We start from the raw sequence: 69128 nt of genomic DNA, 5'->3' as shown, positions 1-69128 counted from the left end.
TCTCTTTTCTCTCCACCTCTTGACTTGGTTCGCGCATTTGTCTCTTCTGCCGCCATGCATACCTTCGTTCTTCCCTGCTGCTTCTGTTAGGACTGTTACTGCTGTTTCTTCTGCAGCAGCACGCAGTTCTGTTTTTTCTGCTACATCTACACACTGCTGAAGTGTTCATCAGGTCATGCATATACGAAACACGAATGCTAGTAATGCCAATATTTGTGTATGCGCCACCCCTGCCTTTCTGCAAGCGAGACTAAAAAGAAAAAAAATAGGAGACGAGTTGGAAAGCTTATATACTAGAGGGCTTTTCCCCCCTCTGCTGGGCTCAGTTTTTCCTCTCGATTGTCAGAATGAGAGAGGAAGATAGAAGAATCTCAGCGCATGCATGTTGCATGCCCACATTGCGTCGTAGTGCACGCTGCACAGTGCATATACTATAGCTAGCTAGTAGCATTGCAAAAGGCAATACAAAAAAAACTCATTAACATGTGGGGAACAAGCTAGTCATCACACAATGCAAGTGTACTGCATGTATATATAATTTGGAGAACCATGTTAATCTGGGTCTGACTTCTACTCATTTGGGGTACGTGTACTAATAATAAGTATATACTGTAAGTAGTACTAGCGGCAGTACGTACGTACGTATAGTGATGGGTAGAGACCATAACTCAAGTCCTGATGAGAGCTTTTCCTGTGTGCTTTACCATTATGCTCCATGCATGACACCATGAGCAGGCTCTGGCATTGCTCAGTGTCACTCATTATTAGGCCTTAATATATGCAGGGCCGTGCCTTAGATCATGTAAGATTTGCTGATAATTACGATTCTCCCATGCCTAGCTAGTAGCTCGTCAGATCGAAATGTTGTATACTTGTATGTGAAAATAATAGATATATAGCAGCAGGCAGTAGCTTTAATTTGACCGGCTGTGTTTTCCTTTAGCGTACTCCATCTAACTACTATTGGGAGTACATGTAATGGAATACGGAGTATTGATAACTCTTTTATCAGAAGTGAGCAGTGTACCATGCACGCACGGGGTTTATAGTCTTATATATAGATAGATTTCTATATACAGGTCTAAGTTTTGGTGGATCATGATCGAGCTCATAATTTTAATACTAGTACTCAGAGACTCACTACATATACATACTCAGCAATTGCGTGCCATAGTCTGAAGCATACTGATTTCCTTCCATTCCTTCCCCAGGTATGCTTTGTTTTCCAAGAGTATATATGTCAAGATTTTATCACATATATATATGTGCATTTGTTCTTCTAAAACTTCCAGTATAAGTATGTTGCCTGAAAAAAACTAGCTTGTAATACTTTTGTAATGTGGATTGACTCAGTCATTTACGCAGCATTCATATATCAGATATATAGCTCACAGTTTGTCTAGCATTCATATATTAATAACAAACTATCTCTTCGTTCCTACTAGTATGTGCTAGTACTGAAACAAAAAAACAGCATGTCATTGTCTTACGTATTGCTAGTAGACAATTAACAATAATGGTTAGTAACGACGCACACATGCATGCGTGTGAGATATAGATCGACTTGCAAGATCTGGTCAATTTGGTATATGATGTGCACAAAAATATGAAGTACTCTGGCTTGCAGCTGTTTGAGTCAAGTGAAATAATTAATCTCTCATATATTTGCATTGGAAAGATAAATGCATGTATATATAGTTGTTTATATCTTACTTGCATACATTCATATCCAGGTTTATTACCGTTCAAGCAGACACTCCATATAGTAGACTCTCATGATTAGACTGCAAATATTAATTCATAGCCTCCTTTCTAATGCTTATTAGCTATTTTCACTTTTAATAAACAGGAAAAACAATGTTATTAGCAGGTGATTATTTATGTATATGAGTAGTCGACTAAGTAACAATGTAAAGAATATCATAGCTAGTGAAACAAAATAGTCCGACTATACTCTTCTGAACATTATATCTGCATTTATTCACAAAATAATGATGCCATTTTACTTCCACTAGACAAACAAGTAGCTGGTACTGAAAATGAAATGGCATTGATATACTATATTAGTAGTTTTCTAGTAAAAACTACCTTTATAATATAGTGCACGATGACAACTAGTGCATAGTATATATTTTCAATAAGGTAATAATGTGTTCTTGTCAACTGTCATGCTTATTTATTTGCAGCATAGATAATTAAACTGGCCGTCTGCATTTTCATTAATAAGATCATTCTGTGAATACATAGTTCCTTTGCCTTAATTGTGGATTATCAAATTATTTCTTTTTGATTGATCACATACTTGTGATTCATAGTAAAACTGGTATGCATATACATGTTGGGAAATATGAAAGTTTAGCATTAGAAAGGAATTAAGAGGGACCATCTATGGGTACAGTATATATGTGTACCTAGCGATCGGATCAGTGTTTGTTGTTTCTCATTCCAAGATTATTATCATGAAATTTTCTTTATTAACCTTGAAAAAGTAACCATTGAATATAGCCTAAGGGAGCTTATAAAATTTGGTACCTCAGTTATATATAAGAAAACTCAAATTATTATTTCTGTACAAGGACTCTAAAAAAACTCTATTTCTTCACAAAATAAATGAATATCTTTTTATTAGAAATAAAGCACAGAGGACAATAATAGTATTATGGTTTTCCAGTATATATGTAGCATCTTTACTTCTCATGAAAACATAAAGAACTTAAATGGGAAACCAGAAACGTCCTCTTCATGTGGGTTGGGATCTTCTTCCATGAAAATTTCCATCAATGTCATGAAAGTGAAGTGTGAATATAGGTGAGTATAGCTACCTAGCTAGCTAGCCAATGTCCACGAGCAAGACAACGACTTGCTGATCATCTTCCCTTTCTTTTTTTGCCTTTTCTTGTGAATCGATGCATACTGCACCATCTATATGGTGATCATATAAATGGTGAGCGCGTCGTGAATTTACTGCACTATACCCACACCATCCATGCGTAAAGACCAGTCTCAATACAAAGTTTTATGGCACAATTACCAAGACTATAAACTAACCAAGCTATATAAGTTTTGTGGAGATGAAACTCCTCTCTCATCAGATGAAACTCCTTCATTTAATGACCATATCAAGTCAACAATTTTGCTTATATGACACTCTATTTAATGTGCATGACACTCTCATAAAACATGCATTGAGAGTTGAGACTAGCCTTAGCATTCTTCATAATTTTTTTCCTTTTACGGATTAAGGGCGGCCCGTTTGGCACTAGGCCAACTCTGCCTCCCAGCGGTTCCTGTCGCGAAGCCGTGCCAAATGTTGGGTGCCCAAATATAGATCCTTGCTAGAAGCCCGAGGAGCTAGAGCTACACAAAAAAGTGGCTTCTTTTAGTTTCTCCTCACAAATTAACCTGGTATAAATTATAACAAAATTGCTATTAAAGCTGTTTTTACCAAATATTTTCTAGAAAAAAACATCAGTTTCACTAGAGAAGCTGCTCTTGATGATTAATAAGAAGTCTGAGTAGTAGTCATGAAGGTCTTTAATGTCTCCTCCTCCCCACAACTATAAGCTAGTGAAGCCACACAGTTTACTTCACCGACTTCAGCTTCATTGGCTACTATAGGAATAAGCTAGAGCCGACTGAAACTCCACCAAACGAATGCCATAGTCTAATCGGAATTGCTTTGGACAGAAGGAGCTTATGAATGTGAATGTGCTTCTCCTTTTTATTTATATATATATATATTCCTATAGTATCATGTCCACTTTTGTCCTCTGAATTTTATTTCACTATGTATTATTCATGGACCGTTCTAAGCACGTAGTCGAATGGAAACTCTCATTTTGGAATTAATACGATCGTACTATCAGGATTAGCAGATCGACAATCTATTTATAGGATTGCTTCACTTTATAGATTATTTAGGGGTGTTTGAGTCTGTTCCACAAACTCCACGTGCAGCTTCATAAAAAGCTGGACTTTGTGACACAACTCTACTCGTTTTCTTCGAGCAGAGTGTGTGACACTAAAATTGTTTGGCTAAAAAACATAAAGCGAAGCTGAAAAGCGTATAATGAAGCAATCACAAATACCCCTTACTCTACTCTAGAAGTTCCACGGTGGAACAGCTCGACACGCGCGCACACACACAAAGAAAAGTATATGTGGAGCCTCTCTTTGTTTGTTTCACCAAAAATGAACTTGGAGTCATGGCTGCTACTCCATGGACTTGGTTAATTAAAAAATTGGTGCTTGGGATCACTATACTCTATGAAGCGGTCTCAAAAAAACCTTGAAAAACTCACGTGTGCGTCAATGTTCGAGTTTGACAAGAAATGTGAGAATTTAAGGGCGAATTCCAATGACATAGAAAAAGAAGAAAATTACTTAAGATATATTGGTGCTATTTTATATAAGCTCGAACAAATTACTAACATAAGACATTTTGACCTAATTAAGTATAACTATAGTACACAAGGTGCCTTATTTTAGGACGGAGATCGAGATTAGTTTGGAGATAGTGACACGAGGCAGTAGCTAGTCGCAAAGGATGCAGTTGGCTGATGATGGACACCACCAATGCAGTCAGAGCAAGGTGGGAAGAAATTACGTGCCGTGCTTGTTGCCGGCGTCTTTTTCTTGGCTCCATCTCCATGTGTGCCTGCATGGACCATCCTATCTAGCTAGCTACTAGGAGGTAGTAGCTACAATATGGGGAGCACGCTGGAGAGTAGTACTACACACTAGCTACGTGCTGTGGGGCTCACCCTAGCTCGCTCTATCTATCTATCTAGCTGGAGGACCAATGCAACACTCCAAGCGGCTATGAACGACCGGTCGCCTTCTTCATTTCCATCTTGCACACGCACCGTGCTATATGATGCTACGTATACTACCTGTCTCCCTTAGCTTGTTGCGTCCGGCGTACGTACACTATATATATATATATATATATATATATATATATATATAGACACACACTCACACACAACCGGCCGGCGGCGGCGGCGGCGCCGTGCGTCCACTGCGACGGCTACGTGCTCCGATCCGGCGGGGCGGCGGCCGCCGGCCGGTATGGTTGATGCATGCATGGGCTGGCTCTGGCTAGCTGCACTTCTCAATGTGAGCGCGCACCAGCGGCAGCGCCAATCATCATCAGCTCATAGCTAGTGGTAGCCTGGTAGGCTGTGTGGCGGCGCCAGCGCGTGGCCGCCGTCTCCCCCATCATTTGCTAGCATGCCCAAAAATACGTGTACGGCGTACTATTTTAATACGAATTGCAAGTCGTCTAATTTTAGCTTTGTCTTAAATCGAATTTCTCTAGTTTTCACTATTTTTTCATAGAAAAATGCACGGACATTTACAATACCAAACTAGATTTATTAGAACACCATGAAATATATTGATAGTGTACTAAAAGTTGGTTAAAATTAGACAAGTTTTAACTTAGGATAAAACTAAAAGAATTTACAACTTAATATAGAGCTAGTTTTTTTTCTTTTGTGAATCATAATACAAACACAGACACACACAAATGTATACGCACTTGCATATACCGGCACAATTTCTCATACTTCATTCAAATAAAGTCAACAAAATAACAGAATTGTGCCTTATTCGGGAACAAAAGTCAACAAAAATAACAGAGTTGTGTCATAGGGAACAAGGACCTGATACTTTGAATGCTACAGCCACATCACTGCTGCTTTTAATTTACTGCACGTCCATGCACCGTAGCAAGAGATCTGATCTATCCATTATTCATCCAAAGTCACAGGTGCAGTGTTTCCCTGACTTAGCTTCAGCAAGTCAAAAAATACACAGTACACATGTGGACTTGGAGTCTAAATAAGACTTGGAGTCTTATTTTTTCTACCTCTTTCTTCAATAAATATGCTGCCACATCAGCAAAATACCATAAATAATATGTAATTAAGTGTCTTAGACTCTGTGATAGAGTCTTGCATTGTGAGTGCCCTAAATACTCTAAATTAACACCGACGGAGCTTCACTGCATATATAAAAATCATATCCTCTTAGGCCTTGTTCAGTTCTGGCCTCGTTTAGTTCCAAAAAATTTTGCAAAACAGGTACTGTAGCACTTTCGTTTGTTTGTGATAAATATTGTCTAATCATGGACTAACTAGGATTAAAAGATTCATCTCATCAATTCCGACCAAACTATGCAATTAGTTTTTATTTTCGTCTATATTTAATACTCCATGCATGCGTCTAATGATTCGATGTGATGGGGAATCTGAAAAATTTTGTAAAATTTTTTGGGAACTAAACAAGGCCTACTCCAAAATTTTTCAAGATTCTCCGTCATATCGAATCTTGCGGTACATGCATGGAGCATTAAATATAGATAAAAAAAATAAAAACTAATTACACAGTTTGCCTGTAAACCGCGAGATGAATCTTTTGAGTCTAGTTACTCCATGATTGGACAATGTTTGTCAAATAAAAACGAAAGTGCTACAGTACCCAAACCAAAAAAATTTGCGAACTAAACAAGGCCTTACTAGTATGTGAAACCGATCATCTTTATTGTCCAATTATGCTAAAAAATAAAGGTGGGCCATAGGCTACTATAGTTGGTACGATCTCAGTTCAAAAGCGCTTTATGTACAGTGCAATACAAACCGTCAAAAGGCAGGATTTAGAGCTTCTCAAGAAAGCTGAGCATGGATCCGGAGGTAATATAGCAAATAGAAAGGGAAAAATAAAGCAAACGCGAAGGGGGCTGAAAGAAAGAGCTCAGAGAGCTGTGTCTTCTATATGTTCATCTGTCCACACCACACACCATGTTCTTGGGAGCTAGCTAGTCCCTTTTAATTAGTACTTGTCAATCGTTTAATTAGTCATTTGTTTGTGTTTGTGATAGCTAGGATAAAACCGTATATATATATATATATATATATATACACACACACACACACGCACATATCATCATTAATAATACAGTACTCTCTCCGTCCACGAAAGAGTCAATTTTTAGAGTTGTTCTAAGTCAAACTTTTTAAACTTTGACCAAATTTCTAGGAAAAAATGCTAAAATTTATAGTATCAAATTAGTATTATTAGATTCATCATAGAATATATTTTCATATAATGTGCATTTTATATTATAGATGTTGTTACTCTTTTCTATAAAGTTAGTCAAACTTTAAAAAGTTTGACTAGCACGGATCCTAAAATTGATTCTTTTGTGGACGGAGGGAGTACTACGTTTCAATGTCCATTGCTTGTGCAGTGTCTGGTCTCTTTCGGTATGGTCTCCATCGGATCCTGATCGATGATGAGGTCATTTGCCGCCCGTGTAACCTGAACCCTGGACCTGAGAATCCAAACACGTGCTCCATTACTGTTGGCGCCATTTTTTCCGCAGAGAGCCATGTACCAGTTTACATGCCTAAAATATACTCATGGTCCAGTTTATTATGCACACTACACATCAACTATAGACTAGTCATTCCCTCAAAAAAAAAACTATAGACTAGTCAAACAAAGCTGCCTGCCTGACCAAGCAATCAAAGTTAGCCTTATCGTGTGTGTCTATATAGCACGACTGTCAAACACACATCGCTCGAGAGCAACAAATATTTAGTACGATTATTTATATTGACTCCTTATCATACATGGACGACGTCGTCGACGTGTCACCGGCCCGTTCCGCCAGACACGCACGTATACACCATGATGCATGGCAGCATGGGCGTGACGGCGTTAGCCGCCATTGCAACAAGGATTACATGAGGAAAACATGCATCAGTTAAGCGGGTTTAAAGGCTGGCATGCAACTGTGTGTTCAACGTAAGCTACAGGAGCTGGAAACGGCTGGCTAGCTACACAACTGAACTGTGCAGTACGTGTAAAGCGAGCGTGGTGCCTGATGCGTGCCTCTTCGACGACAGTAGCTGCACGTACAAAGTCGGTCGCTAGAGCTCGCTGTGCACAGTCGTAACACTGTGTACCACTGTGGTACTGGTACTGTAATAGTAGTGTAGCAGCCGATAAAATTAAAGCGCCAGCTCGGATTCGACGAATAATTATTACTCCCCCTTTCCAAATTATAATATATTTAGGTCTTTTAGGTATATAGCTTTTGCTATACACTTAGATATACACTATATTTTAAATAAAGAAAAAAAATATACTACATTTAGATACATAGTAAAAATAATGTATCTAGAAAAATCAAATCATCTTACAGTTTTAAACGAAGGAATAGCATTACTAAGGTTATCCGATCTATGTAATATATATAGTGCATTGCATGATCTCAATTCGATGCCCTTCTCACGTCTTTAACATTTTCCCCCTTCTTTTTGTAATTCTGTTTTCCAATTGAACTATCATCCTCTCAAACTAAATTAACTTTTAGAGTTGTCATAAGTCAAAATATTTATAGTTTAACCAAAGTTATAAAAACATCAACATTTAGCACACTGAATAGTATCACTAAGAAATTATAAAATATTGTAATGTACTTATTTGTTTTTATGTTTGTTATATTTTCCTATGAAATTGGTGAAACATAAGATAGTTTTACTTAGGATTATTTTTAGGAGCTGATTTATATTAGGATAAAGGGAGTAATAGCTAAGCTCCCGTTTGGTTCATAGAGGACGTGAAATATTGTTTTGGACATTGTAGGTTGTAATAAAGGTTGAGTTGTCAAAAGCAGGGGCCCCTTAAAGGAGGGTGGATTATGGTTGGATTGGCACAATCTAAGCTAGATATAGTTAAAAGCTAGTAAGGCCTTGTTTAGTTCCGAAAAGTGAAAACTTTTCGGAACTATAGCACTTTCGTTTGTTTGTGACAAATATTATCTAATCATGAACTAACTAGGATCAAAAGATTTGTCTCGTGATTTACAGCTAAACTGTGTAATTAGTTTTTATTTTCGTCTATATTTAATGTTTCATGCATGTGCCACAAGATTCGATGTGACGGAGAATCTTGAAAACTTTTTGGTTTTCAGGGTGAACTAAACAAGGCCTAAGCCATTTTGAATCTGTTGGAGCTTGTGTAATAAAAGCTACTTTTATTTTCGCATCCGTTTCTAAACATGTTTTTATTAAGGAGAAGACAAAGTTTATAAGGCTAACCTAAAATCATCAATAGTTTTCCATCATGACATTAAATCATCATGTGAGAGAAGCAAAAAAGCACCATGGTTCATGAAAAGAGAGGAGAAAATAGAGGCAAACCATTTCTTAGGGCTTCTCCAATGCAGGATAAAAGGAAAGTAGGCTTCAGACAAAAGCATCAGGCCACCTAGGCATGAACGGCTTAAGCTCATAAAACTTCCAACGCTAGATGCAAATAGTGGTTCAGGCTTTATGTCGCTGTAACCGCTGTGCATCGGCGTAAAGTAACATGGGTACAGATGGTCCCCTAAAAGATGGATGGTATTTTTTTGCTACGACGCGTTCTTCAATAGATGCCTGCAGCCGTTGTCAGATGGAGCTGTTGTCTCCTCTATAGGCCACCCTGACAGCCTGCAGGGCTACTAATACCTATGACCTAGATTCATCTTGCCAAGGTGGAAGATGGGGCAACACGCCATGGAGGAGCAATGGGGAAGCCCTTAAGTGCGAAGTCATAGCCTTTGTGTTAGGCGTCTGACATCATTTACACCCTATGGCCCCCCCATGTTACGTCAGATCTAAACAACTGGATGTACCATCTGCCCATGCTAGCTCATTGAGCTTCTCACGGTCGTGCGCCACCCACGGTCACCTAGCGATGGCCAGACAAAAGGAGAGAGAAATAGATTTAGGTGAGAGATGATATGGGAAAGTAGGGAAAGAAAATTGGCGACAACTATTATATTCAAGTGAGATCCATGTAACAAAAATGATGTGATATAGGTTTTCTATATGGTATGTTGTTAGGCCTTGTTTAGTTCTCAAAAATTTTAGGTTTTTATGGTTGGGGCACCCAAGCTCAAAGTTTAGGCTTATACGGCAACTATCCTTTCAAAGCCAACTTTTCACAGATAATAGTAGAGGTTGTCACAAATTGAGATAAGTGCATAGTATACCCTACGTAGTGACGCAATGGGAGTTTTTTTTAGCCACAGAACAGTTACTGCGAAGGAGTACGCGAGACGGGCCCCAGCTAAGTCCTTGGAGGGTCCCACTCCGCAGGCACTCGCCTGCTGCCTGCCGGCGTGCATCGGCAGTGCCGCTGCCGCAGTAGCCAGTGGGCAGGTTGCAGAGCCGCAGCAGAAGCCCGCAGTGTCGGCGCGGCGCAGGCTCTCATTCCCCTGCTCACCCTGGGACGCCATTTAACTCCGCTGATCTGGCACCGCAGCGGGACGGCCCCCGCCCTCTGGCAGTTGGGACCAGGCACCGTTCAGGCCCACGGGGCAGTGAGAGGTAGCTGCGGGCACCGGTACGCGGGGCCTGTACGCAAGACAAAACTGAGCGCTGCAGGCCGTTAGAGCAGAGAAAGGCGATGTCATCATCCCCCTGTGGGCCCCGGCTGGGTCTGGTTCTGGGACCGCGTGTCAGCGACCAAAGCTAGGGGCGCGCCCATCAGCGAGGTGGATGGAAAATTCAAAAGTGCCCTCCACTTTCTGCATGCTTCGTTGCCCAGCATCGATTTTTTTCTTTCCTCTTTTCTTTTATTTACTGCAACGCTGCATGTACACTCGTTGACGTTATATTACTGTGCATAACTTACCCAGGTATTTGTTGCCATTGCGTCCTTCTCCTGATCTCCTCCAAAGGGTAGAGGGACCAGGGAAGCACCCTACACTCCTACAGCTGCTGTGCTAGTGTACGTACATTGCAACAGCGTCACCTCTACCGTATTTCATTTGATTGTTTGATGACACTCCACTCTCTTCTAAACTGTGCGCATATGTCGTTTTGACTTTTTTCTGTGTGGCTTTTACGTGCTGCATATATTTAGGAGGTGTTTCAGACTGCTTCCATAAACTCTGCTCCACAAACTCCACCGTGGAACAGCTCTATAAAAAACTGGAGTTTATGGAGTACTCCTTCCATACCCATAAATGAAGTCGTTTCGAACAAGGTTTGAGTCAAACATTAGGAACATAAATCATGAATAACTTTTAAGTTGTTGAGTTTAGAAATATAAAAACCAAATAAATAAATTTGTCATAAAAAATACTTTCATAAAAAATTACATATACCATTTTTTTTATAAATATTTTTGTAAAAATAAGGAGTCAAAGTTAGGCTTTGAAGACCGTGTCGTTGTCCTGAACGACTTTCTTTATAGATATGGAGGGAGTAACTCTTTATGTGTCTTCATAACTCCACCCTTTTTGCCCGAACAGAGTGAGTGGAGTCGAAACTATTTGGCCAAAAAACATGGAGCGGAGCTGAAAAACATGGAGCGGAGGAGCCCCAAGCACCCCCTTAAGCGCATACACATGAGCTATATTCTTCAAAAAACTTAAAATGACTTACAATTTAGAACAAGGGAAGTATATAGGTTATATGAGGCACCATGAATATATGCCAAGTAATTATGTCGTTCGCGCGTGACTCTACGAACAGTATCCTAAGATTATATATACGAGTCTTTTAGACTCTGTGAATAGTATCCTAAGCTTATATATATGAGTCTGAATTTTTTTTTTGAAAGGGAGTCTGAATTTAATTTGGTAGTCCTAGTGCAGATTTTAGGCATTTATACAAGAATCATTTATGGCCTGACTGGATTGCTTTTGTACTACTAGCTAGTAGCGGGGCAATTTGCAGTTAGCTGTCTAGCGACCTCCCCAACAAGACCAGGCATTTCACTGTACGTTTGTTTGTACAAAAAGGGAGGGTTAAATGACAATTAAGGAACAAAGAAGCATTGCGATTAACGAATAAATGGCCATCGTAATCCTGATCCTTTTATTAGTTGGCAGCTAGCAGCTGATATGCCAAATTCAACACGGTACTTGGTACACAAGTTGATTGCTAGTTTTAGTTGGGCGCCTAGAATAGACCTCACGCTCTTACACTATTCACTCAAGGCAGGGTTGGGTACTGTTGCAGCGTTGTATTCAAAGAAAATACAACTGTAGTATTATTTGTTATAAGATAATCATGTAGGATTATTTGTTTGTATTTTTCTGTTAATACATCAGCAGAAACAAACACTGTGTCGTTTCATTTTAAAAAGGCAGAACCCAGCTGCTACTCTCACGCAAGCATTTTCTCCACTTATGTTATAGTATATATTTTTGGTGTCAGTTTATTTCTGTTCAAGTAACATGTAATTTTTGCCGCTGTTTGTCTACAAGAAAAAACTGAATGACAAAGTAATATCGCGGTATGAATGATGAAATCATTCTAATAAATTAGAGAAATAGACTCACAATGCATCATCTTGTACATAATGGTTTGATTTCATAAACAAAACACGCCCATGGCTTCACGGCCCTGATAAAAAAAAATTACGGCGGCGTGCATGACACATGCATGAGCCGATGAGCTAGCGTGGCACGAGCACGGGCGCCTACGGGGCTACTCCTACTTAGGTACAATACCTAGCTCATGACAGCACCAGCACAAGGACACAATCAAGGTCAAGTCAGGCCAGTACAATGGCAAGTGCAGACACGTCACCTGGATGGATGGGATGGGACTTGGGACGGACGGCTATCGTCTCACCGTCGTGTCCGCTGCAGGCGCCGACGCGGGACCTTTCCGGGTTCCGGCCATGTCCCTGATCGAACAGCGACGTCTCATCGAGAGAGCGAGGGACGGAGCGGCGGAGCAACAAGAGAGGCAGGAGGCTAGCTAGGGCTGCTAATAGTAGGCCGGCCGGGACGGCGACGACTTTTGCCGTGGAGCAGCTGGCCGGCCCTGCAGAGCGTGGCGGCATGCAGTGCAGCAAAGTGAGGGGACTGTCGCTGCTGCTGGCAACCGTCACTTCAGAAGATCAGAGCTCTGCAGGCGCGCGCGCACACAGAGAGATCAGAGAGAGAGACGCTGCAAAAGCCAAAAGGCATCGTTGTTGAACGAACACGCGGAATCTTATCCCCTTGTTAGTTTACTGTTCACAAGTGCATCCATCTTCAGAACTCATCAGAAGAAGCTGCTCTCCTGCTGAAACGCACAACACGATGAAAAGCGTGCGCCCAGGTCACTGGAGAGAGTAGCTAGTGCTAGCTGCGCTCCATCGCGGCCGCCGTCCATATGGAAAAGGAGGAAATGGAAGCCCCAGCCCCGGGCAGTCTAGTCCACAGATGCATGATATATTCCCCGTGAACAAGCAAAAGCATAATATATCCATCGCTGCTCTATCTGCATGCGTGTGAATTAATTGTGGTTAGGTCGGGTCAAAAAGACTGTACGTCTCGACGATGGAGACGCTACGGAGTGGAGTGCACCTGGAAGCTAGAATTCGATCGAGCTACTAGAGGGATCTAATGCACATACGCAAGTGGTCTGAGTTGGAATATATACATGGCCCATGGTGGATCGGAGTAGTCGTTGTTCCTTCTCCTTCATGCACGCACGGCACAGCTTCCACACATGCATGCAGCTTTCAGGGTTATGTGCATCTGCTCTCTTCAGGGAGATGTCTCCGTGGAAGCAGCAGCAAAACCCGGTCGTCCCGGAACATCAGAGTCCGTCCCGGCGGCCTCCTGCGTGCGTGTGGTGGATGATTGGATTGGTAACACCGTGCGTGCTCAACTGCTCATCATATATGTGGCGACTAGCTAGCTATAGGAGACCAAGCAGGAGACGACGCAATCTCTCTCTTCTCCTGGCTCCTGCCTGGATCGTGACTTGTCGCAGAAGGCAAATATATACAGATGTACAGTAGTATGTTCGCGGAGCTGAAGAGGTGGACCCTAGCAGCCTACCAAGCTGATGACTGGCCGCTCTCGATGCATCGTCGATCGATATCGACTGGTACTTTCAGTTTCGGAATTTCTAGTCCAAAAGCACCGACTACAGTAGTAGGTAGTTTAATTAGCAGAGACTAGACAGCAGTGGAGCTGTGGTGGATGTTCTCTGAACTCTCTGATAGTAATACAGGAAGAAGTCGTCTGAACAGCAACCAAAAGCCAAGGGACTGTGTATGTATGCATGGTGGCCGGAACCCGGATCAAACCCCACACCGTATAGTATGTACCAGCAGTCCATGTCCACCACCACCACCACCGCACCGAGGCGATCGAGCACCGATCGCCCGCGCGAGATGCGATCGAAGGCAGGCACTGGCACACTGCTGGCACTGTTCTACTGCTGACAAGCTGCTAGCTGCTCCCCTGCGGCGCCGCGGCGGCAGCATGCATGCCATGCTGCGCGCGGTCGTGGCTGCGTGCTGCCGGCCCGGCGATGGCATGTAAAAATTGCAGGCATGTGACGCCATGACGAATCATAGATGCGTGTGTCGCGTGCGCTGGCGCTGGGCCGCTGGCCGGCGGTGGCGGCCGGTACGGACACCACCACCACCGGACATGCAGATCTCTGCTGGCTGCTGCCGCTCCATCGGTGGCCGTTGCGTGTGTGTCGGGCGGTACCATCCATCTGCTGCTGTAGCCGGCACTGTGCTACTCCACGCTGAACAGTAGCCGGCTGCCGGCGTGGTCGGCCCCCAGCCGGGCGGGCGCCTGCATGCCGCTGGCCCTGGACCATCAGGGCCAGCCTTTTTCTGCGCGAAGCGTGCTGCATGCACGAGTGGACCCCGGGCCTCATGGGCGAGCGGGTGGGTGGGTAATGGAGGATGCAGAAGAAGAGTCCGTGCTCTGGTGGTGCCGCTGATCTTCTGCGCGCGGGGACTCCATGAGTGAGCTTGCATCAATGCATCATGCATGCGCCTGTCTTTTTGGAGGGAAACGGTTACTACTATGCTAGAGCGCTCATGGCCCAGACTCACCGAACAGCCCAGGCCCAGATTATTCATTCAGGGAAGGAAGCACGAAGACTGCTTTGCACGGGGCCTTGTAGTTGTAGACAGCCCAGTCCACTGAGGGTGTTGAGTACGTAGCCCGCTGCGTTTGTAGACTCCTGGCCCAAACAAAGGCCGAAAGAGTCCAGACATTAACAGCCACAATTGCCCCGTTCCTTCGATTCATGTTGATTTCGGGCCTGGGACATTTTTCTTTTGAACATGAACACGGTGCCTTGGGCTTGCCTTTTTTTTTTTTGTGATGGTTTTGGGAAGAAATTGGCAAGTCGGCCAGGAATACTCAAACATCATCAGAGAATAAACTGAAGATTTTCTGTCTACGCAGCTTTTCATTGAGCACTATAACTATATATATTCTCACAATCCTTAGATTAGATATACACACAGTTGCTGATGATCCCCGACTCATGGTTTAATGGTTACATGGCACACAAGGCCTTGTTTAGTTGCCAAAAAATTTTCAAGATTCTCCGTCACATCGAATCTTTGGTCGCATGCATGGAGCATTAAATATAGACGAAAATAAAAACTAATTACACAGTTTACCTGTAATTTGTAAGATGAATCTTTTGAGTCTAGTTACTCCGTTATTGGACAATGTTTGTCAAATAAAAACGAAAATGTTACCGTAGCCAAAAATCAAAATTTTAGCGAACTAAACAAGGCGCAAGTCACAAGTAAGCTAAAAGAATAAATAAAGCTATATCACTGATCCATAAACACGTATAAAACCAAAAGGACAAAAAAGTGTATATAACACAAAAAAAAAAAAGACGCACAAGCTATAAGCAACTGATGCGTATACGTAACTAGCACGTACTGTACTACGTACACAACTACAGCTCTCGATCGATGGACACGTACAATTTTCATCATCGGACCACATCACACCACTCTACGCCGTACGTACAGTTCGTCACCGTATGATTTTAATCACACCGCCGCCCGCCAACACACATGCATGTGAGTCTACTAGCTAGCCACCCTGCAGTTGGTCCGGATGGTGCCGGCGGTGCCGGTGAGCACCTCGATGTTGCCCATCTTGAGCATGGCGGCGACGAAGTCGGTCTGGAACGTGGCGGGGCTGTTGGTGTATCCGACCACCTGCGCGGCGGTGGTCGGGTCGGCGAGCAGCGCCTGGTCGGAGGCGAGCAGGCCGCGCTTGGCGACCAGGTTGGCGTAGTAGTTGGTGTCGAAGGTGGTGGGCGTGACGGGGTCCATGGGCACCGCCGGGTCGCTCCCCTGCACCTGCGGGCACTGCTGCGTGAGCGCCGCCAGGTACGCGGGGTCCATGGACGGGTCCTGCCCGGCGCCGCTGGGACCGTACGAGTAGAGCCGGCCGTTGAAGGAGCTGCAGCGCGCGGCGCCCACCGTGTGCGCGCCCGACAGCGCCACCATGTCCGCCTGGGTCAGCCCCTTGGCGCCGAACACCTGGTTCAGCCGGCTCACGCTCGCCGTCGGCGGCGGCAGGTTCGCGCCCGCCTCCTGCGCCGACGAGACGTTGCCGTCCCTCCGACCAGCCGGCACCTGGTACGCGTTGCCCCCGACCTGCATTATCATCAGACAGAACAGAACACTTTTAGCCGGAGCTTTCGTCAGTAACCGCCACGCCAGCCAGCGAACGCGAGCTGAGCTGGCACATGCCTGCGAACCCGGAACGTCCGGTCGCCACCCTCCGGGTGGTGGGCGGGTGCGGGAGACTGCGACGGCAGAGCAACAAGGCCATGTGGACGTGCCGGGCCCGGGGCAGTGCACATGGGGTGCGCGTCGGATCCACGAAAAACCATGCGCCCACGAACGTGTCCTGGCGTGCCCCACGCCGCGTTCCCAAGGCTGGCCGCCTCGTCGAGACATGGACGTCAAACCGCCGCCGGATTTTGATGCTGCCTCGACGGCTCTTAGCAGCGTCGTGCTCTGTTTTGCAGCTGCGTAATGGAAAGTTCTGTTTCGTACGCTACGCTCCCTGGCTAGCTGCAACGACCATGAGTGACAGTGTGACGCCGACTTCACAGTCGTCTCACCAGCTGGTGATACTGCCGGCGCGTGCACAAGATGCTGCTTGTCCAAATACTAGAACGGGGATGCAGCACCTCAGTCAGGCTCGACCAGCATGTTTAATGCTGAACGTGATCAGTTGACTTAATGGTATCGTATCAATGTGTTTTTCGGGTTGTCAGCACTAGTAATTGTGCCCAGGTTCTCCTAGTTCAGAATGTAGCTGACCAAGTTAGCACAGACCACATAGGACCAATCCATATATCGTCCCAAGCCAAACATTACAGTGTGAAACAACCGTCATGTGAGCAGTAAATATAGCGATATGGAATCCAGTGACCCTAACGGCATTCGGCAGACGAGCATTCTTCTTGTTTTTGCAGTGCTAAATTGGCCCCAGCCCAAGGCAAATGGAGTACTATTCCTATTATTCCTGAACTGAACAAAGTACTTCCTTAATGCCATCTTCACCTCCAGAAGAAAGTTTTAAGGGAAAGGGGTCCTGGGCTTCTCTCCCTCTCCTACGCTGAGCCTTTGGAGGGCGACACGACACAACCATGTGCCGTTGCTGCTGCTACGGACACCGCCGACCCACCGGTAGGCCCGTGCATGCGCACGGTAACGAACCGAACAACCAAACAAAACCGAGACGTGCACCTAAAGAAACGAACGCCTCTCCTCTCTGCCGGAGCATCACCCTGCCGGCTGCTAGCTGCACTGCACTGCACGGCCACCGTGCGTGCGCTTGCTTCGGAGGCAGGCAGGCAGGCCGCACCCGATGCCCGACCGCGGCCTACGTGCGCGTACGTGCAGTACAGGGCATCATCATTCGGTGGAGTCGCCAATCAACCAGGGCTTGCTTTCCGCGAAAGGCTGGACCTGGACGGCCTTGCGATCGCTGAATCACAAGCAAAAAAGTCCCCATTTTTTACGCTTCCATTCCAAAGACGCTGCTGTCCTGGCAACCATCCATCTCCCATCCAGAAAGGAAGGGGGAAGAAAAAAAAAACGTCCAGAAAGGCAAGGAGGCACCGACGAATCGGCCGGGCCATGCCTCTTCACTTGCACTGCGTCGCGCGCGTGATCCTAGACCGATATCGAGCTCTGCGTTCTATCTTGGGATGGGAGTCGTTTTGTGTTTGTTATTTACTACTGCTGACTCAAGTGAACCACCGGATAGGAGGAGAAGCTAGTGGATGAGCAGAGCAGCTGGAAGGTAGGTGGACTGAGAGAGTGAGAGAGCGCGAGGTAGTTGACACTGGTGCACAGGGAGGGAGGGAGGGGGAGCAGTGCGTACCAGCGCGAGGGCGTCGCGGGCGGCGAAGGCGAGGATGTCGGCGCAGGAGACGACGCCGAAGCAGGCCTGCTCCAGCCGCGTCTTGGCGCTGTCGATCACCTCGAACCCGCGCAGGCTCGCGTTCGGCGCCGCGTCCTTCTCCGCCTGGTTGCCCGCCGTCGAGTCCAGCAGGACCGACCCGTCGCACCCCTGCAATGCATGCGTCGTCGTCAGTACAACACAGCTCGCTATCAGTCAGTAGAAGAAAATAAAACTGATCGATGATGTTCCTGTTGCTTCTACTGCATGCATGTGACTCATGTGTCAGATGAATAGCTTTATCGCTGTAAAACAAGTCGAGGAGACAAAAATACGAATATGTGCGTGGAGGGGAATGAATGAATGAACAGAGGAAGGAGAGGCAGGCAGGCAAGCTTCACATGCAACTACGCAATGCAAGCGAGGCAGGGTGACACCACGTTGCATTGGATCACTCGAAGCTTCTCTCCTCCTCTTGTACGCAAGGCGCAGCAGCAGCGTGCTTGCTAATTGTAGCAGATAGTAGGTGAATCGAAGCAGCTGTACGGCATGCCGTGCTGTCATTCATCATCAATAATGGATCGAAGAGAGAGCGCGCACTGACCCTGACGAAGCAGTCGTGGAAGTGGAGGCGGAGGAGGCCCGCGGCGACGCCGGGGTTGCCGGACGCCGCCTTGCTGACCTCCTCCTGCACGATGATCTCCGCCGCCGGGCACAGCGTGTCGTAGAACCCCACCTGCAGCTGCGCCCGCGACACCGCCGCCGCCGCCGCCGCCGCAATCGCCACCGCCCACACTAGCAGGCCCGACGCGCCTCCTCCTCTACTGCGTCGTCCCCCCATCCTCCGATCCCCTGTCAGATGCTTGAGCTGAGAAGCGCTAGAGTCCTGTCGCCGGCGGCTGCAAAAAAGGCCACTTTTTTCGCTCCCCCTCCTGTGTCGATCGCTGCCGCTGATTCTTCTTCTTCCTCCTCCGGTCACAGCTGCGCTGTGGGACTCCGGTCGGTCCAGGCGGTTTTATAGGGCAATTGGCAGAGTTGGGGTGGCCAACTGGCCATCCCATGTGGGAGGGGGCCCTGACGGAGGGCCATCATTGCTAGTGCTTAGTGGAGGAGGGAGAGACGTATGGGGGCCTTGCCTTGTGGTATTTGATTGATTGAGATTTGTGAGGCAGTGAGGGGATAACAAAAGAAAAGAGAAGGCAGGCCGGCAGGTGCTGAACTGCTGATGCTGAAGAAAACGATGCATGCATGGGATCTGTAAAAATGATTCAGGCCTTTTTGGTTTTGATCTGCTGCATTGATGCATGGAAAGCGTCTAAGTTGTCGCTTGGCGAGCGAGGGACCCCATGGACAGTGGGAGTTGACAGAGGGCCCTTCGGTAGGTACAAAGGGAAGGATTGTATGCTAAGCTGAGCTGGGAACCGTGATGATGCTGTGTGTGTTTCATTCCTTTTTTCCCAGTTATATGCAGTACTCCATGGAACTTTCTTCCCATGCATGCTGGGAGTGAGAGTTGGCCAGGTCAGGTGGTACTACAAGCACATGCACAAGAGATGCTGATCATCAGTGGCAGTACAGTGGCCGGACGGGTTTACTATATATCTAGTGTCAAATGAAATTACTGTGCTTCTGATTCAGTTGGCAGGCAGCACGAGCATCATTGCCACCTCCGGTGTGTTAAACGTGAGCGAACTCATTACTGTTCACTGATTTGTTGCGAGAGAAAAACTCTGCTGAATGACTGACAGATTCGACATATAAGCTCAAGCAAGCAGTACTTTTTAGCAAATGAACAGTTTTTTCTCTTATAGAATTTTAGCATAAACATCCACCATAAGACAAATTTCAGCGAAATTCAAGGTCTATACAAATACGCACAGATGTCGTGTTGCTTCAGAAAGTAAGGTAATAAGTGTCAGTGCAGGGCAGTGCAGTGCTCATGAGGTTTCATCTCTTGTTGATTCAGAGTTTCGTCGTCCCGATCCGTAAGCAACGACGAGCGTCAGCAGGCGGAGAACGCGCAATCATGCCAGCTGCCCCCACGCGGCGTGCTGAATCCACGGCCACCACGAACATGCACTGCATGATTGATCAGTTGATCCCCATGGAACATGGATTGGATTGCTTTCGTGGACGGATTTGACTCCTGCCGCCTACGTTACATTACATTATTATTATCACATTGCATGGATCATTGAAAACGCCTTTCTACATACGCATGATTAAAACAACATTTTTCTGCTAGTATTTGTACATATGCCTAGTATGAGTAGTATATTAGTAGTGTTTAACAACAGACAAGTTTAGGAGTACACCTACAATACAAGTGTGGTTAGTTAGGAGCAGGCACCTCAGGCCAGAATAGATCCTGGCTTCAGAGAAAAAGAAGCCCCAGATCCGAGTGCCTTCCACGTTAAGGATTTAAGGAGACAGAGCTTTTCTTCAGCCGCGCCAGGCGCCACACTTTAGATCCGTCAGTGCACAAGCTTTACGAAAGGAAGCATGCAGTTTCTTGGTAAAGTTGAGTTACTGAAGAAAGCTAGCTACTGTAGTCTCTGAACTTGAATGGATGCTGAAAGGCTCTGAAATCTGAACCAACCACTGGCTTCTCACTGTTCTGCAAGCCTGCAGTGGAACATTCCTTTTCTGTTCTTGTTACAGGACCTTTTAACTTTACCGTTTATTACAGAGTTACTTGCAGCGCTGTAATTGTTAATGTAACGTCATACCAGCTCAGCTTCTGCTGCAGCCAAGAATGGCGTCGTCAAGTGCTAGCTAGCTACCAGTTCATTCTTCAGGTCCATGCCTCTGCCTGCCTGTCTACGTACTCCTACCCTGGCACGGTGAGAGGTGGCTGCACATGCAGGCAGGTCCATGCCATTGCCATCAATAGCCAATCAGTCAGTAGATCATGGACTGCTGCTGTCGGTTTTGCTTTGACCCCAATTCCAGGAGGTCGAACCGGTGCCACAACTCAGACGAAGCTTCAGTTCAGGATTGGCCCTTGGCAGCGTTGCGTGCTGGAAATGAACCCGGCCAGAATTTCCAGCCAGTTTTACAGGGCCGGCATCTTGCGCTTGGAATCAGTATGTACTCTGTAGGGATCGGATCAGAGGCTCATCTTCTTTTTTTACGAGGCAAGAAAGCCCTTTGTTATCGTGTGCATGCTCTGGCCGGATCAGGTTCCCCGTGCTTGATGCTGGCTGCAAAGTTGGATCCACTTTCGTTGCCAAATCGCAAGCTTTTTTCGCTTCTTTTCGGCCTCGGCTTTACGGACGAAAACAAGCGTTATTATATAGCTCAGCCTCGAGGAATGGCTCCGTCTCATCAGGCGCTAATCAATCATGCAGCATTTGTCTGTCAAAAAAAAAAAAAGAATCAATGCAGTATTTTGGCAGCCCAGATCGTGATCATTAATGTTCAAAAGACTATTTAGGTAGGCAGGCAGGTGAGGCGCCCGACTGTGCTCCGCACATGACAAAAGTGCGGCGCAGGCACCGCCCGGCCCGCGTCTTCTTTTTCTTTTTTCTGGTTCGAGAACCTGTGTGAACTTGCATGTCTCTTCTTGCCTGCATTTGCTGTTGCGGTGTTGCCGAACAACACATGCCAATTTTTCACAAGCAGCCAGAAGCACACGTACAATACAAACTCGATTTCATTTTACAGTTTGAGAACTAAGACACTCGATCAGTTGTTTGGGCTCTATTGTTTTTAATGAAACCTGGTTATCTGGATTTCAAATTCTCAACGCGTACGAGTGCTAATATTTTTACTGGAATATAGATAAGTAGACACAACATATGTCAGTCGGTAATGTCATTGTACTGTACAGTCCTTAAACCCCATGCTTACAGAAACTTAGCAAGGCCGGCCTTTTGGTCGTTGTAGTACTAGATCGTTATCAGAGCCCAGAATACGGCAACGCAGATTACAACGGCAACGACAGACAACACGATGCCCCAACAAGAACGGCTTTTCCTCATGCGCGTGTTGAGTGCTTTCAGCCTCTTCAGCGCACGCTGCAGTTACAAAGACAAGAAGGAACATATTAGCTCATTTGAAACTCGGAGGAAGCTGACTAGGCTTAGCAGTTTTGTTTTTGTCCAGGGAAGGGTGAAAAATTGTGAGGCTGCTGACAGACATGTACCTGCAGCTGGTTGCTTGTTTCTTCAACATCCTCGTCCAGTTTCTCCTGCAACGTTCAAGTGAAAGTGATTCAGAACCAGGTAGTATAACTCTGACAGCAGAAAGCTAGCTCTGTTTCAGGAACCATAATTGGCAGGAGGACAGATTCAAGTGACACTTACAATGAGCTTAGTGTGTAGGTCCAGCTCCCCGTTGATCGCTAGCGCAATGTGCTTCGTGCTGGTAACGGTCTCCTCCAGTATCTTCAGCTCAGCATCTTGCTCTGCACCATGCACAAGGAGCTCACTTCAGTACTTCACCATACACATATGACATATCACATGTACAAGTATTGGGAAGCCATGCAGAGGCTTACCTTTCATTACCTTCCTCTGCAATTTGACCATTTCATGGTTATCCATGTTGGCAATGCTGTTTACATCTATCTTTGCGCTCCATCCACACAAGTCATTCCTGAATATATATTGAGGAGGAGTAAGAATTTGATCGAGATGATCAGAAGCTGCAAGTATTATGCATGATGGATACAAATATAATATACTACATGTACCAGTAGGAGAATAATTCACCTGTCTGAGGAGTACTTCATGGTGAACTGGCCGCCAACCTCCTGCGCCTTGGAACACACACCGGCAAGCTTCTCGGCTAGCTTGCCCAACTGTTTCAAGCTTCTGCAGCGCACGAAAAGCCGTCATCATGTTATAACTTCTCCTCTTTTTGTGATTTTCAAAAAAAGATCTTCTTTTTTTCAACAATCAATCAATCAAAACAAGAGGGAGATTTTGTATACTACTAACATGTTTTGTCTTTTGGGGAGATCAGACAGGTCCTCCTTGAGCATGTCGAGCCTGGTACCAACGATGGCGACCTTGCGCCGGATCTCGGCGGTCCGGCGCTGCAGCTCGCGCGGCAGCGACGGCGGCACGGACTCCCTCTCGGCGACCCGCTCGGCGACCTCGTCCACCAGCCGCTGGGCCTCCTGGAGCCGCTTCGTCCACTGGTCCACCGGGGAAGACCACGACGACGGCGGCGCTGCACCTCCGCGCGGGGCCGTGATCGGAAGAACTGGACGCGCCATGTATGCCGCCGCACTATGCAGAATCGCAGATGCAGCTACGCTCGCGTCGCAAGATCCCGGCGAGTTCCAGCAAGGAATTTGCTCCTTGATTTACTCAGTCCAGCGCGAGACAAGGAAACTGATCGTCGACGCCGTATTGCATGCTTGCGCGGTCTTTCAGGGTGGAAGTAGCTACGACTACGAGGAGTCCGAGTTGGTTCAGGTCTCCTAGAGGTGATCCGGTCCCGGTTCCGATCTGATTCGACCTCTACGTCGCCACGTTCTATTATTTTCCAACGAGTTCCTCCTTTTCCTTTTTACTGTACACAAAAAAAAAAGTTTGTAACCACACGCAACATCACAGTCACACAGGAACCGTATGCTTTAATTTGCGCAGTCAGCAAAAAAGCAAAAATGATAGAACCTGGATGCTGGATGTGGCCCATCTTGATCCTTATTTTTCTTGGATCGAAATTAAATTGTATATGGACCTGGGATCTAATTTTCTGGGCCGCGGAGTACGTGCCCACGTCCATGGGCACGATGAGGCCTTGGTCGACGCCGCGTCCAGCGGGGGGGGCGTCCAGGCCGAGCAGAGTGTAGAGAGCCCAAGACTACCAAAGCCCATTTGCTGCGGCCTGCGGGTGACGGTTGCGTTGGATAGATAGATAAGGCCCTGCCCTGCTGCCGCGCTCTCCGTCTCGGCGCACGCTCGGCTCGACACCCCTTATCCCAGTCTCCGCCACCGTTCCCGTGCGTCGCCACCGCACGTCGCTGCACCACCACCGTAGCCTCTGCACACCCGGCCGCGTCCCAGCCAAGATGGTCAGCGAGCAAGCTCCTGCGGCGGAGGTGGTGGAGGGTAGCGAGGCGCCGGCGCCCGTCGTGGAGAGCGAGGAGGCCGTGCCCAAGGCGGAGGAGCAGCAGAAGGAGGACGAGGCGCCGGTCGTCGTCGAGGACGTCAAGGAAGGCGAGGTGGATGAGGACGACGATGACGACGACGACGACGACGAAGCTGATGAAGGTAACGTGTACAGTTGTGCTTGATTGCCTTCTGCTACCTGCCAGCCCGAGTGCAGAACTGCAGATAGTTAATTTTATTGCACGTGCCAGACACGGCAGGGACTAATTTGGCCGTGTAGGTGAGCTAGGTGCCGGCGCAACCGAGGGTGCCAAGCAGAGCCGCAGCGAGAAGAAGAGCCGCAAGGCCATGATGAAGCTCGGAATGAAACCCGTCACCGGTGTCACCAGGATAACTATCAAAAGAGCCAAGAACGTACGTATATATACACGCCACGAGGAACACGCAACTTTTTTCTTCTCTATGTATACAGACACAACACGAATGTTCATGCAATTTTCATCTCCATATGCATACAAAGTACAAACAAGATCGATGTCCATGCAATTCTTAGCCCCTGTTATTACTTGTCAATTTGTCATCCGACATATACATATAACACAAGCCAATGCGACACACTTGCCTTAATTACCATGCCTATCATCTGTCCCTCAGATACTGTTCGTGGTGTCCAAGCCGGACGTCTTCAAGAGCCCGACGTCGGAGACGTACGTGATATTCGGTGAGGCCAAGATAGAGGACCTGAGCTCCCAGCTGCAGGCGCAGGCCGCGCAGCAGTTCAGGATGCAGGACCTCAGCAAGGTGATGGCCAAGCAGGACGCGGCCGCCGCCGCTGCGGCGCCGGCCGACGAGGAAGAGGAGGTCGACGAGGACGGGATAGAGCCCCGCGACATCGACCTCGTCATGACGCAGGCCAGCGTCACCCGCGCCAAGGCCGTCAAGGCTCTCAAGGCGCACGACGGCGACATCGTCAGCGCCATCATGGAGCTCACGGCCTGATGATGATACCTACCGTACCGTTCCTTCCTCGTTGCTGTCTGCTTCGTCACCAACACCAACACCCAGTGGAAATTGAACGTTTTGTCCAGCGTTGTAGCGTCGCTCATCATTTTTGGGATTTGCATAAGATGAGTTTTGAATAAGATGTATTGTTTGTTCACCATATGGACGTTGCATCATGTCAGTTTCCAAATTAGTGTCATTTGGATTCTCATTCGCAGATTAGACCATTCTCGAGAAATGGACTTCACAGATTTAATTGGCTTACCGGGTACGGGTAGCATGCTCACTCTGTTCAAATGTCATCGCAGCAATGGCACTTTGATATATCATATATGTACTACTTATGTTGTTGCTACATGTACAGAATGTGAGGTGTTTGTTGTAAGCATGTAAGCACTGAATACATAGCGGGGCGAAATAGATACATGAGAAGAAAGATGTTAATATATATCAATATAAATTTATTGGATCCATGCACTGTTCTTTAAACACCTTACACAATCGATGAATAAGAGGCCTCCAATATCCTATGTCAACCTATCCTTCCTCTATTGCAATTTGCAACTGCTATTTGTTACACCTCAATACCTCACCAGTAAATACCTAGTTGTAACCAGTGACCTCATCAGACAAAAATAATCCTCTAATTAATCTCACTCCTCAGCTCTGCTTATGTTTTTATTTGCGAGGGCTGAAAAGCATTGAATGGTTATAAGAATGCTGAATGCCTCCATATCACCACTACCGCCACCAAGAACATCAACAAAGATAATTTGCCTTGCTCAAAAGCACTGAATGCTTCCACATCTACCACTACCACCGCAAAGACATCAAAGATTATTTGCCATCAGGCTTGTCACAGTAATTTCGATTCAGCAGCTCGAGCAGAAGAACGGCGGCAGAGTCCTTGGCCTTTTTCACACTCGGCATTGGCTCTCCAATGCACTCGTCAGTCCATCCACGGTCAGATGTATTTACCCTTACCGCATAAACAAATCTTTTGGCATGGGCAGGGCCACCCTCGTTTATACACCTGTACTGTGGCATCGGCCATTGCCTTCTCAAGCAGATATCGTTCAGGGTCTGCCTAGTGAACTGTGAACCGTTTTTCTTCTCGCCATCCTTCTCAGTATCTTTCTTTGCTGCAGTTTCCTTCTCTTTCAAGACAACCAGTGCATTTCTAGCCGCCAACTTTTGTGCCATCTTCTTCTGTGGGTTCTGAGCTACACCAATCTGAATACCATCAACAAAGACTTCAACTGTAGCTACATTGCCTGTTCGTGATGCTTTGTATTCTAATCCTTCAGCTTGCTGTTGACAGCGCTCTTGGAGCTCCCTTACAGGGTGCATTGGAAGGGTGTCCGGTGTCACCATTGGATCAAGTAGAGGCTGAAAAACCTGACATGACGGATTAATAAAATGAAACTTTACTATTTTCCACATGAGGATGAACATAATTTCCTTCCAAATGATAAAGAAACTACCTTCCAGACTACAGAGGTATCACACCCACTATCCAGGAATATTGCGCCAGCAATAGACTCAAAAATGTCTCCGAGAACCTTAGGAGCCTTACAATCCCCAAGCCCAAAAGAATTGAAACCTGGTTTCAAAAGCTCCACCTGGACATCCTTCACAAACTCTCGAATCTTCAGAGGATAGAGATAAAATAGTCAGCACTGCTTCCAAAACGTGGCAATGATTTCAACATAACAAAACTCTAGTTCAAACATTACAGCATATAGTAACACATACTCCCTCAATTCCAAATTATAAGACGTTTTGGCTTTTCTAGAAACATTGCTTTTACTACACATCTAGACATAATGTATTTCTAAGTGCATAAAAAGCTATGCATCTAGAAAAGCCAAGACACCTTGTAATTTGGAATGCAGTAACAAGGAAGTTCACTACTGAACATTAAGAATGGCCCACCTGTGTCTCCAATGCAGATGATCCATGGCGAAGATGTACATGCAGCTTATGCTTAACTGCAACCCTTGCAAAGTTCTCATTATTAACAGCTGCAGCTCTCAAGTCAGTCAAGCGGCCCGGAGGTAGGTCGGTATAAGTAAAAAATAAGTGCTTCGTAATGAGATGATCCAATACAGCATCACCAACAAATTCCAAGCGCTGGTAACAGGAAACACCTGATGATGGTCTTGATGCATGCGTTATAGCTTCAACAAGTAAGCCTTTATTCTGAAACTTGATACCCAATGCACCCTCTAATGTGTCAAAATTGATGCTTTTCATTATGCTCTCAGGTATGTTATATGGCTTTGAAGAAGGGATCTCTTGAGGATCCAACTCTGCATTAATACCGATCCATTTCATCAGATGGTTTGCAGCAATTTTCCCTCCAGCTACATAATAGACACCAATAAGTGCTTCCACAACATCTGCTAATGTTTTGCTTGATAGAACACGATAGCAGCTAGAATCTCCCTCAATTTCACCGTCTTCTTGCATGCTATCCTCCTCATAGTCATCATACGAGCTCTTTTCTAACTCTCTGCTAGGAGCAAATTCCTCATCAAAGATGGATGGTTCAGAATCTCTTGTTTCTTCATCAAATACAGGTAACACTCCTGGAGCTGCCCATCTTGATGGAGCAAACCGATCTGCTTGGATATAAGATTGGAGGTTTTTATCCAAAGCGTATTGATACAGGATCATGTTGCTAACCATCTGCTGCCGCATCCTTGTGAGCTGTCCCTCGTGCTTTTGAGGATATTTTAGGAAAAGGAATCTACTCACAACCCATTTCAAGTATGCATCGCCCAGCAGCTCTGCTCTTTCATAGCAGAATGTCTCCTGGCATGACGCAGCAGTCAAGGCTTCCAATATCTGCGAACCACACAAACAAAAAGCTATTAATCGATGTGCAGAATTTCAAGTTTATCTGAGAATAACATTTAGCTATTGCATGATGAATCTAGGTGAATAGAGGACGGGTTTATGGTATTTCCACATTTTTCTCATAAGGGCATAAGGCAAACAAGCATGGTCTTTTCAGAAGACTAGACCCATAAGTTTTACCACGCCTATTATCATGTACAAAACAAGCATTAGTATTTAGTAGCACCTGGATTGAGTACATATTGGTCAGTTTAACATTTTTTTCTTGTTAACAGACACGGTCCACCAAAGCTAGGAGCCACAATGAAGGCCTAGAGGTGTCATTGCGTGCTCCACTTAATTTGCTTGATGCATGTAGTCTTCGACATCTCAATAGAAGACAGTGGTATAATATAGAAAGGACAAATTTAAGTGTTCTGTTTACTGGTAAATTATACCAGGGGATATTCGAATGTTTTCCCTAAAACATGCAGGCTTGAGAGCTGCAGGTGTACCTTATTTGCAGGAACTGGATAACCAATTATGTCCTTCAGTTGAATTGCAAGAAGCATGCTCTCCACCCTTCTCATTATTGAGGGTAACCTCTGAGCTCCACGAACAAGTGATCCGGGAAGAGGATGCACAAGGCACAATTCGGGTGGTAAATACACATAGTATGTTTTGTCAAGATTCTCTGAGAACTCTCCATTGCCAGCTGCAAAACAATAGTAGTACAAATCCATTATACAAACACTCTCCTATTTATATTAAGCACTAAGTTTGTATTTCTTTATTAAATTAATCTAAGGCTGAATAGGAAGTCTTGGATGGGCTTGAAAGACCAAAACATCAATGAATAGTAAAATACTAAGGCAAACAAAAAAAATCTAAATGAAATCTCACAAAAGAATGCATAGCTTTTACCTTCAGAATGCTCAAATCTAGGAGAAAGTAGATTTTTGCAGTATGAAACACCACGTGCCCGTATAAGAGGTTGTTTCTTATAAATTAACTCCACACCATACCTGAGAGGGAAAACAAGAAGGATCATGATATGCTGCCATAAAGCTACTTTGCCAAAAAGGGAAAGCAGAAACAGCCAGAGCTAAGAGAGAACTCCTTTTGCTTTCAGCATTCAAAACTTATCTTACTTCTGCTTGTAGTAATCAGCGAACGAGCTGTACTCCAAGGGACCCAGATAACCCTCTTTCCTAGGGAACGAATTTTCTGCATTCATGTTGTCGCAAATACTGTCCACATAGAACCTTTTTCCTGAGTGGGCGGCAGTTACAACCATTCCAGCAAGATCTTTAGCATCCCAACATGAATCTGCCATGAACAACTTGCCTTGGTTTTGATAATCATTAAAATGTCCCCGCCCACGACCAGGAACTAATCCAGATGCTTTGACAACATCAAATTCAGCAATGGCTCCTCTAATACCATACGTAGGGTGGGCTTTCTGTCCAAATGCAGTTCCATTACGCAGCTTCCCGAACCCATATTCCCTCCTATCTCCGCCAAGTGTCCTTTCATTTGTGCCTAGATAGACATCTGGGCGTGCCCTCTGAAGAGGGTTGTTCCAGGCATCAGAATTCACAATGCTGTTAACTAGAGTCCAATCTATCTCTCTTAAAAGATCCATACATTTCTCAGCTCCCACAGGAACAAAGAGGTATGCTTTTGCTGGATCCCAAGGAGTTGTTGAGGGATCAACATCAACGTCAAGTACTATGCTCATGAGCCTAACATGAAAGCTCTTCAGCAGGATCAGCTGGAAGCACATGAGCAAGATTAGCAACATTAATGTAAAAAAATATGGAAATGAACTTTGCTGCCATTGCAAGAAAATCAACCTGACTTTCTGTAATTTCAATTGGTCCACGGAATACGAGAGATGCCTTTGTTATTATTGTCCTAGCAACAAAGAGATCCATCGTCGTCGATAAAACCTAAAAATTAAAACATTATAGACTTTTAAACGTCCATTTTCTCAAGTTGCGTACTATCACCAGGAAAAAAATACCTCTGCATCCAGCTCATTGCCAAAAACAAGAGCAAAATTTGAAAGTTGTGTAACGAAAGGGTCCTTTGAAGTCCCAATGTTTACACAGTTCACAGAATACAAATATAACTTAATAAACTGTGAAGTTTGGTAACCATCTCTTCCAGATAAAATCCATTCTCCCTGTTGAAAACAAAGTTCAGTGAAATGAAACTAATTAGAAACCAAAAGTATCAGCAGATCGCAATTCACAAAGAACCATTAAGACTAGGTTAAGTTGAAGCTCAGGTAATGTGAGAAAGGAAATACTAACCCGCAGAATTTCAGCAACCCCTTCAGGAAAGAACTCTCTGTGGCGTGCTGTTCCAGGCAGTGGATCACCTTCGTCATTTTGTTCAGTCTTTTCTCCTTCCCCACTTCCTCTGTCAGGTAAAAGCATATCTGTGAAGGCACCCATCTCATGTAGCTTCTTACAAGCAGCTAAACAAACAGCCTGCACAAAAAGAACCAGGCACAGTTCAAAATAATGGATAAAATGTATAGAAAAAACTGATTAATAATGTGTTCTAATGAACTGTCATTACTTGTTGTGCCAGGCGTATTGAACTGCATATAGGACCTTCAAGCTTCTCGAATGGAGCATTACAAGGAAGTTGAAGTTTGCAAGAATATTCTGTTGAACCCCCTGGCTTCTCATGCTTTTGCATAATAAATTCCGGTCGAAGAATAGAGTATCTGGAAGTAGGAAACTACTGATGAGCCTGCGATTTCAAAAATCAATTGAGCTAGTATACCAAAGGAATCACAAGAAGTTATGTACCTGTCACTCGGCAGCTGTGAGCAGTAAAAATGTATGAGTCCAACTGCAGAGTTCAGACTGACAACAGCCCCTGTTGATTCAACCTGGTACATAGAATCAGGTGATGTATCAACAGGGCTTAGCATAGAAGTGCCATCAAGATGACTGAGATCAGTTCTCTCAATAGCTTCTTTTCTCAATGTCTCTTCACTATTCCGAGCATTTCTCAAGAAAGCTTCATGAGACAAATTTCCTCTGGCATAATTAATTTATATAAGTCAATGGATTTAAACAGAACATATTTTAATGGTATCAACAGTTTTGGTGACACATAATTACCTTTCAAGCATCAATATGTAGTCAGATCCAGGCTTTCTAGCACGACCCCGAGACTGAATGTAGGCCAAAACAGTCTTTGCAAGGTCAAAGCGAATGACAACATTGCACTGCCGAATATCAAGTCCTTCCTCTGCAACACTAGTTGCAACTAACAGTGTAACCTGCAAACCCGTAACAGAGTTTTTTTTTAAACTGGTGTATGAGACACAAATCAACTCCAATATATACCCCTAAAGGCTAAAAGTACAACAGATATGTACTTGGACATATTTATTAACATAGTTTTATACTTACAACAGATATGTAATTGGAATGAAAAATATGAATGTAGAATTCTGTCATGAGTATAAACATACTTGGACATTATGAAATTTAGCAGATTGCATAGAATCATTGAATGCAGATCGTTAAGCCTAGCTAGCAACATAGCTAAACTCACAAAAGGTGGGCTTGCCACATCAAACAATATGCTAAATCATGTCATGAATAGAAACATACACGTCCATCACGAAATTTTGCGATTGTATCCTGCATTTGGCATGACCGCATCTCCTGGTTATTGTTATGACCTATCAAGCTTGCACACCGTATAAAGCCCAATGATGGAAGTTCTGCAAAGACCTAAGCGGTCATGAAAGGGAAACAGGTCAGAGAATTCATAAACGGTTCAGAAGTAATTGATCTTAAGATGTGGAAAACAGTCCCTACCTTAGGAAGGACTAATGCTGTAACCACTCGCTCTACAAATATGATAGCACGAAAATCCTCAGTGTGCTGATACTTGAGAAGTATTTTTATCAAAGCTTGCACCCTAGGAGTAACTTTTCCATCAGCCACTGCTGCACCAATGACTTCATCTACATGTTCACCTACAGAAACAGCTAGTAGAAAATAACAGCACACAGTGTTAAAAGTGAGGCTGAGATAACCTCAGGTATAATAAAAGACAAAAAAGCAAACAAAATAGGTGCTAATTGTATACCCTCAGGTGGACAAAAAATAAACAAAATAGGTGCTAACTGTAGAACGAAGGAAGAAGGGAAATTCATTGGGGAAGGTTAAAAAGAAAAAGGTGACTACAGAACACATTTTGCAAGAAAAAGACTATTAGTACCATGACTGTCAGGCAGCTCTCCCTCCTCAAGTTCATTTGGCTTCGGGTTTTCAGAATTATGCGTTTCAACATCATTACTATCACTTTTCATTGCAGCCCCTTCAGTCAACTGGCAGTGTAACAAATCAACTACTTTTTTCAAGTATGACTCTTGAAACTTAACATCGACCTGGTAGTTGGCCCTTTCATCGTTCTGGAGTGCTGTCAAGAATGACTGTGCAACCTGAAATTAAGCAGATATAGCAGTTAGAAACACAAGACAGCTAGCAATGCACTAGTTCACTGTTAAATGTGAAGCAGTACCTTGTAAGCACACCACTGTCCTAGTTCACCCAGAGCATAGTTTATAGCTCTCAACTTCTGAATTAAATTAGCTGCACCATCACTTTCCGTACGCTCAGAAACACCATAGACAAGGCGTAGCTCATCTCTAGACCCTGCATCCCTAGCTCCCATGAACTGCCATTTAGTTCTCTTAGAACTAGAAAGTGCAGCTTCTTCAACTGCAGCCTCCATTTGTTTGATTTGTTCATGGAAAGACAAAAGAGTGGCTGCTTTGTCATAGTGCACAATGACTTCCAAAGGCATGGGAACATGTTTCTCCAGCTCTTTCCGATCTTTGATCGTACAGACTACGCAATCCAGTTTACTCTCAAGATTTCGTATCTTGATAGCACAATCTTCTTGGCTAGTCACTCCTATTCAGATTGTAGTACTAAGCATCAGAAAAACATACATATAATAGAAGGCAAAGGAGCAGTAAATCTAAATATGAGACAGGACCTGCCAAAGAAAATGTACATGGAATAACAAGGATACACTAAGGAGAGCCATACCCTTCAAGTTGACAGGTGAAGCAGTCATGCCAAACACAGCTGGCCTCTTGTCCTTTGGAGTGGTGTGATAGAATTCTGACATCACTAGAGAATATGGGTGCTTTTTCACTGCATGATGGCACTCATCTAAAATCAAAAGATGTATGGCATCCATTTTAATAATACTGTGCCTAAGGATGTTCAACAAAATTTGAGCTGTCATAACAAGTACCTGCGTGAGACATGGATAAGTAACAGACACAACAAACATCCTACTGAAGCAATAACACGAAAAAAGGTGATTTACTTGCACTTGCTATACATCTTATCTTATTAAGTGTAAGCAAATGGTGAGACTAAAGGTGCCTAGTTGACTTTCAAGGCAACAAATATATCTACCATGATCCTCAAAATAAGCAAGAAGGATCCCCCGCCCCCTCTCTTAAATCCAAAGTTGAGAGAAAACGACAAAAGTTCTAAAAAAACTTGTATTTTAGCCAAAATATAATTATTGTGGCAAGGATCCCTCCTGATTAACAATATAATTGGAAGGAAATCGGATACCTTCTTATCCTAAGCCCAATCTTCTAAGAAGTTTTTTTTATCACTTACCAGCTCTGGCAAGTCAAGACATTTCAGCTTGTGCATATAAACCATGTTAGAACAAGCTAGGTGCAAGAAAGAATATATGGATACAAATGAGTTAAACATATTGCATTCCAGAACCAAAGAAATTCAAGTTAGACACGACAAGATAACATAATGCACCTCTCAACACGCAAAAGGGTGCCATCAAATCATTCCTGGGGCATGTTTGGATCCTCGGGAAAACCATGCCTCGCCTCACCGGGCAAGGAAATCAGATGTGAGATGTGGTAGAGTGTTGATCTATGGCAAGCTTTCTTATTTTCTATGTTGGCAAGGTTTTTCATTGTTATCCCACGCTAGCCAATTTGGCTCCCCCACCTTGGCAAGATAAGGTAAGGCGAGGCAAGTCTAGCTGAGGAACCAACGACGTGCTTGGACCCTTTACCGAGTACTATGTCACCTCCAAAGTCCGGAATGCCTAGCACCCAGGCATTTCAGGCCGGGTGAGGCCATCATTGCCCGGGTCACGGCCATCCTCAATGGGATGCCCAGACCCCACTCGCCTTCCTCCCAAGTACCAAATGCCTGGGTCTTGGGCATTCCAGTCCTGGTGCAGCCCTTGCCGCCACAGTGAGCTGAACCATTGTCCCTCCCATGTACCAAATGCCTGCGCCTCGGGCATTTTGGTTCTTGTTAGAGCCACGGGCCTCCGTGATTCGGTGCCCCAGGCCTGCCTGGCCTCCCGAATCTGGAATGCCTGGCTCGCAGGCATTGTAACACTGTTGCTGGGATAGGAATTGGAGCGTACAACGCATTGGGATTACCAAATGCCTGGGTCTTGGGCATTCCAGTCCTGGTGCAGCCCTCATCGCCACAGTGGGCTGAACCATTGCCCCTCCCATGTACCAAATGCCTGCGCCTCGGGCATTTTGGTTCTTGTCAGAGCCGCGGGCCTCCACGATCGGTGCCCCATGGCTGGCTTGCGGGCATTGTAACGCTGGTGCAGGGATAGGAATTGGAGTGTGCAACGCGTTTGGATCTCGAACTAGTTTACCTTGGTTCCTGCACTGCCAGACTTCGTTTGTGTTTTTCCCTGCTGCTGCAAGCGAGCTGAATCGGCTTGCTTGCACTGGCAAGGTTCTGCTTGCCCAAGTAGGCGAGGTGAGGCGGGGCTAGTTCACTGAGGGACCAGGCATGCCCCAAAACTAACCCCTAGTCCTAGTCAAAGAAAATAAAACTAAGGGTTTTTCGTTCCAAAGGTTCAATTGTTAGTTGAAAAAAATGTTAGTCTGGCAGGGACATTGCACTGAAAAAAACTGTCTGCTCACAGATTTAGAATAATGGAGGTGGAGGGCATGACCATTGACCAGCAGCCTTACTGCAGGAAGCCCTGTAGGGACATTGGCTATGGCAGGAAGATGGAGAAAGGAGGGGTTGGGGTGACTTGGATTAACAATATTGCCTACTCTCTCGTAGTATCAGGCAAAGCACAAGGACATTATCTGTGCAGTAACTGGTACAATTACATCTATACAATCTAGATGATTATCAAGAAATCCACCTTATATCTAAAGGAAAAATACAGACAAGAAAATGAAAAAACAGCTGGTAAGATTTAGCCCACCACATTGTATCAGTGAGTACAAACTATTATCAGATGGACTAGGAAAACATGATTAATTTTCTTAGGTAGCAAGTGCACTAATTTACTCAAACATATAAACAAAATGCAGTAATTGCCAATGACACAGCAGGTACGAAAATTACATCTAGAGCAAGATATTTTATTCAGAAATTAATATTCTGCAAAGAAACAATGAAATTTAATGGCATAGTATGTAAGAAAATTACATATAGAGCAAGATTTTGTTTTAGAGATTAATAATCTGCAAAGAAACAATGAGACTTAATGCAAGTGTCTCGCCTACTAACCAGTAAACTCAAAAACTTAGTAAAACACTATAGTTTCCTAACTCAAGTGGCCAAAGCACAGGTTTGATCAGAGCTTGGCCATGATGCACTGTATCTGAAAATAGTTTGGAAGTAAAAGTACAGCCACACAAAGGAATATACCTGTTTTGACTCAAACTCACGCTGCCACTTTCTAGAATCCCAGAAATCCTGCCCCATCTCGCCGCAGTAGTGCCCAACCCGATACCCAGTCCTGTCACGTATCACTTCAGCTTGCTGCAATTCCACCAAGAAAATATAATTGTATCAACAAGATTTGCGACATGAGTGTCTGAAGGCTCACACCTGTGTCCATACCTGATACACAAGAGGCACCTTAGGCACCAAGAAAACCGCGAGCATCTTCTTGTTCTCCTTGAGCATTTTGTCACAGATGCTTTTGATGAGCAACACAGCTATGAGAGTCTTCCCCGCACCAGTTTCAAGGAAAGCAATTGTGTTCCTGCTCTTTGCTTGCTCAAGGACCTCGAGCTGGTACTGCCTCGCCTTCTCCTCAGTGACAGGCTTCTCGTTCCCCGTCCGATCCACCTCCGCCTTATTCTCCGCGGCAGGGGATCCATCCTGCGTCCTGGCACGCTTTCCATGGCGGTCCGTCTCAGACTCCCACATGCCATGGCGGAACACCATCTTGCCGCCACGGTCACGCTCCCAGAAACCCCGAGCGTCGCGTCGGTGGTGATCATGGCCGTAGTGACCGTCGCGGTCGCGGTCGCGCTTACGAGACCTGTCGTAGTCCCGCCTTCCGCGCCGGTCCTCCCACCCACGGGATGGAGGCGGGGGCGGCATCGGACGCCGCCGCCAGTCGTGTCGCGGTCCCACGGTCCCACCAGCAGTGAGACGCTGGCGCTTGCCGTCCCTGCACTCCCCGCCGCCATTGGCCGCGGTGACCGGGGACTCCCTCCTGGGCTCCTTCCTCGCCTCCACGGCCTGGGCCCTCTGTGGCACGTCGGCCACCACCACCGCATTGTGGGCCACGGTCGCAGCCGCCTCCTGCAACTGCGGCTGTGGCTGCAGCGGAGCCACGAGCGCTGGCGCTGGCGCAGGCGCAGGCACAGGAGGCGGCGGCAGCGGCGCGGGGGCGACCTCGGCGTTGATGCTCTCGAGTATCCGGTCGATCTCGGCGACGAAGCCGTCGTCGGCACCGCAGTCCATGGCCGGTATGAGGCCCGGGTCGAAGTCGGCGGACGCGGCGAAGTCGATGCCGCAGAGCAGGGAGGCGCCGTCCTCGCACGCGTCGTACCAGTACGACGCCGCCGCGTGCTCGCCGCCGGCATCGCCGCCTCCTGGCGCTCCCGCCATCTCGCTCTGCAGCAGCAACAGCCACGCCGAAAGTTACAGGCCACAACAACGCCTCCACTAATCAACCAGCAGAGGAGAACACAGGAGGAATGAGAATAAGAATCAGAGAGGAGGCGAAGCCGAATGTTCGCTACTACTTGTGGGCGCCGCGGCGGCGGGCGGACAGGGACCGAACCGAACCCAACCACGGAGAGAGAGTGGAAGAGAAAGAGGCGGTGATAAACCGTACGAATCACGCAAGCGCAGGGGGGCGGGGCGGGGCGAGGTGGAAGGAAGGGAGTGGTGAGTGGAAGAAAGGGGTGGCGATGGCGATGGCGATGCGGGGTTCCGATTCCGATATGGGGGTGGGGCGGAGAAGGGGGCTCTATTCGATTCGATTCGATTAGATTCGACGGTGTATCAACGCTACTCTTTCTCTTCACTCTCTCTCTGTCCTTCCAAGCTCTGATTGCCTTCTCCTCCCCGCCGTCCCTCGCGTGCTCCGCCCTCCCAGCTTGCTCTGGTGATTTGATTTGATTTGAGGGAGGCGAGCCGAGGGGGACTCGACGAAGCAGGTGGGGTGGGGGCTCTGGCCTCAGACGCTGGGGGGAGAAGAGAGGAGAGGAGGAAGAGGAGGGCGGGGACGGGAACCACGCTGCGCCCGGCGCACGGGAGCGGTCGGGCTCCCACTGACGTGCGGGGCATGGATGCAGGGGCCAGGGTGTGGTGCGGTGGACCGGGCCTAGGGAGGGTCGAGATCAGGCATAGGGCGCATGGGCGTGGGCCTCTGCTGCGGCTGCGCGGCCTCGGAAGGACGCCCTACGCAAGCAGAGGCAGGCAGCACGGGGCGCGTGCGGTACGGGTCCAACTGCCCTTGGACTGGGGCATTTGTTACCACAGTCCTGCGGGAATGACCTGCCGGGCCCAGCCGCAGCGGCGCGGGCCTGTGCGGTGGCGTGTGCCGCTGCCGCCGGGAGGATCAGTGTCCGTGTGCAATGACTCCTCCCTGTGCGGGCGTGTCAGAGCGTCTCGGGCTCCCGAGTGGGCGGCTTCGTACGCCGCGCATTTTGTCAGGCCTTGTTTAGTTCAAAAAAATTTACAAAATTTTTTAGATTCTCCGTCGCATCAAATCTTTAAACGCATGCATAAAATATTAAATGTAAACGAAAATAAAAACTAATTACACAGTTTGGTCGGAATTGACGAGACGAATCTTTTGAGTCTAGTTAGTACATAATTAGATAATATTTGTCAAATACAAATGAAAGTGGTACTATTCATATTTTGCAAAAATTTTAGGAACTAAACAAGGCCTCAGTGCCCGTCCGTAGCCGCGACGAGGCGTGGCGGCATCCGGCAGCTATCATCACCCATCCCGCCCGGACGACCACTGTCGCCTTGTTTAGTTCACCATAAAAACTAAAAAGTTTTCGAAATTCCCCGTCACATCGAATCTTATGGCACATGCATAAAACATTAAATATAGACGAAAACAAAAACTAATTACACAGGCAGTTACAGCCGTACTAATTAGTTTTTATTTTCGTCTATATTTAATGCTCTATGCATGTGCCACAAGATTCGATGTGACGGTGAATCTTGAAAAATTTTTGGTTTTTGAGATCAACTGAACAAAGCCTTAGTTCCTAAGTTTTTGGTTTTTGGCAATAGCTGTTTATTTGTTACAGCTGACAAATATTTCCATTAGCCGTTTAAATTTGTCAACAAGCTAATTCGGCTGCCAATAAATACAGTACTTTGCATTATTGATCCATTAGCTAATTAATGGAAGCAGCACAGGAGACAAACAGGAAAGAGCAACATTGATCTTCAGGATTAGCTGGTGTTGGCGTTGCATGGTGTGCAAAAGGCATGGGACATGACAGAGTTGTTGGGATCCTAGGATTGAGCCCGGTTCATTATGATGGAAGACAAATTGCATACATGGCCATGGAAGACAAATTGCATACATGTGGCCATGTTTGGTTCTCAAAATTTTCTGACATTGCTACTATAGCATTTTTATTTGTATGTAATAATTATTGTTTAATTATAGACTAATTAGGTTTAAAAAATTTATTTGTAAATTACAGATAAATTATATAATTAGTTTTTATTTTTGTTTATATTTAATGTAACCAAAAGAGTCGCCCTCATGAGGCCGACGGGCAAAATATAGCAGCGCTACGCGATGTGCTCGTGCTGGTGATCCCATGCTTTCTCCCCACCGGATGGCTATTGGAATGCACCACATAGAAAAAAGAAATATCAATAAGACGCATCATGCGCCCCAAACCTCCCAAGGTCTTGTTTAGTTCCAAAAAATTTGTGGTTAGGCGAACTGTAGTATTTTTATTTTTATTTGATAATTATTATCCAATTATAGACTAACTAGACTTAAAAGATTTATCTCACGATTTTACAGGCAAACTATGCAATTAGTTTTTGTTTTCGTCTGTATTTAATGCTCTACGCATGTGCCACAAGATTCGATATGACGGTGAATCTTGAAAAGATTTTGTTTTTTGAGATTAACTCAACAAGGCCTTAGGCCCTGTTTAGATTAGAGATGAAAATTTTTTGGGTGTCACATCAGATGTGTCAGAAAGATGTCGGGAGGGGTTTTTAGAAACTAATAAAAAAACAAATTACATAGCTTGTCAGAAAACTGCAAAACAAATTTATTAAGTATAATTAATCTGTCATTAGCATATATGGGTTACTGTAGCACTTAAGGCTAATCATGTAGTAACTAGGCTTAAAAGATTCGTCTCGCGATTTTAAAACAAACTGTGTAATTAGTTTATTTTTTTATGTACATTTAATGTTCCATGCATGTGTCCAAAGATTCGATGGGATTGATGAAAAAATTTTAGGTGGGAAACTAAACAGGGCCTTAGTTCGATTCTCCGTCACATCGAATCTTGCGGCATATGCATGAAGCGCTAAATATATATAAAAGAAATAACTAATTGCACTGTAATTTACAAGACGAATCTTTTAAGCCTAGTTAGTCCATGATTAGACAAATATGTCAAATAACAAATGAAAGTGCTACAGTGTCCATTTTGCAAAAAAATTTGAAACTAAACAAGCCCTTAGTTCCCAAAAAAAATTGCAAAAAATTCAGATTCCCAATCATATAATCTTGCGGCGCATGCATGAAACATTAAATATAGATAAAAATAATAACTAATTGCACAATTTGACTGTAATTTGTGAGACGAATCTTTTGAGCCTAGTTAGTCTATGATGGGATAATATTTATCAAATACAAACAAGAGTGCTATAGTGTCCATTTTGCAGAAAAAATTGAAACTAAGGCCTTGTTCAGTTCTCAATTTTTTTTATTTTTGGGTCGTGTAGCATTTTCGTTTTTATTTGGCAAACATTGTCCAATTATGGAGTAACTAAGCTTAAAAGATTTATCTCGTGATTTACAGTTAAACTGTGTAATTAGTTTTAATTTTTATCAATATTTAATGTTTTATGCATATGTTGTAAGATTCGATGTGACAAGAAATTTTAAAAAATTTTAGGTAGTTTTTAGAAACTAAACAAGACCCAAATGTGTCGTTCATATTGTGTTTAGTTCCTTGCTGAAATTTTTTCGGGACATTGTAGCACTTTTGTTTGTTTGTGGTAATTATTCTCCCATTATGGACTAACTAGGCTCAAAAGATTTGTCTCGTAAATTTTGACCAAACTGTGTAATTAGTTTTTAATTTTATTTATATTTAATACTCTATGTATGCATCTAAATATTCGATGTGACGGAAAATCTTGAAAAATTTTTGAATTTTGGATGGAAGTAAACAAGGCTTTGGAATATATCAACCAAAAAGAAGAAAAGATAATCAGAATCTAGACGCAGCGCCCTACCTTTTTGACGGCCCAAGCAATGAAGCATCTCTTCCGCGCGAGCCCGACTCCCCGCACCGCACCGGCCTTGGACCCGGTTCACATCGCACACGATGACATCCACCGTTCGAGTCCAACACCGTCACACCGGCACACCGCCGCACCAAGGACTTGTTTAGTTCCAAAAAATTTTGGGAAACTGACATTGTAGCATTTTCGTTTGTATTTGACAAATATTGTTTAATCATGGACTAACTAGACTCAAAAGATTCGTCTCGTCAATTTCGACCAAACTGTGCAATTAGTTTTTATTTTCATTTATATTTAATACTTCATACATGCGTCTAAAGATTTATTGTGATGGAAAATTTGAAAAATTTTGTAAAATTTTTTAGAAACTAAACAAGTCCCAAAAGTAGTGGCAAGCGCCGCGTCGCGCGCCACACCTGTCGCGTTAGCAGGGTACCTACGCGCAGGCAGCAACTTGTCCCACACGAAACCCCTCCGCAGAAGACTTCGGCCTTCACCCAAAAATCAAAAAGTTTTCAACATTCCTCGTCACATCAAATCTTGCGGCACATGCATAAAGCATTAAATATAGATGAAAGCAAAAACTAATTACACAGTTTAGCTGGAAATCACGAGATGAATATTTTGATCCTAGTTGGTCTATAATTGGATAATATTTGTCACAAACAAACGAAAGTGCTACAGTACCGAAATCTGAAATCTTTTCGGAACTAAACAAGGCGAAAAGCTTTTGGAAAAAGTCTCCCAGGCCCACACCGGCTCCCCACAGCACGGGCCCAGTCCGTGCCCGGCACCCAGTAAATAAAAAATATTTGAAACCAGATACCGGCCCCCTCGCTGCTACTGACATCTGGGCTTGGAGAACGCTCGTCCCGCTCGTCAGTGTGACGGCTACCAGAAATCCGAGTGGTTTTGCGCGAAGACATATCTGCGAAACGATCTGCTGCGGGTGGCTGACGTGCGGGACCGGAGCAGATAACTCGAAGACAAATTCACCGCCTCAAATCTGCGCACCGACCCCGGCGCGGGGCCCCTAATCCAAACCGCCCGTGCACGTTGGCTCCAACTGAACGGAGCGAGTAGCCCCCAAAACTACTCGCCGGCGCGGGCGCGGAGGCGGAGGCGGAGGCGACTGCGAGCTCGGCGGAGGCGATGGACGGGGAGGAGGAAAGGGAGGAAGGGGAGGTGGGGGAGTACAAGCTGCAGAGGGTGGTGGGGAAGGGCTCGTTCGCCGAGGTGCACCGCGCGGCGCACCGCCGCACAGGCGCGCGCGTGGCGGTCAAGGCGATCGACCGCCGCCGCGTCGACAAGCGCGTCCACGACGGCATCCTGCAGGAGAGGGAGATCCTCAGGAGCATCGACCACCCCAACATCCTCCGCCTCCTCGACACCATCGACGTACGCTGCCGGCCGCCCCCCTTTTCCATGTTCCAATCGCGATCGAACTGAATAGCACGCTGCTTAATTAGCGATTTGACACGAGTGAGTGTGTTCTGTGTTGCCGCGTGCTTTTTCGCCGCAGACGAAGAAGATGATGTACCTGGTGCTGGAGTACTGCGACGGAGGCGACCTCGATGCGTTTCTGCACAAGCACGGCCGGCTGCCGGAGGCCATAGCCAAGGACTTGATGCGGCAGCTTGGTACTGGGCTTAATAGAGATTTATTATTTTTTTTGGGGGGGGGGGGGGGTCTGGATTTACTAATTTTGACGTTACTCTATTGTTTTGGATGTGTAGCGGAAGGGCTGAAGGTGCTGAGGGGGAGGAACATCGTGCACCGGGACCTCAAACCACAGGTCTTATTTAATCTTTTCGTGGTTGACGTTACTCTAATGTCCATGGGTGGATGGATCTTGCTCCTGATTGTCGTACTACTACCTGGGATGGATGATTGTCGGTTTACAAGGGGCCTACATAGTGTTTGACTGTGTGGAGTTAAAAGATGTTTATTCTATACCTGCTTGTGCACCTTTTATAAATAGCCACTAAAACTTAGTTAAATGTGTTAGTCTCAATTAACTGCAATTCCATCTAATGTGAAAGACCACAGACATTTACTGAAAGTACATGATTACACATTGTACTTTTGCACATGTTCATTTTGTACTTTTCCACATGTTCATTTGTTTTGGCTAACTATGGTTGATTACTGTCTTATGTTTCTGAGATACATCATTTCCGTCAATACTGATCAAGCTGTGAAACTCGCAGAACCTTCTCCTATCAACCAATGGTGATGCCATCGTATTGAAAATTGGTGACTTCGGGTTTGCCAGGTGAGAGCAGTATGCCCCTCATTATTGCATTAATATTTAGTCAAGCACAGTTTTTTTTGGCCTGCTCCACTAAATGGCATGATCTCATCAGGTTATTTATCGTTGTTATCCTTTCCAATTCGATCCACAGTGATATGTTCATACTGACTTTTATTGTCAAAATGTCTGCTTTTCTGAGTACTGTATTATCCTGAATGTGCTGTAACTGAGTAATTTGTTGTGAAATTAATTTTTGGAGTGATTTTAGGTCACTGGTGCATGAAAATTTAGCTGCCACAATGTGTGGGTCTCCATATTATATGGCACCAGAAATTTGGCAAGGGAAAGACTATGATGCAAAGGTTAGCTCATTTCCTTCATTAAATTCGTAGGTTTTAAATAAGTGTGTAATTAACTCTTCTTGAAAAAGCTTTGCAGTCGGACTTGTGGAGTGTTGGCGTCATTCTTTTTCAGCTAGTCACAGGGAAGCTGCCATTCACCGGGAGTAATGCTTTTCAGGTTTGTTGCTCTTGTATAACACATTCAAATGCATATGACCTAGATGGCTACATGTGCCTGCTAAAACTAGTTGTTGCCCATTCTTTTCTGAATACAGCTGCACCAAAATATCCTGGCTGCCGATGATCTTAACTTCCCTTCAGAAATTGAAGCTGATTTATGTGCTGATTGCATTGATTTGTGCAGAAGACTCCTGCAACGTGATCCAAGTGGGTCTGCTGTCCCATTTTATTTTTTGCTTGTGCAAAACAGGCGTGTGTCAACGATTTATTTTCTGCAGCATTTGTAGTTGGTCATTTCTTGTTTCTTGTGATCGTCCTTGATTCTAAGTCATTGGAGTGATCGGTTTAATTTTGACCAATTGGAAAATCAGGCTGAATATACATTTGGTTTTGCAGAGGAGAGAATAAGTTTTGAAGAATTCTTCAATCACAAGTTTTTGGCAACAAGGTCGACTCTTTACTCTGGTTCTAGTGTTGATCCATATGACATTGTTGTACCGTCTACTTATACTAAAAGAAAAAATGCTTCAGTTTTTAGCTTAGCAATGCCCGCTGCACATGTTTGCTGTCCTACTGGGTTCTTTTTCCACGACGACACAGGAGATCTGCTTGTCTTCATATTATGAAGATGATTTGTGGGGTGGGGTGGGGGGGGGGGGGTTGAGGGGACCAAAAACATAACGAAACCAGTCACCCTAAGACAGCAAGACACAAAACACACTCCAGACTCACGCACACACTTTAGAGAAAACAGAGGAACAGAAGCTTCAAAAAATAGAGTGGGCGACCGCCACCAGATCATCACACACATAAGGTCTAGTTGCTACCAAGAAGCTGTGGGGCAGTCAGCAAAGTGATGCCCTTACCTCCAGCAGGCAGCTATAGACTCCAAAGCCTCATCTCTTCTATGGCTAAGGCCGGGTGAAGGTCCATCAAAGACACACCGATTACAGTGATTCTGTAGGGACCCGGTGCCATAAATAACAGTGGAGTTAAGACCCTGCTGAACTTGAACAGCCTCACATGAACGAGAGCGCCAATTATCGAAGTTTACACCAAAGCAGAAATGTTTACCCCCCAACAATGATCTGTTCCTTGCTATTGATGTAGCGTCTGCCTACATAAATTTGAATGATATATAAATTCATTAGTGGTGTAGAGGAGTAAAGAAGACAAACAGTGCTCATGAACAATTCAATAGTATGCACTCATATTTTACCTAAGAATTATGCTGGTATGAGCTGCATCATGTTTACTTAATTCTTATAATTTTCAATGATATTTGGAATATTGCACTTCAATGAATGAGCATTGCAGCTCATATATGCAACAGTCCTGCTGTTTTTTTTTTCTAGATTTTTCTTTATGTTTTTGAAGAGATTTTGCAACGTTGATTTTTTTCCATTTATGTTTGCAGTAGTTTTAGTTTTTATCATGCCAATTAGCCAATATTTCCACCTGCTTTGGAGGAAGTAATGGTTTTAGTGCACATTATGTACTTCTATAAATGGGAGTTACCCATACGTGCCACAATCTTGCAGCCTTTTCTAGATTTTTCTTTATGTTTAGAATAGTTTGGTTTTATCATGTTATACTTTCTTCTGTGTTCAAGCTGACTAATTATAACATTTCAGGAAATGCGAATAGTTTGGTTTGATCATGTTATACTTTTGTGTTGAAGCTGACTAATTATGACATTTCAGGAAATGCGATGAATCCTGTCAGGCTATAGAGTTAAGGAATAACTGCCAGACAATCACCTCTCCTGTTGTCCTAAAAACAAAGTCTGAAAGCATTGAATCAAAAAATTCGAAAGGTACATTACCTATCTTTGGATCATAAAGCGTATGTTCTTGTTAGGCATTAACTTTCTTTTTTTTTTCAAAGGGACGGGTTAGGTATTAACTTTCTACATATGTTTTCCAGTTTTTGATTCATGGGAATGGATTGAACGAGAATATGTGCTTGTTCCGGTAAACTGTACTTCTATGGAAATGTCTTCACTCAACATCAACAAGTCCACAAAGGATGATACAGATATAAGAACTGCCAGCTATGATAGGCCCGCTGCCAAAGGGTCTGCTCAAAATCAAATCAGAGACTTAACTGATACAGCTACTGGTATACAAAGCCATGGATGTGCTCCTGTGCTCATTTCCCAGGAGTCAGCCACTGTGGACTGTAGACGAGGGAAGCTACCTGATTATATTACAAGGTTTCATTCTCTGAATCAATATGTGCTTGTTCTTACGGAACTTGCTCGGGAAAAGGTACGACTACTGCTATGCTGGAAACTATTATCACTGTGGCCCTAAACTTGATGTTCATCATCATTCTGTCTTAGTGTGCTTTTACAGTTCAGTATGAGTATTTGGTCAGACTTAGACTTCACAATGTGTTTTCTATGTAATGTCAAATTCAGCCTTCAAAATAGATTTTCTTAATATTCTTTGGCAATAAATATCTTTCTTTGTATGCTACTCTTGGAAAAAGCCATGGTATTTTCGGTAGAATTCTTCTCCTTTAATATATATATATATATATATGACAGAGATTTGTTTTTTCAATGTTAGTCATTTCCAAATTTCAACACTACTGTACCCCACAAAAGCTGTTTTATACTATCGTAGAAATGGCATTTGTCATTTGATGGATCAGATATTATAACCCCTCTTTTTCTTCTGTGTCCTTGATTTTCTGTGTTATTCAGCTTTCTAAAGGCCTGTACTTGGAGGCGCTATCAATTGAACTTGTATTATTAGCTATCTGGAAAGAGGCACTTGATGCATGTAGCTTACTCATGGATGCATCAGATGGTGAAAATTTCTCTAAATCTTCTCAAGAACATTCCCTTCCTATGAGTGGCCACTCACCTCTGAATGTAGTGCGAGGGTTGGATTTCACTAGGACGGCTTCTGTTTTTTCCTGGGTTGAAAGTGGGTTCATGAAGGCATATGATCGTGCAGAGAAGATATCGCATGTATTGCGGAAGAGTGACGGTTAGGAACACTGATCTTCTTAATACTTTTTGGTATTGATTCTTGATTCTAACCAACATTTTTTCCCAGATAATACCGAGATGCCAGATGCAATGGATGTCGTATTCCAAACTGCTTTGGAATATGGGAAGACTGGAGCTGTAAGTATCACTATATGGGTTTCTTTGTTGGTTTGTATGGAAACATTTAGCTCTTTTATGCACACTGTGGATGCTGCCTTTGTTTTCCCATGTAATTAAAGAAAAAGAAAAGGGAGCTTTGTTTTATGTTACCATGACTAGGCAAAGCTTTCTAACAACAAGCAAACACATCCGTTACATGCATGAACTTGATCCATGGCGTGCATAAACCCTGATTCCCTGCACCTGTAAACAATTTGCTTTCATTTTTCAACATCTTCTGTAGAATCTGTTAGATATATATAGATGGATAGTAGATACCCCTATTTGGAGAAGTGTTGCACTTCTATTATTCAAATCCTGCGAACATTGCTGTGGGGTTACAGGCTGCATGTATTTAGCCAGTAATTGGTTACAGCTGATACTTCTCATTGACTTTTTTAATTCACTGATCTTTTCAGGCAAATGAAGTTTTGGGACACCAAAGCAGATCCACAGCGCTATACTCAAAGTCTATCATCTTGCTCACATTTTTAGTACAGGAAGCACCTATGTTGCCACTAAATCCACCGCTTTCCCTTTCGCCGTCAGATCAGCAACGCATCCATAGGTACATAGCTAACTTGAAGAGCCATCTCTGCTGTGCTCAGGTTGCAGGGCAACAGCAGAGATCAGTTTATAACTGAACATGGTTGCTCAAGGATTGAAAAGATTAATTTATCTGCATCTGGTGAGGTTTTCTTGTGCTCTGGTGCAGCGTTAGTCCAGCATTTTATTTTTTTTTGGGTTCTATAAGGAGGTGGGGTGTTCAATTCTTTGGTGTCATGAACCTTTGTAAAATTGTAGTTGCCGAACACCATGATCCTTCCCCCTCTTTTGTATATAGATAACACCTACAAGCTCTATATGGTCGTCCCTTACCATGCATATGTTGCAATGACTCTGAACTTGTATATATTTGTGACTTTGTAAGTGCCTTGTGCAAACCTGTAAATAGAAACTGGTTCGAACCTTCTCTGGACTGCATACTATCATTTCTAGTACCAAATTTTGAAGCTCTGAAGCATTATCTGTTCTGAGGTAGTAAGATGTATTGGAAATTCCCATTTTACATTTACCACACAAAGGTCGTCTGAAAAGCGCGGCCGACTACATTCATGATTCTTGCATATCAAGATTAGTTGGGCCCATACCACAAGAAATTGGAAGCTGCCGGATTAATTTACAGTTGACTTCTCTTCAAAATTTTACTGTACCCTAAAAATCAAAAACTTTTCAAGATTTTCCATCGCATCGAATCTTGCGGCACATGCATGGAGTATTAAATATAGATGAAAATAAAAACTAATTATACAGTTTATCTATAAATCGTGAGACGAATCTTTTAAGCTTAGTTACTCCATGATTAGATAATGTTTGTCAAATAAAAACAAAAATGCTACAGTGTCAAAATCTAAAAAAAATCAGATCTAAACAAGGCCCTAGAAGGCCAACTTGAAAAACAAGTTTTCAATTTTAGTCCGTCTTTGCCACCATAAGTATAGAGCTTAACGGCTATTTCTTGATCTTTTTTGTTTCTTTTTCAGGAATGCCTTGAGCGAAGTCATTCCATATTTTCTTGATAAGCTGTTCATTACATCATTGTAATTTTTTTTATAAGTCCATGCAATTGTTATGACAAGCTAATGGCTCATGAAGATATGGTAAGCACTTGGTTTGTGCAACTGGTGAAGTTATTTTAGTCCGGATCGCTATTCCTATGCGCTGCATCGTGGCAACCAACATATAAGATTATTAGAAAGATAAGCAGACCTCAGTTTGGCCTCATAAAATCAACCAAACGGAAAAGAATCTATATTAATGTCAAGGTGAGATTATCCCAAAAGCAAGTGAAATCAACTCGTTGGACAATAAAAATCCATCTGGGTCGCTGAGACGGATGAATGCAACTCTGCTTCCAAAATCATCTTCATTTTGCAGGTCCAACTCAAAATCAATATGTGGCAAGGCTCGTCGATCCATATCCATGGCAATTACAAGCCCACTCTCCACGAAAGGCTTAAATGTGTTACACAGTGATAGCGCCAGGCTTTTCCCAAAGGATTTACTGAAACTTTGCAAATCAAGCCCCCAAGCTGTTCTCAGTGATAGCATAACCACATCCAGTGCCATGTCCTTCATATCAGAGCTTCTAGACTCATGGCACCACGTTCCATCCTCTAACTTCTGAACCCATTCTGCATACTCCTTTGTTCTTCTGGGCCTGGAGTACCTGATACCGTTAATGTAGCTTGCAGATCCAAGACCAAAGGCATAGAAGGGCCGGTTCTGCCAGTATGTTAGGTTGTGCTTGCACTCGTATCCAGGCTTGCAGTAGCTACTGATCTCATAGTGATTATATCCTGCTTCAGAAAGCCGCTTCGAAGCAATCTTGTAGAAGTTTGCAGACTCAGTGTCACTCGGAAGAGGAAAGACACCAGGAGAATACCTGCAAAAAGTTACATATATGAATATAATATAAGGATCAGTGTCAATTCGTCTCTTCAACTGAAGCACAATGGTCGGCCATATTGTACATACACAACGATTATTGCTGGTTTGCATCTAAAACTACATTATGGAATCACTGAACCTATCATGAAACATGCACTTAGGAAGGATTTTCTTATGCACCATCCACAATGGGCAACAGAACTAAACATGCCCTAAGCACAAGGTGAAAGTAAATTACTCTGCACAAACTGTAAATTTATAGGTGTATGGTGGGCTGCTGGCAGATACCCTAAGTACATGGTTAGGCCCAAACTGAATTAAAAGGTTAACTTTTAGTCCACAAACTAGAATTAACAAAGAAAAGAGCATTACTGACTTTGAGTCAGTCGCCCGCAGGTGGATCATCAGTAACAAAAAGAATGGCATTTTGAACTGCGCTTGTGCTGTATTTTATGGTGCTTGTGGAAAACATATAATCTATTTGTTTTCAGGGGTGATCATGGTCAGGGATGAGTCAAGTCATTGGAGATATCGTGAGGATGCTTATTATGTTGCCAAGTTTTCAGGGGTGATCTGATGGTCAGGGATGAGTCAGGTCCAAGAAGCTGGTGAAGATGGCGAGGATCAATGGGACATTGGAGAATATGGCAAAATAAGCGCCCAAAGTTGGGTGGAACAATGCAATGATGTGTCAACTATATCAGATTCGGAAGTCTCGATGGAGCATGGAGATCAGAGCCATCAGGTCTCTTCAGCTGCCAGTTCTCATATGCAGAGTGGCCGGTGTGAGGCTTGGAGTGGTGCTGCTCGTTTAGCTGAGATTGATTGCTGTGATGATGTTGCTTATGGCAGGGCACAAAACCACAAATACGCATGAACCAGATGAGACTGTCTGTGTACCATTTGTTCTGTAAAAAGTTGTAGAATTCACAAAACGGGAAGAAGAAAAATCACTTACATTTGCCCAAACTTGGTGCCCTGCTCAATTTGCAGATCATACACGGAAACGTGAGTGGGCCTTGCATCCACGGTGCACCTCAAGCTTTCCTCCCACATCTCCTGGGTCTGATTCGGCAGCGAGGAGATGAGGTCCATGCTCCAATTCTGCAGCCCCTCGCACGCCGTGACGATCCCGACGGCCTCGTGCACCTCCTTCACGCCGTGCGCGCGTCCACACGCCCGCAGCAGGTCCTCCTGGAACGCCTGCACACCGAGCGAGACGCGGTTGACGCCCACGCCCACGAGCTCCCTGAGCCTGGCGGCGTCGAACGTGCCGGGGTCCATCTCGATGGAGACCTCGGGGCACGCCGACAGGCCGAACCTGGCGCGCAGCGCGTCGAGGATCGTGGCGACCAGGCGCGGCGGGACGAGCGACGGCGTGCCGCCCCCGAAGAAGACGGTCTCGAGCGGCACGCCGTCGTCGGAGACCGGGCGCGTGGCGGAGACCTCGCGGAGCAGGAGTTGCACGTAGTCGACGATCCTGGGGTCTTCCGCGGCCTCGCCACCGCCAGGGGAGGGTGCTGAGGATGAGCCGAGGGCAACGATGGGGAAGTCGCAGTAATGGCAGCGCTTGCGGCAGAAGGGGAGGTGGACGTAGGCGGAGGCCGGGGGTAGCGGCGGCGGTAGCAAGGGAGAGGGAGGCGGGGAGAAGGAGGAGGCGGAGGTGGAGGCGGAGGAGGCATATCGTCGAGCAAGTGGAGGGCGTGGGCGGACTGCGGCTGGTTTCGTGCGCGGGAGGTGGGAGACGAGCGGGAAGGCCAGCCGGAGCATTATGGAAGCTGTGGCGTACGCACCTGCCGGATAGGACCGAATCGGTGATTTGGCTGCGGTAAGCCGTGTGGGTTTGCTTCGAGACGAGGATGCCTCAAGCTGGGCTCAGGTGGGCTGCAGCTGGGCCTAGGCTATTTCAAAAAAAAAAAAAAGACTTCGCCTATTTGACAGCGAGCGTTTCTATTCAAGTTGGGCTTCCTATAACTTTCACTATGGATGCTGCCTTTGTTTTCTCACTAATTAAAGAAACAGGAAAGGGGGGTTTTGTTTTATATTACCATGAATGGTGCAAAGCTTTCCAGCAGCAAACAACACACATCCGTTACATGCCTGAACTTGATCCATAGTGTGCATGAACCCTGCGATTCCCCTGCTACCTGAAAACAATTTGCCTTCATCTTTCAACATAGACGTGAAGTTCTATTATTCAAATGATGCGAAAACAATTGCTTTGGGATTACATGTTGCATGTATTTAGCTAGTAATTGGTTAGAGCTAACACTTCTTGGCTTGTTATTTACTTATCATTTCAGGCAAATGTGAAGTTCTAGGACATCAAAGCAGATCCGCAGCGATATACTAATTGTTGCCACTAAACCCATCGCTTTCCCTTCCGCCGTCGGATCAGCAATGCATCCATAGGTGCATAGCTAATTTGTTGAGGCTTTCTTGTGCTTTGGTGCAGCGTTAGTCCATCATGTTGTTTTTTGTCTAGCTACTAGGAGGTGGTGTTCAATGCTTTGGCCGGTGTCATGAAACTCTGTAAAGTTGGAGTTTCCTCTATCTCTTTTGTAAAGTACATATTATATATAAATAGCTCTATGGTCGTCCCACCGTATCTCGAAATGACCCTACAAACTGGTCCGAACGCCCTTCTCTCAACTGCATATATACTCTGCTTTCGAGTACAGTAGTGCGTATCAAGTTTTAAAAAAGCTCTGAAACAACATCTGCTGTGATGATTTTGTATGTAAAACTGCCGTTTTACATTTACTGCACAGGGGGGGTCATCTTTTTCTTTTTGGATACAAAGCGCGGGCGTGTCTTGACGTGACTAGTATGGAATCGAAGGCGAATAAGGAGAGGCACGGGAAGAGCAATGTGGTAGACCACAAGGGGCACAAAGCATCTCTGTTGCCCTGCGCCGCTGGGCGAAATGTTTCGTCTCGTCTCGTGTTTAATTGCGGTTTAGCTCTTGCGTTTGTTGCATAGTTCCGCAGCGAACACGCGGCCGGGGCCTGTGACTGACTCGTACCGGGTGGTGGTGGACTAGTGTACAGGAACTGGCGAGTACTACAGTAGCTGGTCCTTCATGTTTGTGATGTGTGTGTGTGTGTGTGTGTGTGTGACTGGCAGTGGCAGGATGAGTTTTTTTCACTGGACCAGCACCACACCAGGCAGAGGGAGCTGTGTCAGCCCATAAAAACGGGGACGGGGACGGGGGCGGGTACCGCTCGGTACTTTGGAGCGGCGTGCATGGCTGCCCGTCACCAGATCCCGGCAGCAACCGAAACAAATCTCTCCAATTATTTCCCGGCCGGCCGGCCGGCGCATGCAGACGCGTCCAACAAACCCCGCGCCCCCGCGGTCGCATCCCCATGGCGACGCAGACGCGCACAGCATCCATCATTCCGCCAGCCTCCCGTGGCTCCATCTGCTGGGGTCCGTCGCTCCTCTCGCCGAGGACAACGTGACAGCTGACGAAAACCGCATGCCACGGTATTTTACACAGTACAGTAGCTTCTTTATTTTTATGTTAGGCCTTGTTTAGTTCCGAAAAATTTTGGAAAATCGACACTGTAGCACTTTCGTTTGTATTTGATAAATATTATCCAATTATAGACTAACTAGGCTCAAAAGATTCGCCTCGTCAATTTCGACCAAACTGTGCAATTAGTTTTTATTTTTATCTATATTTAATACTTTATGCATGCGTCTAAAGATTCGATGTGACGAAAAATGTGAAAAATTTTGCAAAATTTTCTAGGAACTAAACAAGGCCTTACACAACTGGACGTGCGTGTACAGTATTCCCGTAGTACTACTACCGTCGTCTCTGTGCTCTGCGTGCCTGCCCTGCCCGATCCCGTACGTCTCTCTGCGGGTACAACAGATGCCGCGAGCACGCGTGCCACGCCACGGCTGACACCTTCCTTCCCACTGGAACGCTTCGCTTCCCCCGGCCCGCGCGCGCGCGACACCTCTTCAGGCTCTGACCTGCATGCATGTTGCTCCTGGGTTCTCTGGACCTCTGCTGCTTCATTGGAAATGATGCCATGCTGAGCCTCTGTGCGCGTCGCGTATATGTGCACGTACCGGTACTGCTACGCATGCACAAGTCTCCTCTCCTCCTGCAGTAGTCCTACACACTTCTGCCTGGACCTGTACTTACGCTCACGTGTTCCTCAGCTCCTACGATGCCACAAATTAACCACTGAAATCATCTTGTTAGGCCTGTTTTTTTTCCGGGTGCTGTTTAATTTGTATTCCAGCAAATTAGGGAAGTTCTAGAAGCTAGCTACGGATTCAAACAGTTCTAACTTGTAGCTAGCCAACTTCTATAATTCTAGTTTGGCTACTGTTTGGATCCATACAGTTCTTGAAGCTAGCTAGGGATCCAAACAGTTCTAACTTGTACTCCTGGTAGCCAAAATAGGGTTTAGTTGCTTCAGGCAATGGGGGTAGCCATTTCCGAGCTCTGTCTTTGAGCTGCCCCTTCATCAACCTCTTTTTCTTTTGGGTACCGACCACGACCATGACCAGCGACCATTGCATTGCTGCTCCTTCACCAACTAGAATGATGGGACGCAAGGATGGAGGAGTGTTGAGAAAGCTCTTGGACTTGTTTAGTTATTGGGTGAAAAGTTTATGTGACATCGAATATTTTATGGGATGTCAGAAGGGTTGTTCGGATACAAATTAAAAAACTAATTACATAACTCGCCTGAAAACCGTAAGACGTTTCTATTAAGCTTATTAATCCATCATTAACACATGTGTATTATTGTATTAATTATGACTAATCATATACACTAATTGGGTTTTAAAGATTTATTTCGTAATTTTTATACAAATTATGTAGTTTGTTATCTTTATATATATATATTTAATGCTCTATACATGTGCTAAATATTTGATGGAACCAGTTGAAAAGTTTTTGGATCATAGCCCAAGTGGATCGGAGAAACGCACACGATATGGCTCAGGCAGTACGGAGCTCCCAGGGTCGAGACTCCCCCAGTGGCCAAAAAAGCTGTCGAAGAAGAGAGACCAGAGACGCACGGACGGAGACGGACAGTAGACGAGCTGACGGACCGTCTACCGAGGCCACAGCATGTACCGCCGCTGCCCAGGCCCAGGCAGCCAGCCCAGCGGCTAGCGCAGCGCGCGGTGAAAACAAGTTACTGCTGCAACGGCAGGCAGCTAATTAAAAGCTGTGACGGAGCCGGGGGAGATGATGCTCACAGATGGAGACGACGGGAAGAGGCTGGCCGGAGGGAAAGGGCTGCCTTGGTCGGCTTGCCTCGGAGTCGGTGCAGATCCAGAGAAGCAAACGTCCCAAGATTTGGCTCGTCTCGCATGCAAAAACGCGAACCGCCACCAATAATGCGACCCTGCCGCCGATGAGGCCGAGCACACCGTGCCGCGCGCGGCTCCCCCATCACCTTGTCCTGTGCCCGGCCGGACTACCCGACGACGGCGATGGAGCTTGGAGCATTGGAGGGTGGGATTGCGATCGCATCCGATTCCCGCGCGCCGCCGCGCCCCACACTGTACCGCGCTGCCGACGCGCGCGGGTATGCATGCATGCATGCCCCGTAATCGTATGCATGCCATGCATGCTTGGATTCCGAGTGAATTCCAGACTTACTACCGGATGTCACCGTCGTAGCTGGACGAGTCTACGAGATCGCTGCAACGACGGCCCTAGCGCATGCATGATATGATATAGCCTGGACCGTTCCAATGCAAGGCAGGCACCGTCACACTGCGCCTTCACAAACCCGTGTCAGATAGATTCCAGCTAGTGAACACATCTCGCGCGCGCGCGCAGTGTTTGTACACATCTGGACGTGCCTTTCTCGAATGGATGATCGTCAACCAATCAACCATGTCCAGGTCGAGGTCGAGGTCGAGCTGGCGCGGAAACCACCAAGCGGACCGCGCGCGGCGCCGGCGCCACATGCTGCATGCACCCCGGCCGTTCCTTCGTTTTTTGATGGAAAGCCGTTCCTTCGTTTCGTTTCCCATTCCAGGCCGGCGGCATCATCACCGCGACCGGGCGCCCCGCGCGCGCGCGCATGACGACGCCGCCGCCCGCTGTCGCGTCCGCTAAAAGTCTCCGCGACCTTTCCGTTTCATCTCGCCCTGAGGCAAACCGTACGACCGGCGCGCACGCAGATCCTATGTATGCTTGTCGTCCTCGCCGTCAGTTCAGGGCTAGCTTCAGACGGTTTGCATGCCGCGTGTTCCGTGCCGTGCCGTCGCAGGCGATTGTCCATTGCAGCCCCCAACTGTGCACCATGAGGTCGACCGGGCGAGAGCTAACAAAAGGAAACGAGATTAAGAGGAATATACCCTACATTATTATTAGGCTAGTTTTAATAGAGTTTTTAGAGTTTCATGCACATTAACTATACTAATATGACACTATATTTATGAAAAGAGAAATAATAAGAGTTTTATGGAAGTAGAGACAGTTTTATCTCCGTAAAACTCTTTTGTACCGTTTTCAAAATATGGATATGTTGAAACTTTCACTGAGGGTAACCTTGTGCTGTTTTTTTTTTAATTAAAGTGTCCGAGTATCCTCATTTTTAGATGTGCTGGTGCAGCTAGTAATAAAGCAGAGAAGGTTAGAACGGTCATCTTTTTCCTATCTAGAAGCTATTCAAAGTTGGGTTCTCTGCCATTATGGAAACTAAGGGAAAAGCTAGGATGTTTGGATCCTCTCCTATAAATTGTAAAAGTCAGATTGAAAACGGTGGAATCCAAATATGCCCTATATTATATATAGGCTGCGCTAGAGGAGTTAAACCTAAACCATGTGCAACATCGCCACAGGTGGTGGTGGCACGGTTGTGAACTCTCCTTTATGGAGATAAGGAAGGGAGCTCGAAGGATACAGAGAGAGAGAGAGGATATGGCCAAGATCCAGCACCTATCATAGATTGATTTTTGTTAGGTTTAGTTATGCATTGAAAATTAATAGTGGAATAACATAATATATAAGGCAAAGTCATCTGGCTAATCTCTTTAGTTAGTTGAGTTAGACCTTATGCATCATTTGTTGTGGCTTCTTGTCGGCCTAAACCTAGTGTGATGCTAGGTCATGAGTATAACGAGTTGGACCAATATATGTTGCACACTCTAACATATTTTGTCACCATGTCTTAAATTGTTTTGCATTTAAGCATTCTCAGATGTTTTTTTCCTAAATCACAACAATGAATGGAGGCCCAGAGCTCTATTAGCACAGTTGTACAACACGATATTACCTAGATTTTTCTCTGTCATTCGCAACTTGGAGGATGACGTCCATTGCGGTTGGTAGTGGCAGAAGAAGTACTGATGTCTAGCTATATTTGACCTTTCTCAGGTGCATTCCTCTGTGTCATGACCACGAATCAAGGTGTAGAGCTCTATTAGTACACTTGTATTGTACATCTTATTTTCTGATCTATCCTTGTCGAGTGGACACTAGCTAGCGGGCTTGGCAGCAGCACAAGGAGAAATGTGGTAAGCCAAACAGCATTGATGATTCTATTTTCTAAGGAAAAGAATGACATTTGCATAATTCTTATGTTAAACTTAAAGCTTAATTAAATTAGCGTAACACAGGAACACCTAATCTGGTTTTGTGTATAATTGTCTTAATTGGTTCTGATCTTTTAACTGAAGATGCCCTGAAAGCTGCTGAAGTCCTTGTGCCTGCTCAAGATGTAGGCATGACATCAAACTCCTCTTGCAATGGTCGTCGTGGGTGAGGCGGACACCGACACCATTGTGACCGGCGGCTAGCTCCAGTCTTTAGCACCACTTCTGAGCTCAACTTGGGCCTTGTTTACTTCTTTTTTTTTTGGAAAAATAGAAATAATAACACTTTCGTTTGTATTTAATAAATATTGTCCAATTGTAGACTAACTAGGCTCAAAAGATTCGTCTCGCAAATTACAGGTAAATTGTGTAATTAGTTTTTTTCTTTTATCTATATTTAGTGTTACATGCATGTGCCGCAAGATTCGATGTGATTAGGAATATGAAAAATTTTACAAAATATTTTGGGAACTAAACAAGGCATTGATAGGTAGGTCTTATATTACGACCAGTTTTCTTATATCACAGAGGTGACCCATCTTATAACTCAGTGTGGCATGAGACCAGGCCTAGCTGGTAGTTATCTATCAGGCCCACCAATCATGAACCTAGATTAGTGAGAGACCACCCTCTTCAGTTATTCAATATTATTTTTTTTCAAAACAAATTAACAAATAATACTTTCAGCCATGACTCGGAAATCAACTCTAACATCAAATACTCAGACAAACACGCTAGTGGAGTTGTGTTGTTAAAATCAAATGATGGGACATATTATGCATTCTTCTCCGAATGTACTACGAGTTTGCGGCGTGGAGCGAGGAACGTTCGCGTGGGAGGAGCCGGCAGAGCGTAGACAGCGGGATTGATCGATCGATCCCACCGAGACGTATAGACCGGGCCTGGCATGCTGGTCCGACGCCCGACGATGTGCCGCATGCGCCTATACGACGACGCTGTTTTCATATGGCCCCGTCTGCGGTCTGCGTCTGCGCCCAAGCAAAATATATATGGACCGTCCAGTGCAGACGCAACTTCGGCGGCATGCCAAAATACACAACTTCTACAGGAGTGCGACCGGGCATTATGTGGACGAAGACACAAACATACTATGCTGTACGTTTGCACTGTTTATAAGCGACGAAAGTCCAGCTGCTGCAGCTGGAATGCAAACAGAACGGTCTGTCGTCGGTCTCTGCCCCTGAAAACTGGAGTTTCTGAACCAGTTTACTCGATCACACTCGTGACTGTAAACGGATTCGATACGGACCCATACAAACGTATATGTAGTTATTTTTTTATCTCGCATAGGCTTGTTCATTTAAGATTATCTGCCGACTAAATTAGCAAATAATATTTTACTTATGACTTATTATCAGCCAAGCAACAAGCTATTTGATTTATATAAGCATAGATAGTATCTGTTATATCGGATAAAATATAAATGGATATTAACATTATGTCCATATTGGACTTTGAGGTCAAATATGAATATGGTGCAGATATTGAATATTCATATTATAATACAAACCATCTATGTACTCGTGTATGGGTATGTTCGGATCAGCTAGTACTTAGTAGCTAAAAGTTAACCTAAATTAGTTGGAGTTGGTTATACCTATGCCTTGTTTACTTCCACCTCAAAACCTAAAATTTTTCAAGATTCCCCGTTACATCGAATCTTTAGACACATACATTGAGTATTAAATATAGATGAAAATAAAAAACTATTTACACAATTTGGTCGGAATTTACGAGACGAATCTTTTGAGCCTAGTTAGTCCATGGTTGGACAATAATTACCACGAGCAAACGAAAGTGCTACAGTGTCGCGAAATTTTTTCCTTCGGGAACTAAACACGGCCCTAGTTAGCTAAGAACTAGTTAGGCCTTGTTTGGATGTAGTCGGATTCACATCAATCCACATGTGTTGTGGTGGATTGGAGTGGAACTTGAACTAAATTACACTCCAATCCACATCAACACACATGGATTGAAGTGAATACGACAACATCCAAACAAGGCCTTAAAGATTTAGTTAAAAAATAGCTCATCGATTAGCTCTCATGTTTGGATGCAAATAAGTAATTTTTAACTAATTTTTAGCTAACTAGTATCAAACATACTCTGTATAGAGCTTCGATTCAGGTGGTATTTATACTCTTTTTTAGTTATGTACTACTTCCGTCCATACAAGAAAAACTATAGGAGTCGTACCAGTAAAACTAGCTTAATTTTAATCAAATTTATAGTAAATATATTAATATTTATATATTTGACTAAGTTAACTTATTTTGTATTATAAATGTTAGTATTTTTATATTATTTTGGTTAAACGAAAATAAGAATGCTATGGCCTTGTTTAGCAGTTTCGTTTTTATTTGACAAACATTATCTAATCATAGAGTAACTAGGCTTAAAAGATTCATCTCGTGATTTACATTTAAACTGTGTAATTAGTTTTTATTTTCGTCTATATTTAATACTCAATGCATGTGGCGTAAGATTCGATGTGATAGGAAATCTTGAAAAAATTTTAGTTTTTTGGTTGAACTAAACAAGTCCTATGTCTTTTTTTGAAGGGAGGGACGACCTAATAACCCTGAAATCCAAAAAGTTTTCAAGATTCCCCGTCACATCGAATCTTGTGGCACATACATAAAACATTAAATATAGATGAAAACAAAAACTAATTACACAGTTTAGCTGTAAATCACGAGACGAATTTTTTGATACTAGTTAGTCTATAATTGGATAATATTTATCACAAATAAACGAAAGTGCTACAGTACCGAAAACTTTTCACTTTTCGAAACTAAACAAGGCCTAAAGCGCAGTGCGGACATGTGCAAACCATGAACCGGGCTGCATGACCGTGATCGATCGCATGGCCAACCCGGCAACCCCTGCCCGCACGGTGACCGAGGAGAGCCGCAAGCCCCAAACGGAGCAGACCTCCCTGCGGCAGGCTGGCCTAGGCTAGCAGACGGGGAGAAAGACCAGCCCAACATCGACCACGGCGGAGGGGCGCAAGCGGAACGCAGCATGGGCAACGGCAGGTCGGTCGGCGACGCAGAGCGAGCGGAGGCCGACTGGCCGATGGAGACCCCACGGGGACGGCCGCCCCGCCGCTGCCGCTGCCCTCGGTGCCGACAAATCCGCTATGCTAGCCGGCCGCTCCCGCTCGCGCTCGCGCCACCCATGCAGGACACCCGCAATAATTCACGTCTTGCGCGCATCCACCGTCGTCCGCTCCCAAATCCAAATCCTTCCCTCCTTGCCCAGCTACCTGCACTGCCCTACCCACCACCCCCCACCTGTTCGAGAAGAGACAACTCCTCCCTCCCCTCCACTCCACTTTCACACTCTCTTATGGCCTATCCTCCTCCTCCTTCCTGTTCCATTACATAGTGCATTCTACAGTGCTGCTGCTGCTGCTGATGCAGCTGCTATTCCTGCCCTTCCTGTTCCATTTATTGGAGCCCTCGCTGTCGCTGCTCGTAGTCGTAGCTCCAGCTGCTGCTGCCGCCGCCACAGGGAGAGCTAGCGAGGAGGCGTAGCTGGCTGTAGTAAGTGCTGGTGCTGCTGCGTGGACGGAGGAGGGAGGGGGGTTGCTGTTGTGCGCTGCTGCCGCCTCAGGGAGGGCTCATTACTCCCTCGTTGCGTGCTGCAGTTACTGCTACCACTCGCTACTGTATAGAGACGCCTTGCGAGCCTCTTCTCATGGAGAGGATGCAGCTGCAGCTGCAAGGGCCCATCGCCTCTTCGCTGGTAAGTTCACCTACACGTACACACACCCAGGGAGCTGAGGGGGGCAGGCAGGCAATGGAGTTATGGAGAAGGAGCAAGCAGCTTCCATTTCCAGCGCCAGCTTCTCTCTGGAGGAAGCTCGTCGTAAATGCAATGGAGTAAATTCTCCTGCTCCTGCATCCTGCCTTCCCTTCGGCCCTTGTTCCTCCTTTTGCTGCTTCCCTAGTGGCAGCAGTTCTGCCGGCACCCACCCACGCACGCACGCACAATTCAATGCGCGCCACTGTACTCGCTGCGCTTCCTAGGAGATCGAGTGATCGACTCGACTACTATGAGTCTCTTTAATGGCCTCTTCCTGTTGTACGTACTTGCTGCTCCCGTTTCTCGATCGGCTTTGCTGATGATGTGCCTTTCTTGCTCCCCTTCCGGCGTTGGCGTGGCTACCACGGTGGCGGTAATGGAACAGTGGGCGGACAAGCAGCAGCAGGCGGCCAGCACCAGCGCCGCGGTGGCGGCGGCGCAGATGCCCTTCCTGGCGTTGCTCCAGGGCGCGGGCGTCGTCATGGAGGCGGAGGAGCAGCAGCAGCATGACGGGCGCAAGCGGCAGGCCTTCGCGCGCGCCGTCTCCGACCTCGACCTGCTCGAGAGCTGCGTCACGCAGGCGGCGGTGGCTCCTGCTGCGGCGTCTGCGCCCGTGGCCAGCAGGACCGAGAGGCGGAGGAAGCGGCCGAGACCCCGCGCGCGGGCCGCGCCGCCGCCGGAGAAGCGCAGGAAGCCCGAGGAGGCCGAGAGCCAGCGGATGACGCACATCGCCGTGGAGCGCAACCGGCGGCGCCTCATGAACGACCACCTCGCCTCGCTCCGCTCCCTCATCCCCTCCAGCTACATCCCCCGCGTAAGCCCCAAAAGCCCAAAGCCATGCAGCGCCCATGCAGACGAGACAATGCTGCGTTCCGATCCATCGTCTCTGACGATGCAACATTTGCATGCAGGGCGACCAGGCGACAGTGGTGGGTGGCGCGATCGACTACGTGAAGCAACTGGAGCAGCAGCTGGTGGCATTGCAGGCGGCCGCGGCCGCGCGTCGCGACGGTACCGGCGCCGGCGCCGCGGTGGCCACGGCCGCGTCGGACGGCGTGTTCGTGTCCCCGCAGTACGCGAGCTACTCGGACTCGTCGCGCGGCGGCCTCGGCGCCGGCGTGGACGTGGAGGCCACGGCCGCGGTGGGCGGGCACGTGCGCGTGCGCGTCGCGGGGAGGCGGTGGCCCGGACGGCTCGTGCGCGCCGTCGCCGCGCTCGAGGACCTCCGCCTCGCGGTCTTGCACCTCGCCGTCACCTCCGTCGGACATGACGCCGTCGTGTACTGCTTCAACCTCAAGGTCAGCGACAAGTGTCACGACGATTTTACTTCCTGTCATGGTCATCCATGTCCACGCACTTCCATTGCTTGCGTTACGTTCCCTTACTCGTCCGTCCCTACGTTCCCCCAATCATGCGTTTGACTGGTGCAAAATGCAAAAGAGTACCCTTTTTCTCTTTCCCGTTTTGTGTTAAAAAATTGCACTTGATTTGAAATCCACCTGTGCAAAGTGCAAGTGTCTATATTTGAAAAAGTAAAACGTGACTTCAAAAACTGCACTAGAACACTCTATATTTAAAATCCACATATGGAAACTGCAATAGAACACTCTATATTTGACAAAGAAAAAACATGACTTAAATTCGGGGGGAGTTTTTTAATTATAAATTTTGTACGAGTAACTCTTTTGCATTCCATTTAAAAAAACAATAGGGGACTAGGAGTACATGTTTTTCCATCGTTTCCTATAGTTTTTCGATTTTTAGAAGCACGAAGCATCCTAAATTAACAACATCTAGTGCTCTTTTTTACTGAACCACTTAGAGATGCTCTTAGCACATGATATTAACAAAAAAAATCAGACTTAAATATGGGACAGAACTAGCATTATCTAATAATACTGTTAAGGGAGTATTACAAGTATATATATGATGTCTAGTATCATACTAGTAATGCTACATTGGCAGCATTATCCTAGTGTTTTTTTATTGAATTCGGTAGGAGTAAATTCTTTGCATTTCGTTTTCGGCCTTGTTTATTCCGTGATTTTTTTTACTTTGGCTACTATAACATTTTCGTTTGTAATTGATAATTATTAGTCAATTATGGACTAACTATTCTTAAAGATTTGTCTCGTAAATTATAGAAAAATTGTACAATTAGTAGTTGTTTTCGTCTATATTTAATGCTCCATGCATACGTCAAAGATTCGATGTGACGAAAAATTTTAAATTTTTTTTTTGCAACTAAACCAGGCCTTAAGAAAACAATGTGTTGATGAAATTGCTGCAGTCTATTTTCTTTGTTTCCAGTAGTTTTTAGAAGCGTCCGAACTAACAACTTTAGTGCTTGTTTTCATCCCAAACACTTTGAGACGCTCTTAGAACATGATGTCAGTAACAAAGAAATTCAGCCTTAAATTTGGGATTGGGACCAATCTAGCATCATCATCATCATAATATATACTGCCATGGTAGTATTTCTAGTATGATACTAGAAATCTTTTGCGAGATTTCGCTATATGCTGGTATGCACATGCACTCGATGCAGCAGCCATGATGGTTGCAGAAAGCGAACAGGTTGTTTTTCCTCGTGAAGCGTTGCGTTTGCGTGGGATCTCTCAAAACGAAACCGCCGTGCAGTGCATGGGTGTCGACGCCTTTGTTCGTTTCTGTTAGGCAGGTCTTGGAGTATGTAGATGGAGTGTTCGAATACGATGAGCCCCTGGTGGCCTTGCCTTGCATTTGGTACAGGCCGGCAGGCATGAGATGAGACCACCGTCCACCGGGCGCAAGTTACAGACAGATTAGCCCTTACAAACCTCAGCTTTCCCTGGCTGTCTGTTTTCCTCTTGTCCTTGGAATCTGCGACGCGAAACACAACCACAGCTCTCGCTAGCTCTGCATGGCGTCTGTGCCGTGCATGCCTCTGTGGCGCGCGCGCGCTCGTCCCTAACCTTGGTGCACATGTCTGTGTACGTGCAGATGGAGGAAGGGTGCGAGGTGGCGACGGCGGATGAGGTGGCGACGGTGGTGCACCAGATCTTCGCCTACGCCGCCGGCGCATGCTGCTGACGACGACGGCAGCCGAGGAGGACGGGGACGGTAAGTCAAAACCACGGAGGCCGGGCGGGCAGGCATGTGTCATGTACACGACGAACGCGGGCGCAGAGGAGAGGACGACGGGCGGCCACGCCACCAGCTGAGGAGGAGGACATGCGTACGTAGAGGTAGAGCAGGGGCAGCAGCGCTAGGGGACCAAGCAAGCTTGGCAGGTGCGGCCATGGCAACGGCTGCGCTGCATGCAGTGGTCCATGCGTGCAGCGCAGAGACGAACAGGTGACCTCTACGGTAAAATTGACTGTTGTTGTTACTTGGCTGGCAGGATGAGAAGAAGGCTGATGAGAGTGGTACAACAGTGTTGGGGTGGCAGGGCTAGCTGTAGACCTGTAGGTTTTTCTTTACCCCTTTTCTTTGGAGAGCCATGCATCCGTGCGTGCGTGTGTGTGTACGGTTTTATATATATATACCACGCACAGTATCGTGTGTAGTAGTTCCGTGTTTGCAGTTGGCGCGGTGCCGTGCACCCGAGCTGGCTCTGGCTGCAGCGTCGGCCTCTGATCTCTGCAGCCCCATCTCTGCGTGGCGTGCGTCTGCATGACGACTGCGTCTCCGTGCATGTCCTCTGCTGTCGTCGTTGCCGCCGCACCAGTCTGCATGCTTCTCTCTGCGACTGGGAGGACGGACGGAGGACGCCCGCGCCGGGACGGACAGCTTTTGCCTCATCGGGTGCTGTCGCCATGTACAGATGCACTTTCCTGTGTGTGCCAGGCTGAGCGGCGCACGCCACGCTGCCACAGTATGCGACTGCGACTCTGCGAGCGAGCAAGCAAGGGGCCGGCCGGGTCGCGGCTCGATCGGCCACGGCGGCCGGTCAATGCGCCCATGCCATCATTGCCAGCCAGCTGGTGCGAAAAGCCTTTTGCCCCGATCCGCCGATCCATCCATCCTTGCCCTGCGCCGCGCTGCACGCGGCGCCGAAACGAAACCGACCGTGGACGGACGTGCCGTGCTCCGCTCCGCTTCGCGCGTTCCGCGTCGCAAAAATCATTCTCGGCGTGCTGCCCCGCACCGCAGTCCGCAGAGCCAAAAGCTGCCGTGACGCGGCCGCCGGCCCATGCATGCGTGTGCGGGTGCAGCCGTAGCGGCGTAGTAGCCTGTATCTACCGCGCGCGGCGCAGGCACTGTGCGCACCGTGCTCGGGCGGCGGGTCACCACTGTGTTGGTGCGGTTTGTTTCCCTTTCCCCCACCGACGCGCTCCGGGGATGTCGCTCGCCACGGCCGCCGGTGGCGTCGGGTCGGCGAGCCAAAGTCAAAACAGAACGGAGGAGGGCGTACCGTTCGTTATTAATGCGGCTGCGGGTACGCGCACACGCATGAGCATGACACCACACGGACACGGGGGCCGGCCCGATCGCCCATCGCCGATCGCTGCCTCATCAGCTCTGCCCTGCCGTGTGATTCGGCGTAGGTGCGTGAAGTCACCCATGTCCATGTGTGCAGCAGCGCCAGCTCCTGCTTCCTCATGTGCCCGCCATTAATGACCTGGCGCCGTGCTTCAGACTCCACCACTTGAGGATCTTTTCTTTCTCGTGCAAGGTCATGTTTACTTCTCAAAAAATTTTGTAAAATTTTTTAATTCTTCATCACATCGAATCGTTAGACGTGTGCATCAAGTATTAAATATAGACAAAAATAAAAACTAATTGTATAGTTTGGTCGAAATTGACGAGACGAATCTTTTGAGCCTAGTTAGTGCATGATTGGACAATATTTGTCAAATACAAACGAAAGTGCTACGGTACCTGTTTTGCAAAAAATTTTAGAACTAAACAAGGGCCAAGGAAAACAGAAAGGGGCTTTCACTGGTACTTGCAAGGAAGCAAGACGGCCATGCCCATGCAGTGCGCCCGTGCTTGCGGTGCTGGGCTCTAGAGTAGAGGTTGGAATTGGACCATGCCGGTGCGGCACACAGCACGGTCCTCATGTGTTTCACGTCGTACTTCGAGCCATGTGAGACACGTCGGATCAGGTCATACATATACTCTTTACTTCAGTTTATCTTAAGCATGAGTCTTTATTTTATCTTAAGCACATCCCCATATATAGCTTGCCGACCCTGTCTTACTGTTGTGCCGGCGGCCCTCAGAATATCTTTTTGAGATTTTTAATTTGTGTGTGTTCTCCTCGTTCACAATCGTGACATAGCCAAAGCTGTCTATACTATTTTTTATGAATTTCATAATTCTTTCAAGAACAGGAGTATAATTGTATTATAAATGATTTATTTTTTTCAATTTTATTGCAGTGTTGTACTATATGCTTACAACTCGCTGTCTGGCAGTGGCAGCTGCGCCTGCTTCGGCACTGCGATATACGTGACCTGGCGCCCGGCAGCGGCAGATGAAAAGCGAAAGGCCGGGTGCAGCATGCCACTCGCCGACGTCGGCGCCGCCCAGGGAGGTGACGACGCGTTTGTCACGAGACGACGAAAGCCGTACTGGCAGCATCGTTAAACATCATGTGAGTGATTTGTGCAGCGACGGCAGCCATCGCCGGCGCCGCCCAGCGATAAGCGGTCGTGGTACGGACCCTGTCCCTGCGGGGAGACAACAGTTTCGCCGAGGACCGTGCCCGGTGCCCCTGAGGGCTGCTGGCTCTGCGTGCTTGGACCTGGTCCTACGGATGCCATGACAGCCGTGTGGTTGTGCCATCTCTTCAGCCTAGACGTCGCCCAGACGAGACAACTGTAACATGGGCTGGGCTACAAACCCGTCTCTCTCCTCCTCCGCCGAAATTGCTCACGGGTACGCGTCAGCCCAAACCATCCCTCTCGTCCAGCCGCAAAGGTGCACCTGGCCACGGCCCATGGCAACGCTAGGAGGTGCACAAGGCGGCCTTAGTGGCTCTGGCCACAGGGACAGGGGCGCTGGAGGCACCAGCTGCAGGCATGCGTACAAATGCTTTAGGCAACAGGCCGCCCACAAGAGCAACACAAGGAAGAAGACCCGAAGACAAGAAAGTAATTTTGCTTCACACAAACATGCTGGCATGCCTATGTGTTCTGCCACAAGTTAATCTAAGTGCAAAAGGCAGTAGACAGTAAGGCCTTGTTTAGTTTGAGGAAAATTTTGGATTTCGCTAATGTAGCACTTTTGTTTGTTTGTGGCAAATATTATCCAATCATAGACTAACTAGGATCAAAAGATTCGTCTCGCGATTTACAGGTAAACTGTGTAATTAGTTTTTGTTTTCATCTATATTTAATGCTTTATGCATGTGCCGCAAGATTCGATGTGACGGGGAATCTTGAAAAATTTTGGGAACTAAACAAGGCCTAATATCTCCCTTGAGCTTTTTCATCTACTAGTATCTCCAGTGGTGTTGGCGCAAATTCAGCATCTTCAGTCCAGCCTGCTCACAACTAATCTCTGAGATGACAAAGATAAATGGAGTTATACCTCGGGATCAAGCCAGTTTTCCTCGTTCAGAATGTACAGAGAATTGGTTGAACACCCTGTACCGCACCCTGCTTTCAAATGGATCTAGAAATATCCGTGCTAGCCCAAGCATAAAATATTCTTTTGGCTTCTACTTAAGGATAGACTAAGTACGAGGAACATATTAAGGAGAAGGAACATGACCATTAAAAACTATAGTTGTGTTCCATGCAATTCGTGCAAAAAGGTTTGGATCAACTTTTTCTCAATTGTGACTTTGCCAAGCAGTGCTGGAATCCATTAAACATTGATATCCATCAAGGCATTTCCTTTCCAACAGTTTTATCATCATTCAAGGACAGCCTACTTTCGAAATTTTTTATGGTGGCAGTCATACTTTTATGCTGGTCAAATTGGACAGCAATGAATGACTGGATCTTCAAAGGACTGCAACCAAGTATCCAAATTTGTAAACAAAACGTCCTCAGAGAGCTAAAACTGGTTCTGCTCAGAGTCAAGCCAAGTGCACTCACAAGATTCGAATTATGGATGAAAAGATCCAAATTATGGCTACAATCAAGCTTACCCTCTCAGTCTTGGGCTTTGCTCTTCTTCTTTTTTTATTTACTTTAACTCATTCTTCGTTCTTTATCTTCGGTTTGTAATTCTTCAACTTGGACTTCGTTTTTTTAATAAAATCTTTGTAGGGACCAAGGCCCCTCTAGTTCTCTCTAAAAAAATGCAAAAATGGCTCAAAGTGTTGAATATAATGGGCCATTAGCCCATATTTATATTTGATGATTAATTCAAGGGTCCATAATTAATGCTATAATGAAAATGGTTTAGTACCATATTGATGATTGACCATGTGTTAACTCAACTTAAATAGGTGGCCTTTGTTAGTCCCTATAGAGAAGTTGAGGGAGGGTGAAGGGGTGCCACACGCGCGCGCCGCCGCCGCCGCCGAGTCGTGACATGAGATTAATGGTCATCAATCAGATATTTCCTCCTGAGGCCTATATATACCATACGCACCCACTCCTTCCATACCCATACCTGCGAGAACACATTCAGTCTTCTTTCTTCCTGTCGAGTTGCTCTCTGTCCATTTCCGTCCCGAACCTCTGCGCGCACAGAGATCGGGAGAGCAGGCCTCCGGAACCCGACGCCTTGCATCGAGACACCTGCTCGGGTGTTGCGGGCAATCAGATTTTTGGGGAGCGTCTTCCGCGACTGCTCACCGGCGAGATCGTCTTCTTCCACTCCGGCGAGTCTTCTTCCTGGTGGACGTTCGCGCGGATCGAGATCGACTACTTCGTCTTCTTCCTGGTGGACGTTCGCGGGACTGCACTGCGAACATCTTCCTGCACCGACTGTGGTCCGCTACTTCGAGCAACGCACTATGTCGACTAGTGCGAATGGAGCCGCCGGTGCCTTCGGCACTGGTCCCTCCTCTGGGTACAGTCTTATACGATTGTTTTTCGTTTTCAGTATGTTTCTTGTTGTTGCAGTAGTATTTGCAATGTTTATCTCTAATCTGAGTAGTGATAAAATTACACACGTGCACATATATGCCACCACACTATTATTGGTAATTTTCTGGATTAAATCAAACATTAAATTGTCTAAATTTCTAACAATCCAAAAACCTAATGTTAGGCATTTTTCTGTTAGTGGTTTTGCTGCTGCGTTAAAACCGGTCTATTTGATGGTTCAAATTATAAGCGGTGGCGCGCGAGAATGATATTATGGTTGATTGCTATGAGTTGCTATGACGTCGCGAAGGGGAAGCCGGAACAGTTTACTCCTGAGGAGGAGAAAATGTTTTTGGCTGCTGATAACCTCTTCAGAGGCGCCGTCATAAGTGCGCTCGATAAAAAGTATGTCGACAATTATATTATTTGCACCAC

General features: G+C 45.9%; 7 protein-coding genes and 1 long non-coding RNA gene across 11 annotated transcripts; 4 read left to right on the top strand and 4 right to left on the bottom strand.

The window, feature by feature from the left end:
- Positions 15577–19362, bottom strand: LOC8085726 (peroxidase 5). Its single transcript, XM_002465923.2, has 3 exons — positions 18813–19362; positions 18191–18379; positions 15577–16446 (listed from the first exon to the last, which is right to left on the bottom strand). Exons 1-3 carry the CDS (start codon positions 19047–19049, stop codon positions 15871–15873), a joined length of 1002 nt encoding a protein of 333 aa, XP_002465968.1. The 5' UTR covers positions 19050–19362; the 3' UTR covers positions 15577–15870.
- Positions 21926–23639, bottom strand: LOC8077973 (syntaxin-52). The gene is made up of 6 exons (XM_002465922.2): positions 23152–23639; positions 22924–23025; positions 22710–22807; positions 22516–22616; positions 22356–22400; positions 21926–22227 (listed from the first exon to the last, which is right to left on the bottom strand). The coding sequence occupies exons 1-6, from the start codon at positions 23430–23432 to the stop codon at positions 22099–22101; spliced, it is 756 nt and encodes a 251-aa protein (XP_002465967.1). The 5' UTR covers positions 23433–23639; the 3' UTR covers positions 21926–22098.
- Positions 24094–25630, top strand: LOC8085725 (nascent polypeptide-associated complex subunit alpha-like protein 4). Of its 2 annotated transcripts, none has more exons than XM_021451297.1 (3): positions 24094–24435; positions 24563–24687; positions 24928–25539. In XM_021451297.1, the coding sequence occupies exons 1-3, from the start codon at positions 24234–24236 to the stop codon at positions 25270–25272; spliced, it is 672 nt and encodes a 223-aa protein (XP_021306972.1). In that variant the 5' UTR covers positions 24094–24233; the 3' UTR covers positions 25273–25539. The 2 variants fall into 2 exon arrangements, with proteins under 2 accessions (XP_021306972.1, XP_002468619.1); XM_002468574.2 differs by having other exon boundaries at positions 24095–24435; positions 24554–24687; positions 24928–25630.
- Positions 25716–37640, bottom strand: LOC8077972 (endoribonuclease Dicer homolog 1). Of its 3 annotated transcripts, XM_021451295.1 has the most exons (20): positions 37184–37638; positions 36045–37052; positions 35850–35963; positions 33210–33420; positions 32677–33071; positions 32374–32596; positions 31968–32140; positions 31758–31880; positions 31260–31420; positions 30942–31175; positions 30706–30856; positions 30435–30614; positions 30143–30304; positions 29973–30068; positions 29268–29890; positions 29041–29141; positions 28632–28831; positions 27211–28125; positions 26760–26924; positions 25716–26673 (listed from the first exon to the last, which is right to left on the bottom strand). In XM_021451295.1, exons 2-20 carry the CDS (start codon positions 37044–37046, stop codon positions 26113–26115), a joined length of 5790 nt encoding a protein of 1929 aa, XP_021306970.1. In that variant the 5' UTR covers positions 37047–37052; positions 37184–37638; the 3' UTR covers positions 25716–26112. The 3 variants fall into 3 exon arrangements, with proteins under 3 accessions (XP_021306970.1, XP_002465966.2, XP_021306971.1); XM_002465921.2 differs by having other exon boundaries at positions 25716–26664; positions 36045–37640; XM_021451296.1 differs by lacking the exon at positions 37184–37638 and having other exon boundaries at positions 35850–35940; positions 36045–36184.
- Positions 41948–47864, top strand: LOC8085724 (serine/threonine-protein kinase ATG1a). Its single transcript, XM_021451886.1, has 13 exons — positions 41948–42314; positions 42439–42556; positions 42653–42711; positions 43127–43191; positions 43439–43532; positions 43609–43689; positions 43787–43898; positions 44088–44139; positions 45395–45507; positions 45618–45961; positions 46402–46690; positions 46760–46830; positions 47271–47864. The coding sequence occupies exons 1-13, from the start codon at positions 42069–42071 to the stop codon at positions 47493–47495; spliced, it is 1869 nt and encodes a 622-aa protein (XP_021307561.1). The 5' UTR covers positions 41948–42068; the 3' UTR covers positions 47496–47864.
- Positions 48623–51100, bottom strand: LOC8077971 (oxygen-independent coproporphyrinogen-III oxidase-like protein sll1917). Its single transcript, XM_021460015.1, has 2 exons — positions 50261–51100; positions 48623–49297 (listed from the first exon to the last, which is right to left on the bottom strand). Exons 1-2 carry the CDS (start codon positions 51070–51072, stop codon positions 48673–48675), a joined length of 1437 nt encoding a protein of 478 aa, XP_021315690.1. The 5' UTR covers positions 51073–51100; the 3' UTR covers positions 48623–48672.
- Positions 60101–61811, top strand: LOC8077970 (transcription factor bHLH57; the record flags this gene model as incomplete). Its single annotated transcript, XM_002468572.2, has 3 exons — positions 60101–60660; positions 61106–61534; positions 61632–61811. Coding segments are annotated over exons 1-3 (657 nt in total), but the record flags the coding sequence as incomplete, so codon positions are not given.
- On the top strand, positions 61891–64280 carry LOC110431838. The gene is made up of 2 exons (XR_002449300.1): positions 61891–62018; positions 63703–64280. It is a non-coding gene; the product is annotated as an uncharacterized LOC110431838 (long non-coding RNA).

The sequence above is a fragment of the Sorghum bicolor genome, chromosome 1 (assembly GCF_000003195.3).
Source record: "Sorghum bicolor cultivar BTx623 chromosome 1, Sorghum_bicolor_NCBIv3, whole genome shotgun sequence".
NCBI classification, from domain to species: domain Eukaryota; kingdom Viridiplantae; phylum Streptophyta; class Magnoliopsida; order Poales; family Poaceae; genus Sorghum; species Sorghum bicolor.
This window is presented reverse-complemented; position numbering and strand designations above follow the sequence as displayed.

Coding starts and splice junctions, on each gene's coding strand:
- LOC8085726 (XM_002465923.2), bottom strand. CDS start 19,049: ATGGGGGGACGACGCAGTAGAGGAGGAGGCGCGTCGGGCCTGCTAGTG. Junction 18,380..18,812: donor TCCACGACTGCTTCGTCAGG/GTCAGTGCGCGC, acceptor CATGCATTGCAG/GGGTGCGACGGGTCGGTCCT. Junction 16,447..18,190: donor CCCGCGACGCCCTCGCGCTG/GTACGCACTGCT, acceptor ATGATAATGCAG/GTCGGGGGCAACGCGTACCA.
- LOC8077973 (XM_002465922.2), bottom strand. CDS start 23,432: ATGGCGCGTCCAGTTCTTCCGATCACGGCCCCGCGCGGAGGTGCAGCG. Junction 23,026..23,151: donor CTCCCCAAAAGACAAAACAT/GTTAGTAGTATA, acceptor CGTGCGCTGCAG/AAGCTTGAAACAGTTGGGCA. Junction 22,401..22,515: donor ACCTACACACTAAGCTCATT/GTAAGTGTCACT, acceptor TGAACGTTGCAG/GAGAAACTGGACGAGGATGT.
- LOC8085725 (XM_002468574.2), top strand. CDS start 24,234: ATGGTCAGCGAGCAAGCTCCTGCGGCGGAGGTGGTGGAGGGTAGCGAG. Junction 24,436..24,553: donor CGACGACGAAGCTGATGAAG/GTAACGTGTACA, acceptor TTGGCCGTGTAG/GTGAGCTAGGTGCCGGCGCA. Junction 24,688..24,927: donor CTATCAAAAGAGCCAAGAAC/GTACGTATATAT, acceptor TCTGTCCCTCAG/ATACTGTTCGTGGTGTCCAA.
- LOC8077972 (XM_021451295.1), bottom strand. CDS start 37,046: ATGGCGGGAGCGCCAGGAGGCGGCGATGCCGGCGGCGAGCACGCGGCG. Junction 32,597..32,676: donor GACAGTGGTGTGCTTACAAG/GTACTGCTTCAC, acceptor GCTTAATTTCAG/GTTGCACAGTCATTCTTGAC. Junction 26,674..26,759: donor ATACCTCTGTAGTCTGGAAG/GTAGTTTCTTTA, acceptor CCGTCATGTCAG/GTTTTTCAGCCTCTACTTGA.
- LOC8085724 (XM_021451886.1), top strand. CDS start 42,069: ATGGACGGGGAGGAGGAAAGGGAGGAAGGGGAGGTGGGGGAGTACAAG. Junction 42,712..43,126: donor ACCGGGACCTCAAACCACAG/GTCTTATTTAAT, acceptor TGAAACTCGCAG/AACCTTCTCCTATCAACCAA. Junction 43,899..44,087: donor ACTCCTGCAACGTGATCCAA/GTGGGTCTGCTG, acceptor TTGGTTTTGCAG/AGGAGAGAATAAGTTTTGAA.
- LOC8077971 (XM_021460015.1), bottom strand. CDS start 51,072: ATGCTCCGGCTGGCCTTCCCGCTCGTCTCCCACCTCCCGCGCACGAAA. Junction 49,298..50,260: donor GGCACCAAGTTTGGGCAAAT/GTAAGTGATTTT, acceptor AACTTTTTGCAG/GTATTCTCCTGGTGTCTTTC.